This window comes from Trachypithecus francoisi, unplaced genomic scaffold, assembly GCF_009764315.1.
Source record: "Trachypithecus francoisi isolate TF-2019V2 unplaced genomic scaffold, Tfra_2.0 Lachesis_group2, whole genome shotgun sequence".
Lineage (NCBI taxonomy): Eukaryota > Metazoa > Chordata > Mammalia > Primates > Cercopithecidae > Trachypithecus > Trachypithecus francoisi.
The window spans coordinates 176,990,945-177,063,033 of NW_022681465.1; the positions used below are offsets into that span (position 1 = coordinate 176,990,945).

General features: G+C 38.9%; 1 protein-coding gene and 2 pseudogenes across 1 annotated transcript; 1 reads left to right on the top strand and 2 right to left on the bottom strand.

Annotated features, from left to right (window-relative positions):
- The first annotated feature begins 10,967 nt into the window (after positions 1-10,967).
- On the top strand, positions 10,968-35,810 carry FEM1C (fem-1 homolog C). The gene is made up of 3 exons (XM_033181509.1): positions 10,968-11,347; positions 12,194-12,927; positions 31,067-35,810. Exons 2-3 carry the CDS (start codon positions 12,384-12,386, stop codon positions 32,374-32,376), a joined length of 1,854 nt encoding a protein of 617 aa, XP_033037400.1. The 5' UTR covers positions 10,968-11,347; positions 12,194-12,383; the 3' UTR covers positions 32,377-35,810.
- A 7,292-nt stretch (positions 35,811-43,102) lies between these two features.
- LOC117066001 lies at positions 43,103-44,709 on the bottom strand (annotated as a pseudogene).
- A 22,973-nt stretch (positions 44,710-67,682) lies between these two features.
- On the bottom strand, positions 67,683-68,326 carry LOC117066139 (annotated as a pseudogene).
- Positions 68,327-72,089: the final 3,763 nt, after the last annotated feature.

A 72,089-nucleotide genomic window follows, 5' to 3' on the forward strand; every position in this document is an offset into this window, starting at 1 on the left:
CAAATGTTATCTCAGTTCACACACACAAAAATCCTTTGGCAGTAGGAACTTTCGGCCCTATTTGAAAGTTGAGGAAACTGGAGCTCTGAGAGAGGTAATTATTCACCCAAGGACACACAATTAGGAAGTGGTGGTTGCCCCTGTAGCACTCTGCATACTTTTTTCATTGTTTACCCAGTAAACTGAAATTGCCTATTTATGTGTCTCTTGTCCACATCAGACTGTGAGGTCATGAGAGGTGGGACTCTGTCTTATTCTGAACCTGCTGCAGGCAATACATGTGTGTTGAACTGAATTATCTGCTTCTAAAGCCTGTGCTCTTATCACGTGGCCTGATGTGTTAACCACCTAAACTCAGTGACCTTAAGAACATGATAGAAACATGGCAGGGGCACAATTAGAGTCTGGAGGCAAGAAAAATACAGCGTTTAACATTGAAAGGTCCAGAAATGACTTATGTCCTTCTCTTCAGAAGAATTCATTCTCAGAATTCTTTGTTCATGCAAATACTTCCTGATGATAAAAAACAAAACAAAACAAAAAAACAGTCTCCATGAAAGTACACAGAAACTGTTGTAAATCTTTCTTCCTTTAACTTCCTCTCACCGCTCCCCCAACCCCCATCTCCCAGAACACACAGAATAACAAAAGAAATGTGACAGTTATTGCTAGGTTCCTACATTCCTAGCATTACTACTCCCTGGCCCTGAGAGAGGAAAGGACCCACAGAGCTCACAGATTCACAGATAGTGAATGAGAATAAACTAGGACCCAACTTAGTCCTCAGGGTTAGGGCAAGTATGAGGGGCATTTAAGTGGAGGCCTAGTGGCAGCGTGGCAAGGTAGGCATCGGCCAGGAAAAGAGTGTGCGTGGGGCCTGAAGCCGAGGAACCAGCAAGACTCTGACATGCAGGCAGAAAGCAATACCAATAAGGCAGCGAGGAGCTGTTGGGGAGGAGAGAGGTATGAATCAAGGATGCGGGGCAGGTGCAGACCAGAGCCTGGAGGGCTTTGGAAACCACATGAATATTTGTAAATTTTTCCCTAAGAGCAGGGAGAAGCTGCTGAATCTAAAGGAGCCTTATGAACATATGTGCCTTTCTCTCTGGGTAGCCGGGGGCAACAGCAGTTGTAGGAAGGCCTGTTAGGAGGCTAATGCCTGGCCTGGAAGGGTTGATGGGACCGTCTGAAAAACCCCACAGCTTGGCACCACCACTCCTACGTTCACCAAGTTATTTCTCTGCCAAGTGGAAAACACTTTGCATTCATCACTAGTCTGGATACTCCATCATTTCATTACAGAGTTCTGTGGACTGCATGGTCTGGTTCCTACCTGCCTCTAGCTTGGGGGCACCACATCTCCCTCTTATTTGCAATACTCCACACATGTTGGCTTTCTTTTTGCTTTCACTGAGAGCACTGAGTTTTTTTCTCACTTCAAGACATGTCCTTATTAAACAGTGTTTACTTCTACCTGGACTCCTCCTCCCTGCTCTACTCACTTCCTAATTAACTGCTCCTCCTCTAGCTTTCACATCAAGTGACTTTCTCAAAGCAGCCCATGTTGACCCCTTAGAATAGGTCAGGGCCTTCTATTGCACACCCTCAAAAGCATCTGTTTCTTCTTCGTAGTGCTGATCTCACTTTGTATATATTATGTTTGTTTACTGTTTGTCAGAAATCTTTTGATAGCAATGAATGAAATCCAGCTCAAATTGGCCTAAACAAAAAACAAAAAGTGTTGGAAGAGGGACGTGTTTGCTCATCCCCAAGAGGCTAGGACAGGATTAGCATGTTGCCTAACTCCAGGGAGCACCGTTCAGTGATTCTGGAGGCAAGCAACACAGTGGCACTGGCCAGGGAATATCTGACCTCTGACATGACGGGATCTAGGGGCTCAGACCATGCCATGGTTCCATCTCTCCTTCGATTATATTGATTTTGGCAAGGACCTCCTCGTGGAGCCTGTCATAGTGGGCAGGGTTCAGAGGATGGGATTTCCCAGATAAAGTGTTTACTCAAAGAAGCTTGAAACAGCAAAACAAAAGGGGTAAGTGCAAACCATAATCAACATGAGCCATCCACAAATGATCCAGTGGAATCTGGTCCCATGTCAGATCTGAAGGGCAAATAAGTCTACAAATGGGCAGTGAATCTAGGGATTAGGAGTCCAAGAGTCAGGAATGGGAGAAGAAAGTAGGTTGGAAGCAAGTTAGAAGAAACTGCTCAGGATAGAAAACAAGACTCAGGTGGCGGGGCACATTCTTGCTGGTGTTTCCCCAGGGATGGGGATGTCATCCTGCAAGCTCTAAGCTGCAGGCCAGGTCCCAAATAGGCGGGAGTCCTTGGAGGAGACAACTATACATAGCAACTCAGCCCCAGGACCTAGGGACTGCGAGGGTACGGAGGATGGCAAATTGGAGACAGAAGACCCATTACTGAGAAAATATATTGGGGAGGCAATGTAGCACCTACGTTCTGGCCCAGACTGTCTAAAGTCAGACAGATTCCACCCTGCCACTTACTAGCCATGTGAATTTGTTGTTCAGTTACTCAACTTCTCTAACCCTCGGTTTCTCTATCTGTATAGAAGTACTTACAATATCTGTTATAAAAAATAATATGGCAATACTAAAGCTTTTTTGCACAGCCTCGTTCACACAGAAACACTAAGTAAATGCTCACTGCTATTATTAGCAGCAAACTATAATACTAATTAGCAACAAAGGAAACTGAGAAACAATTTGGAAATCCACGGTCAGCATGAGCGCTGTCATTGCTAGCTCTGAATTTCCATGTCCCTTTCTTCTTTAGATCTTTGCACAAGGTATTCCACATTCAGATCTCAGCTCATACATTCCTTCCTTGAGGTTGGAGGTCCTGCTGTTCTAGAGGTGCTGGCCTGATGAGTGCACTAAAGACATTTGAACCTGTCTCCCTGTATCTAGTTTGGCCTTGAAACTAGGGGAAAGGCTGAATCTTCCTATTCAAAGTCCAGCTTGTACCTGACACAGAGGTGGACTGAGTCTCCACATCCACCCATGCATTTTCACTATGCACTATTTCACTGAGGACAACCTGTGTGCCACACGCTCTGCTGAATTATGGTGACTCAGAATTGAGCATCCAAACATGGCCCCTGCCCTCCTGGGCCTTCCAGTTGTGTAAAGGAAATAGATAACTGCATCACACGGATCCTGAAAGAGGAAGGAAAGGGCACAATGGCAGCTATGGGGAGTGGAGGAAGTAGGCAGGGCAATACGTGGCATCCAGGTATAACAAGGGAGATACAGAAGCTGGGAAATTGGCAAGGCCCACCCCCACTTTGAGTCCACATGTAGACGTTTTTCTTTGAAACGGGACAACAGAAACCTTGCATGTATATCCTAACAGTTTTCCTCTACAAACAGAGTTTAAAAATACATATTTCTTAGAGTAGCTAGGAATGGAAAATAAGGTATAGGACCTGGAAAAAATGAGTTCTTAAAAATAATGTTAATATAGGTGGTTGTTTAGCATCATTATCATCACTGTCAGTGTCCTGCTGATGATAGGTACAAGGTTGAGTGTGAGATTGCTATCAGCCTGTGGAACATGTAAAAAGCACAGTTTTCACCATTTTGCCTCCCAAGACATAAACAGAGATGAACAGGTTGTAGACAGAGCAGAGGACCAACTGGGGAGACTGTAGCTCTCAGCCTAATATTCTCACATAATTCTCACATAATTTTTCACTGAAGCAAGGCCTTTGACTTCTCCCCTAAATCCTTCAAACCTTATAAGCTACTCCAAGAACAACAATAACAATGATAACAAAACCAAAACTAACTTAAGAGCCAACAATAGTTTAGGTGAATCACTTCCATTAGTCTAGTCCTCCAGAAAAGGTTTCTGGAAATTACACTGCTTTCTCCTCTCCCTAGCCACAGAACAAGGGTACTGCTCAAAACATTTTATTTTCCAACACAACTGACATTTTCTTTTCTTCTTCTTCTTTTTTTTTTTTTTCTTTTGAGACAGGGTCTGGCTGTTTCACACAGGCTGGAGTGCAGTGGTGTGATCACGGGCCACTGCAACCTGCACCTCCTAGGCCTAGATTCCCACCTCAGCCTCTCAAGTTGCTGGGACTACAGGTGTACACCACGCCCAGCTAATTTTGTATTTTTTGTAGAGATGGGGTCTTGTCATGTTGTCCAAGCTGGTCTTGAACTCCTGAGCTCAAGCAATCTGCCCACCTTGGGCTCTCATTCAGGGCATAGCAACTTTATGTTTCCCCAGGAACCGTGAGTAGGACCTGTATGTGATTGTAACTGAGGGGCCCAAGCTGGTGATTTTATCAAAACAAACAACTGTAGGCGTTATTGTTTTTTCTGAGGTTGGATAAAGCAGAGCCCTAATAGGCAGGACTCTTCTGGGCAGGGAAAATAAGGGATTCTAGCCCCAGAACCCACTGAAGAGATGCACTGAATTAGAATTAAGGAGTGTTCTGTTTTTTTGTTTGTTTTTATGTTTTTTTTGTTTTGTTTTGTTTTTGTTTTTAAGGTGGAGGTGCATGAGCAAATTACTTCTTTTACTCAGTGATCCAGAAGGCAGACCATGAGATCCAGGTAAGAGATCCAGGTAAGGGCCCCGTGAGATTCTGGGACCCCTTTGCCTGAGGAGCGAGGGACTTAGCTGGACGGTTTTCCATGTCATGTCCAGCTTGTTCTCAGGGCAACCAGATGCTGACTTTGACTTGGCCCCCTCCAGGTTAGCAGAAGCTGGGCCCGGCCTTGCCCCACGTGCCCGGGTTTGGGTTCTACTTGAGGAAAGTTTTATGGCCATAGCATCAAGTTCAAATTATTTCACATGACTTCCTAAGATTCTCCCTGATCTGCCTCCTTCAAAACTCTTCACTTTTCACTGATCCCCCGTTGTGGGTTACTTTAAAGCCATGTGAGATTTCTTTCCGTTCCTCAGCAGCCAAGCCTTCTCTTCTTATCCAGAATGAATGCTTCTGAGCATTTCTCGCTGCCTGCAACTTTCACCTGAGAAACACCTACCTATTCTTCAGGCATTGGCTCAATCATTACTGCCTCTAGAAAGCCTTCCTCTCCACCACGCTCTAGCCCAGAGGATGTTCTTTGGATTTTCTAGGAGGGCATAGATGACGCAATCTTGCTCAAGCATGCTATATTTTCAGGCTGACTCAGCACTGGGCATCGCTACACAGTCAGGAATAAATATGTGTTGAAAGAATAAGTGACTGACTTAGATGAAAGAAATATGCCTGCCCTCCACAAATGGCTAATCAAAGGGTTACTTTCAATAAGGACTTGGAAGGTAAGGGCTGTTTTATGTATCCTTGGACTGGGTGCCTCTGATTAAGGAATTGAAGCTTGTCTGAAGCACATGGGAAAACACTTACTTATTAGTTAAAATAAATAACAGTAAACTAACTTAGCCAAAATAAAATAAATCATGGAAAACTGATTGACTGTACTGAGCTTAAAGAGGATAAATGTAAAGCAGCACTCAGTGTCAAGGACACATCTGCCAGCCTGCTGGCATCTGATCTATGGATCTGATCTATGCTTCTCACGGGGAGAACCTTAGGTAGCACAGACCTACCATTCATGAAAGTCTTCAGATGGGTCCTCAGACATGCTCCACAATAGCACTGAACTCACAGAACATACACTAAGGGGCTTATACCCTCTGACTAGCACTTGTGACTCAAGATTTGATTGTACGTATAGCCACATGTGGCAGGAAGAGAGGCCAAGACTTGGCATGAGACCTACCCACTACAATGGGGCAGGCTTTGAAGAACTAATCTAGGTGCAGAGAATAATGCCAGTGGAAGAGCCAAACGGGAGTTATTATTAAGAGATACAGTAGCCCCAGTTATAATTCAGGCAACAACTGGCCGGGGGTTTGCAGTCACAAGTACTGGGAATTTGAAGATGGTTTCATGGCTGGCTCCATGAGTCAAGGTGAAGGTCCCTACCATCAGCACTGAGTTCAGGGCTGCGGTATGGACAAGACATACCGGAACTGCCAATTGGCAGCAGGAGAAAGAAGCCAAAAATAGGTGGGATTGGGGCTGGGGAAAGTGACCTTGCTGAGGCACTGGCCTCTTCAGAGAATGGCAGCAGTTGAACACGCTGTGCCTGTGTAGGAAGGACCTAAAGATGGAGTGGGAGGCACAGAGTCAGTGGACACAGTCACTAGATGCCCAGAAAGTCCGGGGGATGGGAAATGAGGTGGAACTGATCCTCACAGAATTCCACACTAGAACATAGTAAATTCCACTGGGAGGATGAATGGCATGAGGTTCCTAGACCAGAGAGCACTTGGGGAGTGTTGAAGCATTTCTGGAGTTTGGGGTAATCACCTTGGCAGAGAGAGAATCATCCATGGTGATTTGTTCCTATTCAAATAGGGGGAAGAGGGCCTTCAAGCTAAGCATCTGAAGAGGTGGTTGGGAGCTCCTGTGTGGGGATGGTGTTGGTGTGTGTGTGAGAAGGCAGCTTTGATATAGTTGGGAACTGGTGCCAGGATGTGAAGACACCTAGAGAGTGAGGCTGTAAAATCAAAGTTTGTTTTGTGAGTTCTGAAAGAGGAAAGCAACAGAAGATCATTAGAGTGTCTAGTCCTGGCCAACAGGGGCATTGCAGTGGAGCCTGAGGCATTCTCCCCAGGCCTGGGAGAGGAGGTGGGAGTGCTCTTGACCTAGGTATGGGAGACTATAGGGAGTCCTTGTTCTATGTGGCGACCTAGATAGACCACTGGGTTAGAAGAGCTCTGACTCCTCCCTCTCTAATAAAGCATGAATCCAGTGACTTTGGGTGGGGTCGCATGTGTTGAAAACTGAGAAGAACCTGGCCCCATCTGGCGTCAGTCTGGGTGGTGACGGAGAACTCAGGACCAGAGTTCCTCACTTAGGGTGTGGCTAGAGAGCTAGAGTTAGGGCACCTGACAACTTCAGGAAATAAGATAACAAAGGAAATAAATGGATGCTTTTATAATGACATAAGATTTCTAGCTTGTGATCATGCGATGAGGGAAATGATACCCTCGTGCTACAGAGGGAGACTCTGGCCCAAGAGCAAAGTCACAGAATTTGGCGACTGAGTTGCTTCCTCCTTATCATGCTTCATTCAGAGAAGTAAAGAGGAGACCAGACTACACAAAGGGAGCCTGCAAATCTCCTGCTAAAAGAATTCTTGCCTGCATATTTCCACAATTTTAAAATTAATTTGAGTTCACAAGTTTCCTTTTTAAAATGCTAGTACCCCAAGGAAGTATTCTTGCTTTAAGTAAATAACCTTAAGTGGGGTCTCACTCCTCCTAAAATCTGTAAGAGAGAAGCTTCATGAAGAAAATAAGAAAGCTGGTTGAGCTGCAGAAATAGGAAATGGTGTGTTAACATTAGGATATACTTTGTGCGAGGCGAGTAGGGATTTTTGTGCATTCAGAGGGTAGCTTAGGGCACCACTCTCTGCCTGGCACGGGGGAAGTGGGAAGAAAGAAGGGAACATCTCACGTGTTCTCTCAGCTCCAGCATTCTGGATAGGGCCTCCCTCAACCCCCTCCTGCTGACTTTTGGCTAGGCCTCTTCCTACTAATCCTTTAAAATTCCATTTAACCTTCACCTCCTTCCCAGATTTGCTCAAGCAGAGTTAGCAGCTCTGTTCTTTGGGCTCTCACTGTTGTTTATACATATATTTTGTTTTCATCTGTTTATAGCTACATCTCTCCTACAGACCATCAATTCCTCAAAAGTAGAGATTATATCATATTCATCTAGCATCTAACATAGTACATAATAGGATTCCATAACTTTGTTTTATTTGTTTATTTATTTATTTATTTTAGATGGGGTCTGGCTCTGTCACTCAGGTTGGAGTGCAGTGGCACAATCTCGGCTCACTGCAACCTCCACTTCCCAGACTCAAGCCATCCCTCTCACCTCACCCTCCTGAGTAACTGGGACTACAGGTGCCCACCACCATGCCTGGCTAATTTTTGTATTTCTTGTAGAAATGGAGTTTTGCTATGTTGCCCAGACTGGTCTTGAACTCCTAAGCTCAAGCAATCTGCCAGCCTAGACCTCCCAAAGTGCTGGGATTCCAGGATTCAATAATTTTTGAGGTGGTGAATGAATTTATGACAATTAAAATATCTCACCTTGGCTAAGCAAATTACCAGTGTTAATAAAGTGGACTTATATGAGAAAGACATTTCTAAATAGCACAAGGAGCATATACCTTGCTATGCTATTTTTGTGTAACTTTTAAATTCATTAAAATAGATTCTTTCCATAATTTTCTAAATAGAACTATTGCCCAGTAAGTTACCAAAAACTAGAGATTTAAAAAAAATTCATCCTGGCCGTTTCCCAAATTAGAACAAGTTAACAAAGTATACCAAAACCATGCAAGTAGACTGTTTCACTGAGGTTTCTGGTTTAAATATAGACTGACAGGAATTAAGTGTTTGACAATCCCCAGAAGCAATACTATAGAAGAAATATTCTACTAATTCAAGGATATTGCACAGACTAAAAGATCACAAGGGTAGCCAGGTAAATTTGGGAAACTTGGCAGTACCGTTTTACACGTACAAAGCTGGCAAGAATTTTCAAAAAATATAATAACAAGTTTGGGTTCAATGTTTGGTGAAGTCAATAGTGCCATGCTGGTGGTGACAGACTGGTCTAAGTCTTCTAGGAAGTAGTATAACAATGTGTATGAAAAGCCAAAAAGACATTCTGTAATTCACCTCCTGGAAATTTATCCCAAGGCAGTATGTGAGAAGAAGAAAACAACTTGAAGGCCTGAAAATATTCATTGTTCTATAATTAGGGTGTCTCCTTTTTGCTGATCCAATTCCTCCTCCCCATCACCCTTTCAGGTAAGGAGTAATGTTTCCTCTGGGCTTACATTATAAAGTCTTGGGCCTATGCAAATGCTCTGGATGCAAGCAACATCTTGCTCCCCGTCAGGGTAGCCTGAGTATTCACCTTGGTTCCTGGAAGCGGTTCCCCTTTTTGTCTGTCATCTCTGGATACTTACCTAAATGGGTGATTCAGAGGCTATCTCTGGTCCCTTTCCCCTTTTCCAGTCTTTGGCTCCCACCTACAGACCCCTTAATAATGAATCTTCTTGTTATGCCCCAATAGCATTCTGTGGCTTTCAGGAAGACAATAATTGCTGATTTAACCAGAGATCAAAGTCTTAATAACCAAACCAATCCAAAGCAAGCCAACCAAACCAAACAAAAAAGTTGTCCTTCTCATTGATGTAAGGTAGAAAAGATGTGGGCATTTAGAAACACAATATAAAGTCTATATAAAAGGAAACTTAGTTGATTTTTCTATTTAAGAAATTTTTTTTTTTTTTGAGACGGAGTCTCGCTCTGTCGCCCAGGCTGGAGTGCAGTGGCCGGATCTTGGCTCACTGCAAGTTCCGCCTCCCGGGTTCCCGCCATTCTCCTGCCTCAGCCTCCCAAGTAGCTGGGACTACAGACGCCCGCCACCTCGCCCAGCTAGTTTTTTGTATTTTTTAGTAGAGACGGGGTTTCACCTTGTTAGCCAGGATGGTCTCGATCTCCTGACCTCGTGATCCGCCCGTCTGGGACTCCCAAAGTGCTGGGATTACAGGCTTGAGCCACCAGCGCCCGGCCTTTAAACTTTTTAATCCTAGTTTAATGCAACCTAGGACTTAGCATCACAAGTTCCAGAGGTTTATCAACTACCGTATGGAGATGTAATTCTTTTCATTCATATATATAACCTTTTTAGCTTTATTTCCTGGTTTCATTATTCAGAGCTCAAGAACGTGATCTCATTGACTTTACATTGCTCTTAAGGTTTACCATTCCTCGTAGCCTTTATATTTTTTAGAGGCTACTTTAAAAAGAGAGTCACGTTTGGCAGCCTCCAAAACTAATCTCATTTCTGAAACTTTGGTTTCCTCTATGTGTGTTCTGAGGTGTAATTATGAGCTTGGTAATTTCCAGGGCCCACCAAAGTAAGGACAGAAGACTAGTCCGAGAGCCTTCACGTGTGTGACGGTAATACTGGTCCCCACCCAAATTTGAATTTTAGCTCCCATGATTCCCACGTGTTGTGGGAAGGACCTGGTGGGAGATAATTGAATCAAGAAGGCTGTTTCCCCCATGCCGCTCTGGTGGTAGTGAGTCTCATGAGAGCTGATTGCTTTTTTTTTTTTTTTTTTTTTTGAGACAGAGTCTGGCTCTGTCTCCCTGGCTGGAGTGCAGTGGCGCGATCTCGGCTCACTGCAAGCTCCGCTTCCCAGGTTCCTGCCATTCTCCTGCCTCAGCCTCCCAAGTAGCTGGGACTACAGGCGCCCGCCACCGTGCCCGGCTAATTTTTTGTATTTTTTTTTAGTAGAGACGGGGTTTCACCCTGGTCTTGATCTCCTGACCTTGTGATCCGCCCGCCTCGGCCTCCCAAAGTGCTGGGATTACAGGCGTGAGCCACCGCGCCCGGCGAGAGCTGATTGTTTTATAAGAGGTTTCCCTTTTTGCTTGGCTCTGATTTTCTCTCTTGCCTGCTGCCATGTAAGACGTGCCTTTCCCCTTCTGGCTTGATTGTGAGGCCTCCCCAGCCGCGTAGAACTTTGAGTCCATTAAAGCTTTTTCTCTTTATAAATTACCCAATTTCGGGTATGTCTTTACCAACAGCGTGAAAACGGACTAATACACTTCCCTTCTGGGGTCTCTGAGATGGGACCGAAAGATTCCCTAAGGGAGTACCCCGAAAATCCGAGTGGAGACGAGCCAGGGAGACCTCAGAACTCGAGCTGCCTCAGGCCGCTTTGATGGGCGCAGATCCGCCCCCTCGCTGCGCCCCGCCCCCCGGCACGTTGCACGCAGGCACGTCCTTCCAGCAGCTCACGGCCCCGCCCCTTCCCCGTCGCCCCGCCCCTTTCCCGTCGCCCCGCCCCGACCGCGACGACCCGCCCCGCCCCTAGGCGGTTGCTGGCAGCGAGCCGCCGCCCTCCCCCGGCCCAATGGCGTGGCTGCACAGTCAGTGATGTGAAGCTCTGCTCAGGCTCGTCCGGCCCCCGGCTCGCAGCCCATTACACCATCCGTCGCAGCAGTAGCTGCAGCCGCTGCAGCCGGAGCCGACTGAGAGGGCGGGAGGCAGCTCGGGTGGCGGGGCGGGGCGAACAGCGCGGCCGGATTCATTCCTGTGGGGCGCGGGGCATGGAGGAGCTGTGCGGCCGCAGGCGGAGCAGGGCGGCCCGGGCGGCGGCGGGGACAACGGTTTCCCTTTGAAGGGGACGGCCAGAGCCCGAGTGACCAGCGGCGGCGGGGAGGACTAGTCCCCGGGCAGGTAGTGGCGGCGGCGGCGGCGGCCTGCCAGGGCTTGGGCCGGGGCCTGAGGTGCCTGCGGAAGGCCTGGGCGGGAAGGAGGGCGCCGGGGGATCCGAAGGCGGGCAGCGGGCTGGAGGCCACAGGCTTGGCCCCTCGGGAGGGGGTTGTAGTCAACGTAGGAGATTGGGGAGGGGGCTGCCATTGTCTGGAATACGGAGAGGAGAAGGTTGTGTTGGGGCGACTGGTTTGAGGAACCTGCGGATCATCCCTTGGCGGGGGGTGGGGGGTGATCTACACGGGGCGGGCGAAGTTAATGACTAAAAGGCAGGCGGATTTCCTGAGAGCCGTGAGTAGTTTTAAAGGAAAGAGAATCTTTCGGGGCAGAGTTTTGGCCTTAGCCGAGGTTGGGTGGATCCGACCTTTTTGTTCCTTCTCGAAACCCGGCCTCAGTGAGGCCTTCCAGCCTGGCGCCCTTGGCCAGCTCGCCTGCAGTTGCAAGAAAGAGAAACATTTCGGAACCCGAGTCTCCTGCCTCTTTCGGTTGTACGCTCCCTGGGCGTGTGCGAAGCAAAACTGGAACAAAGCTTGGCTGGTTAGAGCTGGAGGCGAAAAAACGGGCTGCCTGTAGTGTTTAAATTTTCCGCACATGGAGGAGGCTGCCTGCGACCTGAACATTTGGGTCTCGGTGTGCCCTTCTGTATTTTTCTTTCCCACCTTTTCTTTGGGGGTGGGAGGTGGGGTTGATACGGAGTATTGCCTGAAGTGTAGGTTTTATTCCTTTCTTCCTACAGAAGTGGAAATTAAGAAGTGTTTTGCCTTCTTCTGTAGAAAATTAAATGCTGCTACTTTTTTTTTCTTTCTCTAGCTTGGTGCCCTGGTTGTCAGATGTTGGAAAGCAGTAGGACAGAACATACTCTTCGTGGTTGTGTATCCGGTCAGGGGTGCAGCAAGTAACATTGAACTTTGGTTCCTGTGCCTCTTGCCTGTGTAGATAGAGTTAAACTGGAGCTCCACTTCGAAAGATAAATAAAGCACAGCCTCTCAACTGGACATAAATGGATCTAAAGACAGCAGTATTTAACGCAGCTCGGGATGGCAAACTCCGGCTTCTCACCAAATTGTTGGCAAGCAAATCCAAAGAGGAGGTTTCCTCCTTGATCTCTGAAAAAACAAATGGGGCCACGCCCCTCTTGATGGCTGCCAGGTATGGGCACCTTGACATGGTAGAATTCCTCCTAGAGCAGTGCAGTGCCTCCATAGAAGTTGGGGGCTCCGTCAATTTTGATGGCGAAACCATTGAGGGGGCTCCCCCTTTGTGGGCCGCTTCTGCAGCAGGACATCTGAAGGTGGTCCAGTCCTTGTTAAATCATGGAGCATCTGTCAACAACACGACTTTAACCAATTCAACTCCTCTTCGAGCTGCGTGTTTCGATGGCCATTTGGAAATAGTGAAGTACCTCGTAGAACACAAAGCTGATTTGGAAGTGTCAAACCGGCATGGGCATACGTGCTTGATGATTTCATGTTACAAAGGACATAAAGAGATTGCTCAGTATTTACTTGAAAAGGGGGCAGATGTTAATAGAAAAAGTGTTAAAGGTGAGTTCAGCTTCTTTGTTTTTCTCAGCTTCTACCACTTATTTTCAGGAAGTTTGATACATAATTATAAGCACTGGTGTTGAGTAAACCCACATTGACAGACCTGTTTTGATTAGGTAAGTCTTCCAGTATGACTTTGTTGAGTATTTCTCTGATGTTTGGTAATACATTGAAAAAATGTGCTAAAAGACTGCTGTTACTCTGTTAAGCAGTATTTTCTCTCTTATTTGGAGTAACTTAAAATTCTTGGGAAATGGGTTCCCCAAAGTTACAGATCATGTTAGTAGTAGCCGATCTGAGCCTTTAGGCTTATACTTAATCTACTTGGGAATATGGTTAAGTGTAATACGTTTTTCTTAGCTTTTTGTTGTCTTGTTTTTTGGTTTTTTAGAATGGATCAGAAACTACTATATTTATTGAGTCATGGTCTTGTTTGTTCTAGGTAGTCATTTCACTTCTGACGGAGAAGGCTAGGCCAAACTGACCTGGAAGGATTAGTATCAGTGGAAAGGAGAAAATCTGTTCCCTTACTCTATATTTGTTTGTAGTCAATAGATAATCCTTTTATAAGAACATGCATTAAATATAGCAAGAGAGAAAACACATTTTTAAAACTGCTTCAATACTGAGAGTGAAAAACAAGGACTAGATTAAACAGATGTGGATTTGTTGGCTAGCAACAGTGTAAACACCTTTGTCCAGAAGAAGGGCTCTGGTTTATGACTGTATAATTTTCGTTGATTGTAATAAACTAAAAGCAGCGAAAAGTAGTTCAGAATTTTTCTTAACCTTTAAAAGCAACTGCCTTGATAGCATAATTTTGATGCATGAAAACCTTAACTTTCCTTACGCCAATCTATTTATATGACAGCAAAATAATTCACTACCTAGTTTTTAAAAGCTATTAAAATTTAAAAGTAGCATATAGACATGTTTAAAAAATCAAACAGTGTAAATTGGTTTACATTGTTGGTTTACATTTGAATGAAAAGTCTTATTCCTGATTTCTAGATGTCTAAGGCACTGACAACCACTATTTACTGTTTTTTATGTGTCCTTTTAGAGCTGGTCTCTGCAAATACAAGCATACTTGTCTATGTACAAGCATACTTGTTTGTGTAGCCTTCTGTCTAGTGGTTGATTACATACTTTTCTATCTTTATTTATTTATTTTTCTAACCTTGGATGTCATTCAACTCCAACACACATACCTACCTCATTCTGTTTCATGACTATACAGTATTTCACTGTATGAATGTACATAATTTATCTAGTCTATTGGTTGATATTTAGGTCACATCCAGTACTTTGCTAATATAAACAATGCTGCTGTGAACATTCTTGAACAAAAATGTGTCTTAGGTTCTTTTCACACTTGTGTAAGAATAAACTGTAGTATAAATACCTGTGTTTAGAATTGCTAAATCAAAGTGAATGTACATTTGCAATTGTGATAGTGTCTGCCTTTCAGAAAGGTTAAACCACACAATTACGGGGCACTGTATAGTTACTGAGCATATTTACTGTAGATAGTGTGATCTTTTATAAAAATGATACAAGATCATTGTGATTTTTCTGAATTTTTTTTCCAGAGGAAGTGTAAAAATCCCACAAAATCCCAGTACTCAGGATAATACTTCCAAAGATACTTCTGAATTTTGTGTACTGATATATGTATGCAGTTTTATATGCTGTTCTATAACCTGTTTTTAGCTTAATAAATGTTTAACATTACCAATTATAGCTCTTTAATTTCAATAGCTGCACACTCTTCTACTAATGGAGTTTTATGTTGCTTCCAGTTTTTCAGTATGATAAAAAATGTTTCTGTAAACATTCTTTCTAATAAGTGTTTTCATTTGTTCCTGATTATCTTTAGAGGTGGCTTGGTAGATTAATGACAGCAGAGGTTTTTGTTTTTGTTTTTGTTTTTCTCCAAACAATTATTCTTTTGAAGAATGCTTGTTTTAAGACAACAAATTACTGCTGAACTAACCACGTTTGAAATCATGGCTGCTTGTTTAGGTTTGTTGAATTTTTTGTTTCTTTGTTTTGGGCTTTTTATTCATCAGCTTGATGTAGAGATTATTGATAAACTCATATTTAAGTCAAATTGGGGTATGTTTTAAACTCCTGTGCTGTTGGAGAGATGAGAACTGCTATTACTTCCCTTACATTTTTCAAAGCTTTATATACTTTTGGAGATACAGTATATGAGATAACTCTAACATAAATAGCTCATATTTTTTCAGCATTTTCTCCTGAGAAGCTGCGAACAGTATTTAACTTGATTACCTTTGAGCTCTTTCAAAAGAATGTTCCTTTTATCACCACTGTCATCTTTTAGCCTTATATATGAGGGTATGTATGTTCTCTCTTTTGACCAAACTAATTCTAAGTCATTTTTTCCCCCAGTGTTAATATCTAATATGTATGTCTTTTAAAAAACTACATTGGCCGGGCGCGGTGGCTCAAGCCTGTAATCCCAGCACTTTGGGAGGCCGAGACGGGCGGATCACGAGGTCAGAAGATCGAGACCATCCTGGCTAACACAGTGAAACCCCGTCTCTACTAAAAAATACAAAAAACTAGCCGGGCGAGGTGGCAGGCGCCTGTAGTCCCAGCTACTCGGGAGGCTGAGGCAGGAGAATGGCGTAAACCCGGAGGCGGAGCTTGCAGTGAGCTGAGATCCGGCCACTGCACTCCAGCCTGGGCGACAGAGCCAGACTCTGTCTCAAAAAAAAAAAAAAAAAAAAAAAAAAAAAACTACATATAACATGATAAAACAGTTTCATCCCAAAATTGTTTTCTAGTAACCTCAACTTTTTACACATACACATGCATATAGATATTGTCACTTTACGTGCAGAATTTTTACCTTTTCACAGTATCTTTTAATTTACATAGTGATTCTTCATGAATGTTGGGGGCAGATTAAAGTACATGTGCATCCTCCCCACTCTGATCCTGAAGCTTCACTACTCATTCTCATTGGTTCTGGATTTTTTCCTATGGGTTAATGGTAACAAAAACAGGAACCAATTGGAACTAAGGCAGGGACACTGGAGAAGGATGTGATATAGCGGCAAGAGACGATTTTTCCCCGCTTTTTTAGCCCCATTCAAAAAGTAGAAAAGATTAATAAAACTAGATTTAAGATAGAATAATTCCTTAGGACACTTTGTGTATCATTCACTGGAAATGGTTCTGAGGAAAGAAAATGTCAATACATTGTGCTTTGTCTGCTTAAAGATAAAATGCATGTGACTTCTGCATGCCGTTACTTTTAAACAGGTGTTGATATTTGAACATATTATTTAACCTCTTTTCATTACTTTTTAACAGGCTGTTGGCATTTTGAATATGTTTTAACCTAAGGTGGAATTCACTAATTGAGAGAGCAGTAGTTGAGTCCCTCAGTGTGCCAGGCTGTTAGACTTAGGATATACAAAGAGGAATAAGACAAGATATCCAGTCCTTGATTCCCTGCTCTTGAGGAGCTCATGGTTTGATTGGAGAGACAGGTTCATAAGCAGATACTTAAACCACAGTATGGTAAGTGCAACAGTAGTGCTTTCTTCTGTTAGATATTTGGAGATACTTTATCCCCAGCAACTTATAACCAGAGGGGACAATGGGTTTCTTTTCCCATGGCATTCCAAAAGGGGAGAAAATCTTTGATATATTTAGGAATACCTCTTCAGTTTAACAGTCATAGCAATTGAGTTTTGAGACAGGAGTTGTTCCTATTTAAGAATCTAGACTAAATCTGAAGTGATTAGGTGAGTCCTCAGAGCTATCACAGTGATCTCAGCGCTTCATGGTTATAGTCATCTTTGGCTTCTTTTGGTTCTTTTGTTTGTTTGTGTTTTGGGGTTGTTTTTGTTTTTGTTTGGACTTAGAACTTTGCAGATCCAGAGTGAAGTCCTCTTCAGTGCCACTTTAAACCCTAATTCTAACAGAAATTGAGCAGCTAAAAGTTCTTGATTCAGTACTACAGACCGATAGAAAACGGTAGGCTCAGATTTGGAGACTGGCTCCGGAAGACACTCTGTCCTCGTTCATCAGTCAGTTTAGATACCCAAAATAATTAAGTCAATTGGTAATAAGGTAATTAACATGCACTTTCTGTAGGCAAGGCATTCTGTGGGACATTTTGGAGGTGATGTCAATACGCGAGGTGTCACATTTTTAACTTCTGAGGGAATAGTGTAAGCAGTCCGTGCTGTAGGGTTTTAGAGCGAGAACTTCTGAGGGAATAGTATAAGCAGTCCGTGCTGTAGGGTTTTAGGGCGAGTGTGCTGACTAGGAATGCTTCATGGGGAAAGTAGTAGTTAAACTGAAGGAATAGTATAAGCAATCCGTGCTGTAGGGTTTTAGAGCGAGAACTTCTGAAGGAATAGTATAAGCAGTCCGTGCTGTAGGGTTTTAGAGCGAGAACTTCTGAAGGAATAGTGTAAGCAATCCGTGCTGTAGGATTTTAGAGCGAGTGTGCTGACTAGGAATGCTTCATGGAGAAAGTAGTAGTTAAACAGGGCCTTGAATTTTGGGGTTTAGATCGACAGACAGTTTGCAGTTTAGATCTGCAGAAAGTTTGTTGGGATGTAGATCTGTAGAAGGGTTTTGGCAGTTTTGCAGGTTTAGAAAATGACATAAGGAAAGGCACATTGAAGAATATGCTTGGAGCGTCTAGGAATTGGAAAGTAGGCATATTTGAACTAAAAGACACTCAGAACTGGATTTTAAAGGACATTTAATCGAGGTACAGGTGTTGGATTTTATTTTTCATTCCAGTGAAAGTTTTTCAGCAGAGGACTAACTGGAGTGGTTTGTTTGTTTGCTTGCTTGTTTTTGGAGAAACTTATCTAACTGCATTCTACTACAACATTGTGACGTCTAACTGCATTCTACTACCTAGTCTTTGAGGCTAAAGACCTGGTGTTTTTATCCCATGCAATAGGAAGAGTATCTCGCCCTACATGAGCTTGTTGAGTGGAAATGTTGGATTTAAGAGAGAAAAGATTATAAGCTCCTTGATGGCAAGCACTATGTTTTATAGGCCTTTCTGTAGGGAAATAAATACATGCATGAAGACTTGAAGTAACAAAGGAACACAGTAGTTGGACAAAAATGAGTAGCACAGGTAGAATATAGGGGTTCAGAAAAGGGAGAAATCCATGTAGGCATGCGGCAAGGGTAGCTAGCATTAAAAGGGTTTGAGAGAGCTAGTTCAGACAGATTATTTGCCTTTTCATTATGGAAATTTTCTGACTTAGAACACATTGAACCACTATGTATTCGTCATCTTACTTCAACGATTATCCATTTGCTAAAGTTAAAAAAAAAAGTTTCTACTTTCCTTTTGTTTTCTATAGTAATTTAAAGCAAATCCAAGGCTCTATGTTATTTCTCTCTCATAGAATAGGCGTTTAGAGTATAGATGTATTTTAGTCCAGGAAATGCTAAAGAAAAATCTTATTTAATTCCCCACTGTAAATGCACAAGAATCTCAAATGAGAAAATCTCCCTTGTAAACTAAAAGCTGTTGGTATTCAGATAGACTAAGATAATGATTGCTGTCATTTTAGGTGATTTTAGCATACTTTAGTACTATGTGAGTGCTGGAAGCTGAAGTTCTCTTTTCCTTCTTGACTTTGAAAACTCTTCTCAGCTGTTGGTTACCTCAGCACACCTACTTACAGAGAAAAATAAAAGGGGGAAGGGAGGGACTTAAAATTGTACTCCATAATATATCTATATTTATTTTGATTAAGTAATAATGTTTAAATAACTTACTAGTTGAATTCATGAACATTTTAATCCCAAATTATGAAGTTACTCCTGTAAGTTGTTCCATATTCATTCTTTTCCATCTTGTATCCCCTGGCACACTTTTCTGTGTCCTTGGGAAGAGTTGGTATCCTAGTTGGATAAACTAAGCTGTAGATGGTGTGCAAATTGAGTTCAATAGGGAAATATCCATGTGGTCCTTTGTCCCTGGAGATTGGATTTTGAACTGTGAATCCTCACAGAATTGAACAGTTTGGTGAGAATGAGTAGATCCTGAGAACTACTGCTGTTGATATTGTTGGTGGCAGTAACATGAACTGAAGATAGAAGTTATGTTTCACTTACTGGCCTTCGGATACAATGTGGTTCCTTCATTGGTTCATTTTTTATCAGATTTTCATTGATTGATTGATAAAATATGTTTGTTTGAAATAAAATTCAGGAAACCCTGGGCATTACATAGATTTATGCTGTTGAGGCATCAGGAATATATGTGATGGAAGATAGAAATGGAAGAGATACGGAGAGACCCAGATGAAAAAGTCACATGGATGCAAATCTGATCAAAACATGTCTTCCTTCTTTTTCTCCTCCATTTGAGAAGAGCTGTGATTGAAAAGGGAGTCTGTGAACTAGAGGACAGAGAATGATAATGTTGAAGTTTTCTGTCATTAGATGAGTTTTGGACACATAATTAGTTGTTTTTAGTCCTCATCCCTTAGCTCCAGTGCTCTTAGCCTTGAAAATTCTACTTAACATCAAGACTCATTTCAAATGCAATTCCGCATCTCCCTCAGGTTATAAGAATGCACCTTATCTCTTTGGATGCAGATATTTTTTAGCGTTTAACTTTGTCGTAAGCTCAAGGACCTTTATTGTTAAATTTCTGTTTGTTCTTTGCTCAGTGCCTTATACAAAGAATTAGTGAAAGAAGGGCACATAGTAGTACGTAGTAGTCTTGGCACAATTTATCTTCTTTTCTTACATTTCCTTTTTTTTTTTTTGAACTTCTGTTCTTGAGTATCTCTCATGATAGGCTACACATGGGGGAAGAGAAACGTCTAAGCAGAGAATCCTTCTTTTAGTGCTCCTTTGATACCCTAAGTTGTTTTTTTCCTTCTATCCCTTCTTATCTCCTCCATCAACCTACACCTATTAGTTATTTGGGGAATAAAATACTTGGAATCAGCGTTATTGTGCAATTGAACCACACACCCTGTCCTCATCTTACAAGTGGACCACCTCTGTACTCAGCCCAACCCCAACTACAAAGTTGAGGAAGGAATGGGTTGGTGCCAAGCATAGTAGGCTGAAGAAAGAGAGATGAGGATTGTTTTTGTGTCTTTCCAAATAAATCTATTATAAGACCCTCTAATTGTGGCTTCTATCAGTCAAAACTTACACTTTCACCAAAAATACAATATTTTTATTTTAATTGGATTTTAAAAACAGCTTTATTGAGATAAAATTCACAAAATCACTTAAAGTGCATACAATTCAGTGACTTTTTAGTATGTTCAAGGGGTTATACAACCATCACAACTATCAGCTTTTCATCACCCCTGAAAAAATCTCATATCTATTAACAGTCACTCCCTCCTATCCCACCTCATTCCCCTGAAACTGCACAAGTCTTAGGCAACTGGTAATCTCCTTTCTGTCTCTGTAAGTCTGCCTTTTCTGGACATTTAATTTAAATGGAATCACATAATATGTAGTCTTTTGTGAGTTGTCTTGTTTGCTTAGTGTAATGTTTTCAAGGTTCATACATTTTGTAGCATGTATCAGTGCTTTTCTTTTTATTGCAGAATAACATTCCATTGAAATAAATATATCACTTTTATTCAGCAGTTGATGGGCATTTGGGTTGTTTATACTTTTTAGCTATTCATGGAGAAGTTCTTCTGTGGATATATGTTTTTATTTCTCTCAGGCATATACCTAGGAGTGGCATTGTTGGGTTGTATGGTAACTCTTTTTTTTAACAGGAATCGTTAAATTGTTTTCCAAAGCAGTTGTACCAGTTTACATTCCTGTCAGCAATGTAAGAAAAGTTCCAGTTTCTCCAAACCCTATGCAACACTTGTTCTTACTCTTCTTTTTTAATATAGCCATTTTAGGAAGTGTGAAGTGATATCTCATTGTGATTTTGATTTATATTTCTCTAATGGCTAATGACGTTGAGCATTTTTTCATGTACTTAATTCATGTGATTATTGGCTCTCTCTGTCTCTATTTTCTTTGGAGGAGTTTCTTCATTAACCTTTGCATGTTTTATAATTGGGTTATCTTTGTATTACTGAACTGTAAGAGTTGTTTATATATTCTTATGTATGTCTTTTATCAGATATATCATTTGCAAATATTTTCTCCATTCTGTGTTTTTTTTTTTTTTTTAACGTTTTTGATGGTGGTGTTTATACCAATTTGGATTTTTATTTTACAAACTGATTTTTAAAGAAATTTTTGTGTCACTTATATGATGTCTTGCTTAAACAAGAAAATTGTTAGGAATAGACTGCAGGATTTACTGGTGCTATGCCTTTTACTATGCGGGAACTTTTCCATGGATGAAACTTTGTATTCTAATTGTAAAACACACCCATTCCTGCTTTGTCATATGGTTAAATTTAGAATAAAGAGGAATGATACAATTTTATTTCTGTATGGTGTAACACAGGGCTGTGACCTAGCCCTCCATTTCAATTGATGTTCATATGACTTGATACTGCTATTAGATGTATTAGCTATGTGGCAGGTATCCATTTAGCAAACAAGAAAATAAGATTCATTTTCTTGCTACTCTAGGACCAGCAGCATAGGTATCACTTGGATCCGGCCCAGATGATCTGAATCAAAATCTGCATTTTATTATGATTCTCTGGTGATTTTATATATGAAAGTTTGAGAAGCACAGCTTTATTTGACTTATTCTAAACACACACAAAGCTTGAAATACATGAGGAATTTACAAACAGCAGAATCTACCAACTTGTTATTGCTAGAAAAAGCAATTTAAATTAAAGACATTTTGTGTTTGTTAAATATATTGCAGTCCTTACGAGGACATTTTTGTTTTTTTAAAAAGAGCAGTAAATTCTGTCTACTCCATGAGAGTGGTTTAGCAACTGACTTCATCCTGGTGAATCTTGGTAATTTTATCCAAATTGAGATATTTTTATGTTATGTTGAAGCTCTTTTATGATTTAGGTGGTTGGTTGGTAACAATCACTGGCCCTTATCAAACTCAAAACATTTGGTTTGGACCCAGATAATTCTTAGACCTCTAACTAGTTCTTCCTCAAAATACAGCTATGTTTTTGGGTTACCTAATTTGAAAAAAATATTGATTCTATTCCTAGGCACCTAAGCTTCACAGTTGAACATGAATGTTTAATGTCTTACTCACCTGCTATTAAAAGATTACAGGTGTCTTTAAAATTAACAGCAGTGAAGATTGGCACTTCAGATGCTTCTTGAGGAATACTACTATCCTTTAATGCATGAGCACTTACCATAGTTTCCTGACCTTAATATTCATCCCAGAAGCATCCCAGGGAAAATGGCACTTTTCATTCTTCCAGATTTTCTTAGCATTGTTTTTGTGTTAAATTATGAATTTGAAAATTAATATATTTGTATCATACTATTTTAGCTTTCTAGAGAAATGCTGTAACAGAATTAATACTTAATGTTGTGCCATTAACCTGATTTCTAAGAAATACCTATTTAACAAACATGTCTTTTGAGAAATCATGAAATTTTTTTTTTTATGAATTCAGTGCCAGAATATTTTTTTTCTCCAAATGAACTTTTTCTTAGGCATTGAGAATTGTTTAATATAATATGTTTTTCTTTTTCTCTTCTTTTTTTTTTCTTTAGCCAAAGGTAAATTCATTAAATTTCATTGGTACATATCCTTAATTTCATCTCAGATGCCTGGTAATATTTACTTTTGAACTTTGTGTTGTTTTATTTTTCATTGTCTTTCTCATTCTGAGAATTCAAAAAGAAGACAAGATGTGGAGATGGAAAATCTTTGGGAAGTACGATCACTGTATTATGGGAATGTTTTTAAAGGGCCTGTGTAATCCAGGGAAAATTCTTGAGCTGAATCTATAGTACTTGGCATACATTGTTATGCACCAAAACTTTAAATCAATTATGTGACCTAGCAAAAAAGAAAATATGATTTTAATGATCTTTGGCATGTTAACAGCACATACTAGTTACAAGACCCTGGTAACTCACTTTATAAATTTGGCTTGTTATACTTTTTCACAAAAAATTACATTTAATAATTATAGCATATCTAATACTTGAAACAACTGACATAGCAAAATATTTAGTCAATTTTACAAAAACTGGTTATCATTTTGTATAGTGCTTATACATAGAAAGCCAGATTAATCTCAGAAACTGAAACATAGATATGTCATGAAAGAAAATAAAGTTTATAAACAGATATGAGAAAATATTCTGTTTACCAAGGAATAGAGGTAATATAAATTAAAAAGTTAATTTCAGTCGTAGAAAGAATACTATAAAGTGGAACTTTAAACAGTTGTTATAATCCCATTGGTAGTGAATTGAAAATGTGTATTAAGCCATCACATATTTTTGATTCTATTTTAGCTAGGCATTAATTTTTTTTTGTCATTTGTTTATTGACTTATTTACATGCAATACAATTCATACTTTTTTGTGTACAGTACTGTAATTTTTGACAAACATATACTACTCATTTATTAAAGGTAAGAACAGAAACGTCCTTTATGCTTCTTTGCATTAAACCCCTCTCCCAGCCCCTAGCCCTTGCCAATCACTACTTTGTTATCTGTCCTTATAGTTTTTTTTTTTTTTTTTTTTTTTTTTTTTTGAGACGGAGTCTCGCTCTGTCGCCCGGGCTGGAGTGCAGTGGCCGGATCTCAGCTCACTGCAAGCTCCGCCTCCCGGGTTCCGCCATTCTCCTGCCTCAGCCTCCCGGGTAGCTGGGACTACAGGCGCCGCCACCTCGCCCGGCTAGTTTTTTGTATTTTTTAGTAGAGACGGGGTTTCACCGTGTTAGCCAGGATGGTCTCGATCTCCTGACCTCGTGATCCGCCCGTCTCGGCCTCCCAAAGTGCTGGGATTACAGGCTTGAGCCACCGCGCCCGGCCCCTGTCCTTATAGTTTTTTAAGCATTAATTTTAATAGTAAAAATTCTGAAGCCAGCGCAGATGTCCATCAACAGGGAAATGTTGATGTAAAGTATGACATGCTCCTTTGCTTGAACTTTCACCATAAAACCTTTAAGGATTATGTAGAATCTTTGTAGTTACAGAAACTATGCAGATGATGTAATAACACATGATGGAATGCCCAAGATGTAGGTGAAAAGCAGGAAACAGTTATATATATACTGATTATAACTTTGTCAAAACATACTATATAAAAAGATTTGGAGAAATGACACAAAAGTTATAATTGATTTAAGATCATGTTTTTTTTTTTTCTTTTGCCTGTTTTCTACCCTGTAAGTAATGCTCTAGGCTATAATTTAAAAACTTACCTTTAGGGCCTTCCAGGTCAGAACAGTGTAGTGGTTATACACTTAACCTGTTAGAGTAATTAAAAAGATCTCCTTCTAGGATATAACTTTTTGAACTTATTTTGTCTGCAAAAGCTAAGATTGAATTACTTTTTATGATATCAAATATTAAAAATTTAGAATCTACCTTATCTTTAACAGTGTGCTAATTGCTTCTGGGATATAAAAGAAATATAATATAGGATCCGTGTACTTTAAGAATAGACTGTTTAGGTAAGGACTTATTTGTGAAGCAGTAGCATTATACTATTGTAAGGTATTATAATAGTAGCTATGTGAATAATTATTAGGATGACTCATATATTTATTCACCAGGTATTCTCACAATGATAAAATCGATATGATATAACCAAGAAAACCTCTTTAAGCAGTTGAAATTTCTAGTGAAATTTGAAGTACAAGAAGTTAAAATGGTAAAGAAGGAAGTGCATTATAGAAAAATCAAGAACAGAGGCATAGAGGTAGAAGTGAATAGGGCTGTTTGTTCCTGGTGCTGGGAGAAGTACTTAGGATCGAATAATGTGAAGCATAAGCAGAATTTCTGCCTTATGTGTGGGAGATGCAGACAATGTCTTCTGGGGTTAGAGCAGGTTTGGCAAACTATGACCCAAGGTTCAAATCCAGCCCACCTCATTTCAGTACTGCCTGAGAGCTAAGAAAGGTTTTTACTTTTTTGTAATGGTTGAGAAAGAAATCAAATGAAAAATATTTTATGACACATGAAAATTACATGAAAATCAAATTTTGGAGTACATAAGTAAAAGTTTTGTTGGAAAACAGACATGTCCATTAATTTAACATACTACTATAGCATATTTCATGGTACTTGGCAGAGTTTAGTGGTTACAACAGAGACCTTATGGCCTGGAAACCTAAAATGGTATCTGGCCTTTTACTGGAAAAGTTTGCCAGTCCCTTAGTTAGATGCACAGTGAATCATTCATTCCAGAGATAATGAGAAATGAAGTTAAAGAGATAAGGTAGGGAAATATTTGTTAGTCTTTTAAAATCCATATCCCTGAATATCCAATATTAAACTTTACTTCACATACTGTTTTCTGAAACTATAGATTTCTTCCTCATTGCTCTCTCCATGTAGATAGTGCCTTGATAATCAATGATAAAGAATTTTGAAGGCCATCTCAAAGATTGTCTGCTTTTCCTTAGAGGAAGTGTGAAAACTTTCTGAGTTGGAAAGTGATGTAACTGGTTGAAGTTCTACTATGAGGTTTGGTTTTATATTAGATATAATTTATTCACTGAGGTTTAATATGACTGGCATTTAAAATATGACCTTAGAAATGAGTAGTACACTGAATTGGCAGTTGGGAGACAGGAGTTTATATTTTCCCACTAAAGTCTCTTTTCTATTTGCATGTAGAGTGAGTTTATCATCTCTACCTTGCAAAGTTATTAATATAAGATTAAAAGGGGGCAACAGTTAAATAAAATGTAGGAATATAAAAAAATGCTATATTTGCATACTTGTCCCTTTTTTCATTAATTTTTTTTTTTTACTGTTTGCTTTTACTTTCTCTAATTCACTGTTTTTTCTTGTAACTTCTTTAGATAGAAACTGAGCTATTTTTTAAGCCTTTCTTTTTATCTAATTTGTTATTTAGTGTTTTTATTACCATCCAGCTAAAAATATTTTCTGATTTTCATTGGGCTTGCTTCTTTGACCAACGAATTATTTAGAAGAGTATTAATAATTCAAATAGGTTTTTCTAGTTATCTTTTTGTTTTGGATATCTAACTTCATTCGTAAGTGGACTTAGGACATACTCAGTGACTTCAGTCCCTTGACAGTTGTCGAGACTTGTCTTATGGCTGAGAATATGGTCAGTATTTGGATATGCTCCCTGTATCCCTGGGGGCAAAATTGTTTTCTATGGTTGTTGATTGCCATGTTCTTTTATTTATGCCAGTTACATCAAGTTTGTAATGTTTATCCTTGCTGGTTTCGATCTTCTCAGCTGAGAAAGATGTGATTAGATGTGCTAATGTTTGCAGATTTGTTTGCTTTCCTAGTAGTTCTGTCGATTTTTACTTTGTGTACCTTAATTCTATGTTATTAGGTGGAAAGTTTAGAATTATATCTGTATATTTTGAATTTTTTAACATAAAATATTTCCTTTTGTTGCTAATTATGTATTTTGCATTAAAGTCTACTTTCATATTTTAATATCAGACAGCTTCTTAATATTTAGTTTTTGCAAAGGGTATTTTTTCCCCAACCTTTCATTTCTAAAGATCATTTTCTACCCATATATTTAAGGTGTGTCTTGAGTTTTCTTTGTATCTTCAGTCGGACAGTTTTTGTCTTTTAAGTTTTTGTCTTTTCTTTGTATCCTCAGTATCCTCAGTCTGAAACTTTCTTTTAAATGTTTAAATTAAACACTTAGTTTACTTACATTTCATGTAATTACTGATATTTTTGGATTTTCATCTCCTGGGTACTTTTCTGATTTTTATTTGCCCTGCCTGTTTTATATTCCTTGGTCTTTTTTGCCACCTTTTGGATTATTATTTCAATTTTTTCTCTGTGTTAGAGAAAATGTAGTTGTGTGCGTGCCCTCTATTATTTTAGTAGTTATTCTAGGTAGCATTACTTTGACTTATCAAAGGCTAACATAAATTTCTAATTTTATATCTTTACAACAAAAAGATCTTAGAACACGTTAACACCAATTACTCTCCTTACTGTCATGGTATTGCTGTCAAATGTTTTATTTCTATGTGTGTATTTCAAGCCCTACAATATATTACTATTTTTAAAATCAATATTTATTTAGATATGCTCACAAATTTACCCTTTTTGTTGATGTTTTTGCCTATATCTCCAGGCTTCTATGTGGCTCATCTTCCTTCTGCCTAAAGAACACCATATAGTATTTAGATCTGCTGGTAATAAATATCTTAATTTTTTCCGTTTCATTTCTTTCTCTCCTGAAAGGGTTCTTTATTTGACATTTATTCTTGATATGGGTATAGAATTCTAAGTTGGCAGTTACTTTTCTTTCGTGCTTTTGAATAACATTTCATGTCTCCTAGCTTCTGTTGTTCCTGATGAAAACTTTGCTATCAGATTGTTGCTCTTTTATAGGTAATTTCCATTCATTCTCTTGTTTTAAGATTTTTCTCTTTGTCCTTAGTTTTCAGCAGTTTTGCTGTGTTGTATGTCAATGTGTTTTTCTTTTTATTTATCCTTCTTGGAGTTTGCAAAACCTACTGAATTTGCAGTTTAAGCTTTCATCAGCTTCTGAAAATTCTTGGGCTTTATCTTTTCTTAAATGTTGCTTTGGGACCCATTTTCTGAGTATGTTAACAATCTTCTGACATTGTTCCCTCTTTCTCTTACAGTCTCCATCTTTTCTGTTCTTTTACCACTCCCTGCTTCTTTCTGTATATTTTCATCTGACTTATCTTCCAGTTACTAATTTTCTATTCAGCTGTGTGTAAATCCACTTTTAAAGCCAGCCACTGAGTTTTTCAGTTCTAGAACGTCTATTTGAATTTTTAGTTTCCAGTTTTCTGTTGAATTCTCAATTTAAAAACATCTCCTTGAATATGCTAAGCATAGCTATTATTTAAAAATCTGTATTGATAAACTGCATTATCTGGGTCTCCTGGTGGGCTTTTCTGTCAGCTCTTTATTTCCATTGTTTTTTATGTTGTGGTTCCTTATTTTCTTTTCATTATTTTTGATTGGATACCAAGCATTACATATGGAAAATATAAATAATTTGAACCCTACTATGATAATATCTTCCTCTAAATATTATTTATATTTGCTTCTGGCTTTTAATTATGTGTACTAGCAATCCTGGATTATTTTAATTCAACAATGAGATGATCTTAAATTAGATTTAAGTTTTTGTGATAGCTAGTCTATTTGCAGTTAACTCTAACTCCCTAGGGTTAAAGTTGGAGCTTTAACCCAAAGTGTGGGAATTTTCTAAGTTCCTTTCTTAGCAGGCTGTAGGCTCCACTTTTCCCCTCTATCCCTGCAAGGCTGTCAGAAATTCTGCTAAGTTAGTTATTCAGCTATAGCTTTTCCAGAGTTGGTGGAGGCCATTGTGGGAAAGCTGCCTCGAATTCTGGACTTTACCTCTCTAGTTTTTTCTTCTCCTGTATATTGTACCCTTGTTATGTCTTATCCTCTCAAGCAGATTTTTAAAAATACATTTTTCAGGTTTTTTAGTTGTTAGTGGGAGGATGATCACGTTACAGGTGTCTCTGCCATTACTGGATGTGAAAGCCTTCCTTATTGTTTTTTTAAAGCTACTTTTTTTCTCCTGGTATGTGGGTGTATTCAGAATAAATATATTTTGTATTTTTTCAATAAATACAGAAATATAGTTCATTAAATTGGCTTTTGCTACCTCTTTTTTTTTTTTTTTTCCTGAGGCGAAGTCTCCCTTTGTCACCAGGCTGGAGTGCAGTGGCGCGATCTCCGCTTACTGCAACCTCCGCCTCCCAGGTTCAAGCGATTCTCCTGCCTCAGCTTCCCAAGTAGCTGGGACTACAGGCACATGCCACCACGCCCAGCTAATTTTCGTGTTATTAGTAGAGACAGGGTTTCACCATGTTGGCCAGGATGGTCTTGATCTCTTGACCTCGTAATCTGTCCACCTCGGCCTCCCAAAGTGCTGGGATTACAGGCATGAGCCACCGCGCTTGGCCAGCTTTTGCTACATTTTATTCTTTTGTGCTACTCTGAATAGAGAAAAGTGCCATCTAAGCCGTTTCTTTATATTCAGATTTCTCTTATATTGCATATTTCTTAGAAAAACATGGGGAATAGTAGGGGTCCTCAATACAAAAGAGTATTTAAAATATACTTGGTATAGTAGTCATGTTTAATTGAAATTATTTTAAAGAAATGAACATCGATACTCAGAAGGTCTGGGCTCTTTCAGTGCTTGGTTAGCTTAGTCATTGTTAAAACATTTTATCAAACACTATTTCATTGTAGACCATTGAAATCTTGGGTCAGAATAATTATATAGTCCTTGTAGATATCATAGAAGACTAAACAAGATAAACTTGTGGAAGGACTCAATTTTTCATATAGTAACTTGTTTTTTTCTAACTTTAGTTACAAAGCAGATTTATTTCAAGTATTCAGGTTTAAAATACTTCTGGTACACATGCTGTGTTGGGCATCCCCAAAGCTACCCCCGTATTTGGAGGTAACTCACCATGCAACTGTACTCATAGGTAAGATTTATTACTGTAATGTCATAAGGACATGCAACGGAATTATGAGGGGTAAAGGGACAGGTGAGGTGTAGAGAAATCTTTAGGTGTTTTTATGCTTTGTTCCTCTCGTGAGGGGTCACATAGAGCATATTCTTCCCCAGTAATGTAAATACATACGTGTCTGTTTCTACCAAGGGAAACCCATGACAGACCCAGTGCTAAAGGTTTTTATTGGGGGCTGGTCATGTAGGTACTCTTTGCCTAGCTCATACTCAAAATTTTAGACTCCCAGAAGGAAACCAGACATTCAGCATAAACTGCATTGTTCGTACAAACCGTTTAGGTACAGTGAGACACCCTTATCATTTAGGGAAGTTTTAGATCAGTATAGAGAACTGTTTACCAGCCAAGTTTCCAGCTACCAGCCAAAGGTCCAACCTTGCAAGAAGGTCTTTCTAAGGACAGCAGTCTCAGCCTACCATGCTACCTCTTTTCTACAGACATGCCTAAAATGACTGACTGTTTAAATTTTACGTAAACATTGTATGTAAATAGCAGAGATCGGCATGATAATTCCTATTTTGACGATTACTGAAATGTTTATCATGAAACTGAAATACCTGGTGTTTCTGATCTCTTAATATGTTTCATGCAGGCTTTTACTAATGTGCCAGTGCCTGTTGTCAGTTTTAATCTGTGTGTGGGAAGAAAAGGACAGTGTTAGAACATTTAGTACAGCTTTAAAGAATGTTTAAAAAGTTAAATTATAATAGGAAATAATCCATTATGAAAGGACACTTCAGATATCTCCTTTTAATGTTCATATTGAACCACCCACATATTTTTTAGATTGCGTAGATTTGTTTTTCTTATGAGAGCTTTTTGGGGAAAGTCCTTTGTTACCAAGAATTTTGTCTAAGATAGTTGAAATTAACTTGGCAATCAGAAGTAAGTATTGAAAAAATAATTTCTGACTACTATTAGAGTCAAAATGAAGAATCTTAGATATATTAAAGACCAGTCTGGTCGGGCATGGTGGCTCATACCTGCAATCCCAGCACTTTGGGAGACTGAGGCAGGAGCATTGCTTGAGTCCAGGAGTTTAAAACCAGCCTGGGCAACATAGCAAGACCTGGTCTCTAAAGAAAAAAAAGACCAATTCCTTGTTTATAAATGTGGAAACTGACTTGGAAGTTAAGTGACTTGTCAGTAAAATGGTGAATAGCTGGTTATTTGTATTCTATCCATTTTTAGGTCATAAAATATGCACTTTAAAACATTAATGAAAAATACCAAGAGACCATGGATTAGTCTGAATTTCTTCTGGTGACCTTGGATGTCTTTTTATAACTAATTTGGTCATGTCATTTATTCAACAAGTTTAGTATCAGACACTAGTTTTAGGTATTGGGGAAATTGTTTTTCTTGTCTGTAAACCAAGTATGTCCTACTTAGAAGCGTACAGCTACCTGCTTTTTAGGTTCTAAAGTGCATATACATATTACATTTTATTTTGGTCCCTCAATGTATGTTATTTCTTTTTTTCTCTCTAAGGTAATACTGCATTGCATGATTGTGCAGAATCTGGAAGTTTAGACATCATGAAGATGCTTCTTATGTATTGTGCCAAGATGGAAAAGGATGGTTATGGAATGACTCCCCTTCTGTCAGCAAGTGTGACTGGTCACACGAATATTGTGGATTTTCTGACACACCATGCACAGACCAGCAAGACAGAACGTATTAATGCGCTAGAGCTTCTGGGCGCTACATTTGTAGACAAAAAAAGAGATCTGCTTGGGGCTTTGAAATACTGGAAAAAGGCAATGAACATGAGGTACAGTGATCGAACTAATATTATTAGTAAACCAGTGCCACAGACACTAATCATGGCTTATGATTATGCCAAGGAGGTGAACAGTGCGGAAGAGCTGGAAGGTCTCATTGCTGACCCTGATGAGATGAGAATGCAGGCACTATTAATCAGAGAGCGCATTCTCGGTCCTTCTCATCCTGATACCTCTTACTATATCAGATACAGAGGCGCTGTCTATGCAGACTCTGGAAATTTCAAACGATGCATCAACCTATGGAAGTATGCTTTGGATATGCAGCAGAGCAATTTGGATCCTTTAAGCCCAATGACCGCCAGCAGCTTATTATCTTTTGCAGAACTATTCTCCTTTATGTTACAGGACAGGGCTAAAGGCCTGCTGGGTACTACTGTTACATTTGATGATCTTATGGGCATACTTTGCAAAAGCGTCCTTGAAATAGAGCGAGCTATCAAACAAACTCAGTGTCCAGCTGACCCATTACAGTTAAATAAGGCCCTTTCTATTATTTTGCACTTAATTTGCTTGTTAGAGAAAGTTCCATGTACTCTAGAACAGGACCATTTCAAAAAGCAGACTATATACAGGTTTCTTAAGCTGCATCCAAGGGGAAAGAATAACTTCAGCCCTCTTCATCTGGCTGTGGACAAGAATACTACATGTGTAGGGCGGTACCCTGTTTGTAAATTTCCATCTCTACAAGTTACTGCGATACTGATAGAATGTGGTGCTGATGTGAACGTCAGAGACTCGGATGACAACAGTCCCCTACATATCGCTGCTCTTAACAATCATCCAGACATCATGAATCTCCTTATTAAATCAGGTGCACATTTTGATGCCACAAACTTGCACAAACAAACTGCTAGTGACTTGCTGGATGAGAAGGAAATAGCTAAAAATTTGATCCAGCCTATAAATCATACCACATTGCAGTGTCTTGCTGCTCGTGTCATAGTGAATCATAGAATATATTATAAAGGGCATATCCCAGAAAAGCTAGAGACCTTTGTTTCCCTTCATAGATGATAACTTGACTGTATTTTAGCACTGTTAAAGCACGAATTGCTAACAGTTGTTTCATAAATGAGCACTGTTGTGATAACACCAGCATTCATTTAGCTTGATTGATATCATCGTGCTCTCATTGGCTAAAGCATTATAAGCATCAAATTTACAACATTGGTTTCCCAGTATTTAATATAAATATACCATATAATATATTGTTTGTGAATTATTGAGAAATGTAACATTCAGATTTCTAAAATTGTCTGCCAAAGGCTTATTCATTCTGGTTTTGTTTGCTGTTGGGTGTTTGCGGCAGAGTTAACCATTTTTCCATGGTGTCTTTATACTTTACTGGTTTGTGAATTTTATACAATTGAAAGTCTTTTTTCCTTGCTGCTTTCTTCTCTTCTCAAGTTTCCCCCGTTTCTACTTTATTTTTTGTTCTAACCATTTCTACTACAGTTTTTTCCTTATGGACCCATGCTAGGTTGTACAAACTTTAAGGACTCCTTACCATTTGCAGTTACCATAAGTGCTTTATCTTCTCTATGCACAGGCTTCAACTTGACTGTTGTATGTTAGCATATTTTCTATGCAGCAGTTGGTCAACTTCAACTCAAAACACTGTTTTCTTATGTTTGTTACAAAGTTAATTTTTTGAAAGTACTCTGTAGCATGACAATTTTTAGACCTGCAGGTTAGCTATTTTAGCTCAAGCTTTTTTGTTTGTTTTTTCTTCATTTTCTTCGCATCTGAGGTTTCTTTCTCTAATCCACTGAAATTATTGTGTGCTAAATTTGGGAAACAGATCTATTCTAACTCATTAACCCAGTTGAAATTTAGGTCTGTCGTCTTAATATATCATGCAGTAAAAGGAAGAATCTTTTTAAAGTGACCCACCTTTCATGCTGCTCCAGCATTGTCCTGCTTGTGCTGATGGTGTGATTAGGTGTAGAGAATTTGCTTAAATTTAACCTCAAAGTTTATCACACAGCTTAATGAGTCACACTGAAATATTCAGTAATTGAACTGCAAATCACTTTTAGTTACAAAAAGAGCTAAAGCATGTCAGTGGCATGATGCTTGCCAAGCCAGATCTAGGCATCTAGGATAATTAAGGTATTTTAGTACGCAATTTACTGCCATAATATCAAAGGTCAGTAACAGTGTTCTTTCTTTCTTCAAGCTTACGTATACCTTTAAAGATAACTTGCATGAATTACTTTGATTACTTTGGTCTCAATTATTTGTCACCCTAGTTAAACATGAAAGGTTGCAGTGCTTCCTGTTCCCTTACTGGAAGTTAGCTTTTTCTTTTCTCTTCCTTTCTTCCTTCCTTTCTCTTTCTCTCTCTCTCTCTCCCTCTCCTTTCTTTCTCTTCTCTCTCTCTCTTTCTCTCTCTCTCTCTCTCCTTTCTTTCTCTTTCTCTCTCTCTTTCTCTTACAGATTTGCTAATGCCACAGAAAGGGCTCTTTTAACTTAAGATAAGTGAAAAGTACGAAAAAAGATTCAGGTAATTATCATTCAGCACTTTATTGTAATTCAGAATAAAATTTATGATGGCATATTTGCCCTGCATATGTCTTAATGAAGTTGTTCTGAATAAAAAGCTCCTTATTGATTTGAGAAAAACTCAGTTTACCTGTGAGTTTAATGAGCTGGATCACTCACTTGGATTTTTTTGTGTTGACATTTTATTCTGAGGGTTGATGTTACACTATTTAAGGCGTCATCAATGCAAACAGTCACATTAGGTTTCTCGTCATCTTTAGTTAGTAAAAACCTTGTAACGAAGAGTAGTAAATAAGAGAACGTTAGACTTTTTGGTTAAATAATTGATTTAATTTTTAAAAGATATTTTACTCATTTGCTTGGTTGTAAATTTAATTTCACCATTAAGAAAAGGTCAATTGGATATAAATGAATGCTCTCCAACCTTTTGATGAAGAGGTTTTACTATCTCTTATTGTGGGAAAATTTGATGAAATATTTGAACTGTCACATGTATTAAGAATACTTTGTGATTTAGACCAATATTCTAGAAATATCAAATGTCAGTATTTTGAAATCATCTGCCTCTAACTTTGTGGTATAAGAATTATATATCAATAAGCTATTATTTTTATAAAGGAAAACTTTGCCATTATAGTAAATTACATTAGTTGATCTCGATAATTTGAGGATAAAAGATGACAATTGGATTTTTAATTGATTTAGTATTTCCTCCTCCTCTTTGGGGGCTGGGTGGGAGGGCCTATATACTCTTAGAGTGAGGCACATCTCACTGTTTTGCAGCTGAATTTGAATTTTGCAACTGCTGTGTAAAGTAAGGATTTCTTTAAATAGCATTTTTGCACCACTAAAAATAGATAACTTAGAACTCAGTCTTGATAACTGAAATGACTTATTTCACTTAGGATACATTTCTCCCTTCTCTGCCATCTCCGCAAATGCCATTGGGAGGTTTTGAAAAACCAGTTCGTTGAATAGCTCAGAATTCTCCCTGATTTTATTTTCTTTTAGGGAAAATTGTTTCATAAATGTGACACTGATAAAGCCTTTGTCAGAAAGTATTCTCAAAATTATGAGATGGATTATAATAAAATACTTAAATTTGTATTATTTTTTGAACCACAGATGAGTACATTTAATAATGAACCAATTACACTCATATGAGTCTAACTAAACTGTACACTGTAGCATGGTGTTATTGACTGGAGTTAATGTGTAAAGTTATTAACATTTCTATGAAAATACTCTTTTGGGGCCTCGTGAATTTTAGATGTTCCACTGTTTTGATCATTCCTGTAAAAGAAATGGTTATTTTACTCAGATGCCAGTCTACTTTATAAAGACAAATGGATTATAGACTTAAAAAAGTCATTTTTCTTATTCATCAATCTGACAGGCATAAACTCAAAGATAATTTGGTGCCCATTATGAATTTGAAGTTCAGTGGTAGCTCACTTGTAAAGTGACTGCCTTAATGTGTATAGAGATCCCGGTCTACTATGATTTGGGAAAATTGTTCAGGTTATATGGGAAAAGTAGCTCTTTAAAAATCATACTGCCCAACAGAAACCTTAGGCTGAATTTACAGCTATGATAATTTTTAATTAAGTTCCTTAGAATTGTGCAGGCTGGATGAGATAATAATATACTCTTTTACACTGTAGCAGCAGCATTATTGCCTAGAACTTGAACAATTATAGGTTAGATACTAAGGAAACAAACTAACTGGTCATCATCATCTTCTTTCTCTCTTTTTCTTTTCTTGTTTTTTTTGCCCTGTGTATTACTAAACAACTGGCTCCTCTCGCTTTTGTCAGTTCCCATGGTGTGTTTTTTCAAAAGAAGTGCTGTATTCGGATGCCGGCTAATACATTGTCACACAGCGGAAAATCACATGCCACAACATTCATTGTAAGGTCTAATAAAATTAAATTTGCACCAAATTTAAGTGTATTCTTATTAACTCTTAATACTTGATTGGTATTATTTTAATGCAAATGATAGTAGACTCCTGTTTCAGAAAAACCTAATTGATAATTTGTGGCCAGTTAAAACTTAAAAGATAGCATTTATTGTTAGTATTTCTATGTAAGTATGATTTATGTATAGTTTATTCTAAATTTTTTTTCTAGTAGAGATCACAGAAACTAAAGATACGGGGAAACTTCTGTTGTCAACTGCGTAAGAGAAGGGATGCCTTTAATTCTTGTTTCTTAATCGGTCTGCTATGATCAGAAGTATATCATAAATATATTCTTGTGAAGGCAAGTTTTATACATTTGTTTTCCATCACTTTTCGGTTGTAAAATCTTAAGTAGTCCTTGTCTTTTTTTATGTTTAACTTACCTAATAGGAAGAGCTCTAGTTGAGTCAGAAAATGAATTGGCTGTAATTTCTAAACTCTAAGCATAAATTGAAATCTCTAGTTTTATAGGTTTTTCCCTTTTGAATTTTTAATATCCCTTATTCATGACAAGTATAGACTTTGTCTTGCTTTGACAGGACCCTTTTAAACATAAGTCTTCTTTACCCTTGGTCTTGTGGTTCTATGGTTGTCTGCACTACCACTACCAATATTTAAGAGGACTCTTACCAAATTTATAAGTAAAAGAATGTTATATTTTTAAGGCTCTAAATAAGGAAATGTCTTAGTATGTCCTCAAGATACTCTATTTCTTTAAGATACTTTGTCTTTTTATCTCTGTACTAGTGGATAGAACCTTCTTTGTTGAGAAGTTTGAGGCTGTGGGAGTTAAGTGAAGTTATTGATTCCTGGGTTCCATGTTACTTTATTGCATGTTTTTCTGTAAAGCTCTTTTAAATAAGATTTTATCTCATAAAATTACAGCTTTATATAATCATGTCAATTTAATTGCTTTTTCTAATATGTCTACGTCTGATTTCAAAAGTGAAATAACACAGTTCCCTACCTTGAAAAAATGGAAAATCCTAGGATTGGTATCTATTTCTAATATATTTTCATCCTTATAATTGTAGATTATACAACTATAAAAGATACTTGTAGTAGTACATAGTTGTTCCAAAAACTAATATCTTAGGTAAGTTTTCCTTTTTTCTTTTTCCCATGTTGAGTCTTAAGTTTTTTCAAGACAAAAATTCTTAAAGTAGTAGTAGCTAAAATTTGGTAAATTATGAAAATGGAATTAGGTCACGAATGAATTTAAATAAGTGTGATCGGTATTATATACTGGAAAGTTGAGTGAAAATTAGGCATATTCCTCATGCCCTTTCAGAGTAATCTTTCACACACAAAAAAAGTAAGCCTGCATTGTATGCCATTAGGCAACAATATCTTTTTGCTTATCTCTTCAGTAGCTGATGGTAGAATAGCTTCTAATCATCTAAATATAACTTTTTACAGAAATGGTGGAAGCTTTAGTTATACAGAATTTGTAAAATGCATTTAAACCTTTCCGATGATCATCTTAAGAATAAACTAGTGTTTTGTAGTATTTTGCATCATTTAATGCCTAGGATAATGTACTGAGATGTGTCCTTTAAGTGATTTTGTCATTGTGAGAGCATCATAGAATGTGCTGAAACCTAGATGATCTAGACAACTACACTACACTCCTAGGCTGTATCGTGTAGCCCATTGCTCTTACTCTACCAACCTGTATAGTAAGTTACTGAATATTTTGGGCAATTGGAACACAATGGTAAGTATTTGTGTATCTAAACATAGGAAAAGTACAGTAAAAATATTATTTAAAAGATTAAAAAAAAAAAAACCATGGGGGACTTATCATGAGTAGAGCTTGCAGGACTAGAAGTTGCTCTGGGTCAGCTGGTGAGGAAGCAATGAGTTAATGTGAAGGCCTAGAATGTTACGCATTATTGTAGACTTTATACACATTGGACTACACAGCTATATTAGATTTATAATAAATTCTTTGATAATAAATTAGCTGATTATAACTTTTTTACTTTATGAACTTTACCTTTTTAACTTTTTTGTGATATCAGTTAAAACACATTGTACAGCTGTACGAAAATATACTTTTTCTATTTTTAATTTTTTTTCCTTGTTGAACTTTGTCAAAGACAGATACAAACACACACACTAGCCTCGGCCCACACAAGGTCAGGATCATCAATATCAACTGTCTTCCATTTCCACGTCTTGTCCCACTGGAGGGTCTTAGGGACAATAACATGAGGAGCTGTCATTTCCTAGGTTAACAATGCTTTCTTCTGGAATACTTCCTGAAGGACCTGCCTGAGGAAGTTTTTGCAGTTAACTTTTTAAAAAAAATAAGTAGTAGTATACTCTGAAATAGTCATAAAAAGTATAGTGTAATAAATACTAGGTGATAGGAATTTTTCAGCTCCATTATAATCTTAAGAGGACCACTACTGTATGAGCAGTCTATTGTTGACTGGAACACATGGCTGTATTTAGTTCTCTTCCTGTATCACTGACTTTGAACATGTTGATATATTTGAATTATGAAAATTATTTTTTTATTTTACAGATAAACTATACAAATTAGTAAGAGTTGTAGAATGTTTGGATTTCTTTAAATACTCCAAAACTTTAAAAAAACCTTGGAGTAATTTTAGACACAGAAAAGTTGCAAAGTTAATATAGAGAGTTCCTACATGCACCATTCAGTTTCCCCTAATGTTAATACTTTAAGAATGGAACATTTGTCAGAACTGAGATGTCAACATTGGTACAACTCTATTAACTAAATTACAGACTTTATTTGGATTTCACCAGTTTTTCTACTAATGCCCTTTTTCTGGTTTTGGACCCAATCTAAGACACTACATTGTGTTTAATCATTATGCCTTCTTACTCCAACAGTTTTATCAGTCTTTCCTTGTTTTTACAGATCTTGACATTTTTAAAGAGTACGGGTTAGATATTTGGTAGAACATCCCTTAATTTGGGTTTGTCTGATATTTTCTCATGACTCTACTGGGATTATAGTTTTCCACAGAAGAATACCACAGAAGTGAGGTAACTTCCTCATATCGATATTTACATGATATAAACATGACATCACTGCTACGTTTAACTTCGATCACTTGGTTAAAATGGTATGTGCCAGGTTTCTCCATTATAAAGTTACTGTTTTCTCATTTCATATTCTATTCTGTGGAAGCAAGTCACTAAGTCCAACAGTGCTCACAGGGAGAGGAGTTAAGCTCCATTTTCTTGGGAGGGATATCTACATACATAATTTGGAATTCTAATATAAGGGAGATCAATTTAGTCACTCATTTTTCAGTGTAGACTTGTAGATATGCATTTATATTTTTGGCCGTACTATCCAGTACTGTAATTATTTGTTTTGTTGCTCAGATTGTTCCAGCTTTGGCCTTTGGGAGCCATATCTTTTTGACATGGTCCCATTTTTTTTCTTTTTAGTTTTTACTTTCTGGTACTACCAGGCTCATCTTCTGTTTTCTCTGCCCAGCCCTAGAATCAGTCATTTCCCCAAAGAGCCCTGTTCCTTTTATTGGAGAATGGTATTTACAATCCAAGATTTGAGTGCTGAATGTGCTTATTGTTACTGGGATGTCATGGCTCCTAGACATCCGTGAACAGAGCTAGGAAATACATGAATGTTTACTAACATAGGTATACACACATATCTATAATGATTTCTGTATCTTTCTGTATGTATTTAAAAATGAGTCTGTGGATATCTGTAACTCCCAATCCGGCACCACAGGATTCATTCTAGCTTGTCCCCTTTGTTTATTTGTAACTTCTTTCTCTGCTAGTGAAAAACTTAACGTTTAGTATCTATAATTTATTCCCCTATTTTTTTTCAGCCCTAGTACACAATAAAGTGGTTGCAGAATTGCTAACCTAGCATATGTATAATACGTTTACCTACTGTAGTACACTTCTTTTCATCTTTAACCTTACAGTATCCAGTCAAAACATATTCCCAAGTTACTTAAGGCAGCACCTTTTTTCTCCCAACAAAAGTTTTCTTAAATGGCTGTTTTTCAATAGGTAGCAAAGAGAGAGACATAAGATTCTGATTACCAGCTATAGCTCACCTTCATCAAAACAAGGAAATGTAAGGAAATGTATAAGAGGCAGTTAAAATAGAAGTCTGTTATCACTTAAAATTGTTCTCTTTTTTCTGTCTCACCCAATTGTTCAACAAGTCTAAATCTAGTATCTTTTCACTGCTTTTCCTTGACTTTCTAGCTAACTTTGTAATTTTTTTTTTTTTTTTTTGAGTTGTAGTCTCACTGTGTCACCCAGTCTGGAATGCAATGGCATCATGGCTCACTGCAGCCTTGAACTCTCAGGCTCAAGTCCCAAGTAGCTGGAAGTATAGGCATGTGCCACCATGCCTGGTTAATTTTTTTTTTTTTTTTGAGATGGAGTCTTGCTATGTTGCCCAGGCTGTTCTCAAACTCTTGGCCTCAAGTGATCCTCCTGCCTCCAGAGTCATCGTGCCGAGCTCTAGCTCATTTTTAAAATGTAGCAGTGATTACTAAAATAGAACCCAAAGTTTTCAACTTGTGAAATTTGTCTTGTGAAATTTGTCTCCTGCCATTTTGAATAAGGTCTTACAAATGAAGTGATGTCTTTCTTTTAATTACCTTTTAAATTTTATGTAAAAGTAACTTATTTAATAAAATAATTTATTAAAAGAATAATTTATTAAAATAAAATTATTCTCCATGTTTAAATAATGAAATACCTTAATTTGTTCTAAAAACCAAAATAAGAGTTAGAATTGCTGGTCACCTTCATAATACCTCATAGGGCTGTGGATTGAATGTATTGACTTTTCTTTAGGCCTAAACCACTTTGTTTATACATAAAATAAAATCAGAGAATAATGTGGGATCAGATTGTCAGAATATAAACTCTTCGGGCCTGCTAATGTTGTGAAAGTATGGGAGAACAAGCCTTTATGACCTAAGGGAAATAAGTTTTTGGGGAATTTATTGTGTAAATTTACACATTCAACAAATTTATTGACCATCAAGCACTATGCAGTGAGTCGTATATAAAGATGAATTATAGAATCCTGCCATTGAAGAGAGCAATATTTTGGGGGAGGCAAACAAAGTTAATTTTCAACTATATTCTGAAGGGCAGAGAATTAGTCTGACTTATGTTTAATAAGAATTGGAGTGCGTCTTGAATTAAAATTGCTTCTATATTCATTATCCACTTAAAAAAAACAATAAACATAGTTCACACTGTTTAGGGCTAGCTGGCTATTGCATCTTTTAATCAAGATGGGGGTTGGGGAAAAGTCCCTTTAGTCCATTGACTAAATTTTCTTCATCTTTTTGACATCATTATTGTGCTCAAGATTTGTAATTTGCATCTTATTTTGAAACTCATCATTTTTCTTAGATAAAATTGTAAGAGCTACCATTTAGATGAGCGTGTGTGTATGTTTGCAAATGACTTTTTAAAAGAAATTCTGAACTCATTAAAACTGACCCATGTTGTATATTCAGAATTTGTGCACAGCATGATTGAAAATCAGTCATAGTCTACAGGTTTGGTAACAAGAGTTGTTCTTTGTAGTCAGGAATTTCAAAGAATTTTTTTTGGTAATTAAAACACGAAATTGGCAGAAGAATAAAGATGAGTGAGGGATGAAAAATAAATCTTACAGCTTTAGCCTTTTACTAATATTTTAAGCCATCTAAAAGTACTTCAAAAATAAAAAATTTTAAAGCTGATCCAGAAAAATTAACGATTGACTACCACCCGAAAAGGAGAAATTTGGCTTGAAAGAGACTTTTTTCCTTTTTTCTATTCTGTAACCTCTGTAGGCTGCGCTTAATGTCACAGGTGAACATGATTTGAGGACACAAATCAAATGAAAATGTACTTCTATGTTGCTAAGCTAAGGCACTGAAGAAGGTAATAAAGAGGATGAAACACACATCTGTGAATATTTAGAGACGCAATGGTATGTGTGGGTCTTGTTTTAATCTGAATTTGTCTTAACAATTGCATTTTAACTTGTTTGCATGTAAAATCATTTCTAATTTATTTGGACTTTGGTTTATGATTCACCATACTTTTATTTCTTCTTTCCTACCTTCCTACCTTGCTTTCTCTTTGAGAAATCTCAAGGAGATTTCTATTTCTCTCTGTTGGTTTAGAATGTATACATGACTTTTTAGAAAAACCTTTTTAGTAGCTACTTCTACATTTTTAACATGAACACTGGGCTGACTTGTGTTCCTCAAAAAATATGTCCACCCAGAACCTTAGAATACAACCTTATTTGGGGTAAGGGTCTTTGCAGATATAATTAAGGTAAGGATCTCAAGATTAGGTCATCCTGGATTAGAGTGGGCTCTAAATCCAATGATGAGGTTCCTTGTAAGAGGCAGAAAAAGAGAAGGCACATGAAGGCAATCTCACAAAGGGGCACGCCACGTGAAGACAGAGGCGAAGATTGGAGTCCTAGCTACAAGTGAAGGAACGCCAAGGATTGCTGGCAGTCACCAGAAGCCAGGGGAGACATGCAACGGATTCTTCCTCAGAGCCTCCAGAAGGAATGTATCCTGTTAACATGTTGGTTTTGGACTTCTGGCCTCCACAACTGTGAGAGAATACATTTATTGTTTTACTTAAACCACCAAGTTTGTGATAATTGGTTGTGACAGCCCTAGGAAACTAATACAATATGCATACCGGCTTAACAGAACACAGACCTTGGAAGGGTTTAAATCTATCATCTTGCCCTAATTTTTCACGTTGTTATAGATCACAGATACTTGTTTCACCTTGGTTTTCATCCTCCTCCCATCCTCATTTTGTTGTTACTGTTTTAGTTTGTGCTTAGTCGTACTTATTTACCAGTTTTATTGATAGCAGTATTCATTACTTGCAACCCATTCCTTCCTTTTGGGAAACGTTTTCTTCTTCCTAAACTACTTCCTTTAATATTCTTCTTTTGAGGGCAGGAGAAAGTGGATACTGTGTATGTTAAGCTATGTTTATCTCACCAGACAGCTTTTCCCTCAGAATTTTTGTTGTTGTTTAAGGAGATTCCTTTAATATAATGAATACAAAAGCTTGTTGAGATAGTACCCCTACAATTACACAGCTTTGAAAAAGTTAAACAATGGTTACCGAATGGCTATTTTTATTATAGTATCTACAGTGTCTGAAAACATATATAATAAATAAATGTAGATGTCTCACAAGACATCCATTTAATCACAGTAGTGGATCTTCTACATAGAATTCTCAATGTCTTTATTCTTCAGATTCTCCAGGCTTATGAATATCGTCAATCTTCAAAATCATTCTCACCATTTGTGTTGCAAAAGATGTCTGTTGCTTTTTGCTAATCAAGATCTCTATGACATGCTGTTGCTTCATATCACTTGTCCCCTTGTGCAAACAGTCAGTGCCAAGAGCAGGGTTCATCTCCTTCACTTGTCTGGCTCGGACTTTTGGCATAGTCTGGATGGGATTCATGCCACTGTTTTCAGAAAGGGCCGTGGAGTGACCGCAGAACATCGGCAAATGCTCTCATGGTGTACTATTCTAAGGTGGGGCATTTATCCGCCTCTTGGCTAACTGCCAGAGCACAGGATATCTCAGCAAACCCTCCTCCGTATGCCACACGATTATTGTGGATGAGGTTTGTGATGACATACAAAGCATCGTGAAGGGATCGTTTCACCTCCTCAATGATCATCTTGTTTCCTTCTCTAATTAAAATGGCTACAGCTCTGGAGTTCTTACAATGCTCGATGACCAGCATTCTATCCTTAGTTGTCCCAGATGAGATCTGTACAAGACTGGTAAACCCAGGATCTCGGGCATGAGCTCTGAGAACCTGGGACAATCCGCCCTCTTGTTGAGATGGCAATCAGTTCAATTTCAGGTCCCCCTACCCAGCGAACCACAGGGAAGTTGTTCTGAAGAAATAAGTGATTTGCTTCATCATCAAAGCCCAACTGACAAATTGCTAGGTTAGCACCAGTCTCTTTAATTTGTTGAATCATCAAATTTCTCCTTTTCATATTTCTGAAGAGCTTTATAATCCATGGAGGTCACATCCAGCTTATGCTTTGTTTTTGGCTTGGGTGGTTCAAATGGACACGTGAGAATTGCCATCCCAGCATCTTCCACTTTTTTTGGCATCTGTGGGTGACTGGAAATCCTTGTCCATTATCACGGCCTAAATCAGTTTTGTGTCCTCCAGCCTCCTGCCCACTTTGCCTTCTACGTTGACGAGCTCAAAGTCAACATCTCTCTGCTCCATATCTGCTACAGTGAGGACGGTATTCATAGCAATCTCAACCATTTGTTGGTACCAACTTTGACCACTTTGAAGCCCAGCATGGTTTTTGCAGTCTGAATCAGGGGTTCAGTGTCCTTTACGTCAACAAGGACACTATGACTGATCTTGTCCAGGTTCAGTAGCAACACTGGCAGCCTGCTCATAACCATCAGCTATTCTGATTGGGTGAATGTCTCAGTCTAGCAACTGCTTGATTTCTTCTAACAGGACACCAGCCAGGACTACCACTCCTGTGGTTCCAAGTCCAATTTCATCATCCTGAGACTTGATCGGTTCCGCCATCAGCTTAGCATTCTGCTGATCGACATCCATCATGCTTAAGATGGGGCCCCATCATTAGTTACAGTCACATCACCATCCTTATCCACCCTGATCTTATCAAGCCCATTTGGTCCAGGTGCTGTCCTCATAGTATTTGCTACAGCCTTTGTTGCCATTATATGAGACTTAAGGGCCTCAGTCCCATAAGACAGGACTTGTAGTCCTGATCCTTGATGATGAGGAAAGGGTGCCCATATTCATCAAAGGTGAGGGTCCCCATGGATGCCATGGTGTAGCCCCAGGAGCTACTTTTCCCTCAGAATTGTGAAGATACTAATCTATTGTCTTTTGCCCTCTAATGCTATTGAGTTCAGTCATTCTTTGCTCCATTGTGAGTAATCTTTTTTTTTTTTTTTTCCCTCATTTTCTTTTAGCTATTCTCTGTCTTTGGCATTTTTCAGTTTTTGATGAAACTTATTGTGGATTTATTTATTTATTCTGCTTGTGACCGCAGTATGATTCTTTAATCTGTGGACTCATGTCTTTCTTTTTCGTTCTGGAAAATTATTACTCATTATATCTTTCTATGGACTCTCATTCTCTTCATTCTTTCTTTCTGAAACTTCTATTAGGCATATTGTTAGACTTTTCCAATCCATTCTTTGTATCTTAACTTTTCACATATCTTCTATCTCTCTGTACTTGGTTCTAATTTTCTTAAATCTTCTATTCACAAATGATATTACTTCCTATCTTATCTGCTAACATTTATTACTTTTTTATTTCTATGCTTGTATTTTTATTTTTAGAAGTTCTATTTCTTCTTTACAGGCTTACCCATTTTTTTGTTTGTTTGTTTTCAGTTCCTACATATCATTTAAAACTTCCCTACTTTCTGGTCTCCTTATGCTATCTCAAGTTCTTAGAGTGCTGATCCTCCTGTTGTAGTGCTGCTCTCTGCTTGATGGATACTTGTCTCATATAGATTGTCACTGTATTTTTGTAGGTATGCTCAGCAGTTAGCATTTCTCGAAGTGAAAATCTGTAATCCCAGGACTTTGGGAGAATTCCATCACAGTAATCAGGGCCCCAGCAATTCCAGAATCAGCTTCTTATATTAAATTTCCATCTTGGGCATTTTATATGAAGATGATGGAGTTAATTTGGTTTCAGTGTACCAAGTGTAGGGTTAAAGTTCCAGTTTTTCATGGGAGCATTTGGTTTTGAATCCAACCCAGAGTAATGGGCAGACAATGGAAGTTTCTTACTGTGTCCCTGGACTTGAAAACTATAATTTTTTTGGCCCTCTTTACTCAAGGAATAGTCTTTTCAGAGTTCCTTAAATTATGTGAAATTTGGTTTCACATAAGTTTCAGCTTCTGTTTAACTGAGACTCAAGGAGATGCCTTCTGTAGGTGCTAAACCCTCAGTTCGTAGCCATTAGATGGTCTCACCCCCATTAAAGTTGGTATTTTCTCATACACGTACTATTCTGACTTTGAATAACCCTCTTCATTTTTGAAATTTATGGATTTTCCTTTCAAGTTTAGCCATTTACTTAAACAATTTTTTTGTGCATGTATCTAGCTTTTCCACGTGTTTGGAATGGGATAATAGTCTGTACTAAGCTAGTCCGCCACTGTCATTTCAAACTATGCAGGATCATAAGTACCAAGTATTAAGGGAGTTGCTGTTTTATAAATCAGAGTTGATTTAAGATCATTCTTATATTGACATTCTCCCTAAAGTTTAATTACACTTTGTTAATAGATCAGAAAAGTATAGAATTGTAATTGTGCTGAGAATCATATGTGACCTTGGGTATGCCCATGGAATTCAGTTCTGAATGTGAACAGTGTCATTCCTCTGCCACAACAGAAAACAAAGTTGCTTAGAGCAACCTGTAATGAGGCCAAGACTTGGGACTGAGAACCTTTTGAGCCATTGAGCCTGTCTTCATTTTGTAGTCACAGACTGTAGTCCTAACTCAAATAAACCTTCCTGCAAGGTCCAGGATAAAAGGAGGTTGAGAGTTTGTATAGTGCATTTCCTTTAATTTACTAGAAAAATTCACCCATGTGTTATTTTAGTGTATAAAGTACAACTTTTATTTATATTCTTATTTACTTGTATATGAATCATTTAATGTTTAATGGCCCTTTAAAATAATGTCATATGCCTCTAGCAATGGACTACTACCTCAAGGTAGCTAAAGGAAGAAATGTGTATTTAATACATTCTTTCATCATAAGCACTCTTTTAAATATCTTTTATATTTTTATCCTTAAGACACTTCATTTAATACATACATATATGTAAATATACAGAGAAATACCTGTATATCTACATACTCGTATATTTCTGTATATATGGAAAGAGAGATCTCTCCCAAGACACTACTTAATATAAAGCTAAATGATAATGCACTTTGTTGGATTGTGCCAACAGCATAACAGATAGTGCATTTGCTGGAGTGCTTATGTTGAAGTTAAGGAGTGGCTTATTAAATTATAATGGCAAGATGTTTTTAGTCATAGAACATGCAAGCCATCAAGTGTCAGGTGTCTAAGAAAAATTAGATTCATCAGACGATAACACACTTTAAATAATTGTGACCAAATTTGTTTTGCTTGCTACTCACCTAGTTATCCACAGGACATGACAAAATTGCAGACACAGAGAAGATGGGATAAATCACCCTAATTATCAAACAGATGAAAAATAATTTGGCTCTGGTGATGAGAATCTTATCTGAAATAACTCATAGCTCATTGAAACTTTTTTACTACATTGAATTCATTCAACATACCTTATTTGCAACCAACAATTACAGTGTAAAAGGATTAAGTGTTAATTCTGGATCTTTGCAACATATAATTACAGTGTAAAGGATTAAGTATTAATTTTGGATATATTCAAATTTCCTTGGGAAACTACTGAATATTATCTTTTCTAGAAATGTAAAGTTACATGTGGTTTTATTCATTCAATTAGATTCAACAAACTAGGTCAAAGATAGTGATGAGCAGAGCACAAAATAAAGGCAAAAAGGAAACAAATAAATAATGGAGAGTAAAGATTAATGTATTACTTACATGGATCTCTATTTACTAGCTGTGTGACCTTGACCTAGTTAATTGAGTATTCTAAGCCTCAGTTGCATGATTAATGAGAATTAATACTTTCCCCACAAGGTTTTTATGAGGAGCAAATAAAGCATTTAAAAGGCTAAGTAGAGTACCTGGCACATAATTTCTAAATAAATGTAATAGTGTTATTATTTGATGGAAAAGTAAATCATTAATATATCAAAAATACTAGACTTATTTGGGTTTTAACCTTTAAACAAACTTTAATGGTAAGCTTATTTTATACTTGATTAAAAATGTAGGCTGGATGCAGTGGCTCATACCTCTAATCCAAACAATTTGGGAGACCAAGGCAGGAGGATCCCTTGAGCCAAGAGGTTCAAGACCTGCCTGGGTAACATAGCAAGACCCTATCTCTACAAAAAAATTTAAAAATTAGCTGGGTATGGTGTTGCACGCCTGTAGTCCCACCTATACAGGAGGCTGATGTGGGAGGATTGCCTGAGCCTGGGAGGTTCGGGCTATAGGGAGCTGTGATCATGCCACTGCACTCCAGCTTGGATGACAGAGTGAGACCCCATCTCACACACACACACACACACATTTATTTTTTGAAATGTGGAATACAAAACTGAAGAGTGCAGCTGATAGTCAAAATGAGTATGTTGATATACTTTCTCAAAAGATGAATTTGAGAGGTAGTAGGAGGAAAGAGCTTAGAATTAGAAATGCTTCATTCTTAATTTTGAATCATGACCTAATACATTAAAATTCTGTAACATCATTAAAAATAAGCCCTGAAATAGCAGGCCCTAGAATAAGAAATTTGCTAAACTTTTCAAAAGCTGTACTTTGAAGGGTCTCAATTGTATTGTCTTTCAAACATGGAGAACTGATTTCTAATTCTGCATATAAGGGGAAATTGGCCACATTTTCAGTATTACGAGCAGACTCCTAATGCTCAAAGGAATTATGTTCTGTCTTTTATTGCCTGTGGGAGGAGTGTTGCTAAGAAACAGAATTCCTGATACATTCTGAGGAAAGCAGCTTGTCATTTTAGTGATGCACTGAGAATAAAATGCAGTGAAGGCAATGTATTTTCAAGATCTGAGGCTGTTTCTAGCCAAAGAAGACTGCATCTCTGGCTGATTAGATGTAATACATTTGGTTATGTGAAGCTCAGAAAATAAACCTTTAAAGCCTGTATATTGATGCTCTAGAAGCCTATATGGCCTGCCAAATCATTATTTCGTGTTTGACGGATGAAAAGCAAAGAGCTACAGAGTTTGCAGGATGGAAGGAAATGAATATGCCCTGAGCACTTCCATATAAGCATCAGGCTGAGCTCCCTCACAGCCATATCTCATGGACTGTCCATGATAACTTGTGAATGAGGTGCATTATCTCCATTTTACAGATGAGGGAATATGTTCACCTGAAACGTGACCAAAGTCACAAGGTTATTAAGTGTCAGAACTCATAACGTCAAGCCTGTGCTCTCTGACTCCAAGTGCAGAGTTATTGCCACTACACTTATCATGTGTCTGTTTCCATTTTCAGAGACGAAGTAGGGTCAGAGTTAGACCACAACTGCAGAGGAGATTGGGCAAATTCTTTAATGTCAAAACACAGGTTAGACTTTGAAGAAGGCCTAGATTTCTGGTTTCATTTGTCTGCCTCAGAACAGGCACTTCCTCGTCATTTTTTGTTCTCTAAGATCCTACAACCTCAGGTGAATATGCATTCTTGCCAAAGATCTATAAGGTACACAGAGTAGGGAATTACTGACAGTCTTTCAGTAATAATATTGTCTGGTACAGTGTAGGTTATCTGAAATGCTACGGATCTCCAGGGTGTCTTCTCATTTTGTTTCTGTACCACCACGTTTTTAGACTTTCACCCTCACCTTTGTAGCGCTTGTGTCAGTCTTCTCCATTATGGTAAGTGGGTTCAGAAATAGCTCATGGGAATAGACATTGTATTCAGAAGTAGAAAAATTCCTTCAACAAGTATTAATTGAGAGTATACTATGTGATAGGTGACATTACAGGGCTGGAGAATCAGCAGCAATTAAGACAAAGTTCTTGTTCTCATGAAGCTTATTTTCCCATAAAAGAGAGACATGCAAAAAGAATGTCAGATTATGTGTGCTGCAGAAAATCCCAATGTAGAGAGATGAAGAGTGAGTGGGAATGGGACTGGGGTGGCAATATAGAGGTAACTGATTACAAAGGCCTCTCAAAGGATCTGCTGTTTGAACTGAGATCTGAGAAGCAGAAAGGAGCAAGCTGTGCAGCCTTCTGGAGATAAGAGTGTGGAAGGCAGAGAGAAGAGCAAGCGTAAGGCTCTGAGATGGGCTCTCGCTTGCTCATTCAAGGAATGGCAAGGACAGCACAAGTGTGGAAGAGGTTGACAGGTGCATTATATCAGGTCTTGTTGGCCATGTGGAGGAGCTAGGGTTTTATTCTGGGTGTGATGGAAAGCTGAGAGATGGTTCTGACCTGGAACTGACATATTCCATGTTATTAAAAGAAACTGGCTCCTGGAGGATCAATTGTTGCAAGTAGAAGCTTAGAAACCTTCAAAGGGCTCTTGCTGTAGGCAAGAAGAAGGAGACTGGGACTAGGGTGTTAGCTGTGGAAATGGGAAGAAGTAGAAAAACAGGCTAACACTTGGAGGTAGTTCCTAAAGGATTGCTGGTGGAATGAGGAGTGTGAGGGGAAGAAGAGCAATTGGGGCTCTAGCCAAATGCTTGGCAATTTGTCGCTTTCTTAATAGTTATAAAACAAAACCTGTCCTGCTTACGATAATCCAGTCATTTTCCTTCTTCTTTGAACCACAGTAGTCAGCAGTCAATGGCAGTATATGTTTATACATGAGTCCTAATGGAATTTTTATAGTGAAATATTTACAATTTTTAAAGATTAATTTAATTATGTTACTGAAAGGAAGGAGCAAATATTCCTTTAGCTGTCAGAATTTTAAAAGTTAAAGAAAACCCAAAGACATAAATAAAGGAACTCTGCATATGATCATTGGTTCACATGTGATATAGTTTCGATATTACATTACCAGCCCTTCCTTCCAAATCTCATGTTGAAATGTAATTCCCAAAATTGGAGGTGGGGCCTGGTGAGAGGTGTTTGGGTTATGGGGCAGATCCCTCATAAATATTTTGGTGCTGTCCTTGCGAAAGTGAGTTCTCATGAGATCTGGTTGTTTAAAGTATGTTGCACCTCTCCTCACTCCCTCTTGTTCCTGCTTCTGCCATGTTATATGCCTGCTTCCCCTTCACCTTCTGCCATGATTGTAAGGTTCCTGAAGCCCTCGCCAGAAGCAGATACTGGAGCCATGAAGTATAACCTGCAGAACTGTGAGCCAATTAAACCTCTTTTTCTTTATAAATTACCCAGCTTCAGGTATTTTTTTTTTTTTATAGCAATGCAAGAATGGCCTAATGCAACATGGAACATGAAAATAAAATCTACAATGAAAAAAATTTTTTAAATATTGGCTATTTAGAGATTCATAGGAAATATTAAGACAGTTTCACCATCTATGGTTGGAGTACATGTCCTCAAAATACTATTAATAGTTCAAAAGTGAAAAAAAGTAAGACTATTTAGCTTATGGGTCTTCAAGGAGTGCAGAAATTTAGATACACCTGAATATTAAAACAAAAAAAGAGAACACACATATATGGCATACACACTGTGAGAAATATACGCCAAAGTAAATATATGGCATGTACTCTTTTTCATTGCTCTCTAAAATGAAAGGGAGACAGTATCTTCATTGGAACATAGGATATTCCTTCTGGTATGAATTTATGACAATCACCATGCAAAGAAGTCATCCTGGATTGCTAAGTCAATATTGCATTATATTACATTAACATAATGTATTATGTTAGATGCTGTCATCAAATTAATACTTAAAAGTATGTGACAGAGATGAAAACACTTTTATCAGTGAGTCACCTGGTGGTCTAGAGTAGACATTTATTCTCCTTCCCACCACCATATCCTAGCATCATCTGTTCTTGTCTTCTTGAAACAGCCTCATGCTTTTGTTTGAGACTGATTCCTCCCCTGGTGGTTACAGCCTTAGAGGGATTGTTCTGCTGACACTGATCAAGGTGGGGCAATCAGATGCACTATCTCTGGATTACAATCTCGATGTAATGCACACATTAAAAAATGGCTGGCACTCATTCAATTCAACAATGGTATCTTGAAGAAATCCCTCCTATTGGTTTCAACTACCTAGATTCCCAGAGCAGCCTGGTTCCTGTGCCTATTGAGGCCTGCTTCTTCAGCTTTCCCTCAGCAAGTATCTGCTACCATATGCTCTTAATAAATTCTATTATTTGCTAAGTTAGCTGGGTTAGTTTCTAATGCTTGCAACTGAAGAATCCTAACTGAAACACAGTTAAATTTTATCTTTTTAGTAATAAATCCTTGCTTCAATAAAAACTGTTCCACTGTTTTGCAAAAGAACACTCGAAGAAGACTTCTGTGCTCTTTAAATACCTAGTTATAGCTAAGACTTTAGAAGGCAATTGTGTTAAGAATCTGTGTATTTAAAAATGACTTTAGATGCCCCATCAGTTCTCATGGCTTTCTCAGGGAGACACAGTGTGATATGAGTGTTCATTGAAACGTATGCTGCTATTCGTACAAGTTTTCTTTTTATATGGTTTAAAACAACTATGTGTCCTATACGGCTTTTGATGGTTCATATTCAGTTTATGTTGCCTTTTTTGTCTTTGAAAGTGTTCAAAATGTATTTAAATTTGCCAAAATGCCACTTTTTTACTTGTGATTTTCTGTCAAGAAAAACAGTAGAAGGCACACACAGGGGGATCAGCCAAGGTACACATGGGGGATCAGCCAAGCAGAGATGTGAGCCTGGGCAGGGCCTGGCCTAGTGAATTCACGTGTAGAATGCTAGGCCAGCCCTGCCCAGGCTCACATCTCTGGATGGCTGATCCATGCAGACATGGATGAACTCATTTTGGAAGATGAAAGAAGAAAAGGGTGTTCAACGTCTCTTTTCTCTGGTATTTTTTAAATACCTTTAACATGTGTGATTCTGCACAATAAGCCTGTTGCTTTAATGTTGCATCCGTGGTTGAAATGAAGAACCTACAATCTAAACAAGATATTCACAGAGATGCAGAAGGAGAATAAAGCCAGGGAAGAGAAAAGCAACCTAAGTTGTAAATGACACGAATGGCAGGAGGAGTAGGAAGATAATTAACTTATGCAACCAAGTTCATGCAGAAAGCGTGTTGGGCTAGAGGTGGGGCAGTGCTTGCTTTTATTTATCATAGGCAAGGTACCAGTAGAGTGTGAGCAATGTTCTATATTTAAAAAATAAGGTGTTGGATGTCATCACTGATGCTGCATTTTCTTGCAGCATTGAGTTATGGTTGGAGGAGGTCTCCGAGAGATACACTAGTCACTTTACTTGCTTTTCAGCCAATCACTTCAAGCAATATTTTTTATTACCCTAAATTGTTAGATCCCTGTTTCCCAGGCTCCATCTTTCCACAAAAGTTCTTCCATTACCAGCCCTTCTCTCCATTCCTTACTCCAAAGGAGACAGAATTACCTGATTGTGGACTTTGTTGACTTAGACCTGTCAGGTGTCTCTCTGGCCAGCCTGCTCTAAGACAGGTGCATTCTCCATTCACTCCTGCCCCCCATGCTGTAAGCACACCTGGGTCAGGCCCAAAACCTACCTTCTGCAGGCACTTCAGGATATCTCTGTCCCTCTGTCTTTGCTATCCGGGCTAAACAGTTACGAGGCAGCAATTTACTTTGTAGCAGAATAGGTGAGCTTTGCATGGTCTGGAGGCTCAGCCTCTTCTGCAGATGGATCTTGGTCAGTGCTATGAAGAAATCAAACCAGTGTAAGGGGGTGTAGGTAGGGGAGAAAAGAGGATAGGCAGTGTACACATGGGAAGCCCATCTGAGGAGGTGACATTTAAGCTGAGACGTGAATGCTATAAAGGAGAAAGCCATTGTGAAGATTTGGGGACATACTGCTTCAGGCAGAGGAGAGAGCAAATGTGAAGGTCTTGAGGTGAGAACTAGCCTGAATTTTTCTAGGCTTGGATTTTCCAGGAATAGCAGAAAGGCCAGGGTGGGAGAGTGGTACGATATAAGATCAGAGAGAAAGGTAAAGGCATGAGTAGAGATTGGAAAATTGAGAGAGTTAACAAAGGAGACTGAGAAAGCAGTTGTATTATGTTGGTTCACCAAAGAAAGAGATCAAATTAGATAGATAGGTAAATAGATATAGATCTCATATGTGAGCTATATACATAATTACATAATTATATATATAATTTATGATAAGGAATTGGCTCACAGGATTGCGGAGGCTGGGAAGTCTAAACCTGCAGTGCAGGGCAGCAGGCTTAGGACCCAGGAGAGTCAGTGGTACAGATGAAGTTCAAGGGCAGGTCTACTGGAAAATGATCTCCTACTCAGGGGCAAGTTGGTCTTTTTGTTCTATTCAGGCCTTCAACTGACTGAATGAGGCCCACCCATATTATGGAAGGCAATTTTCTTTACTCCAGCAATTCAAATGTCACTCTCATGTTAAAATCTACCAATTTAAATGTTTATCTCTTCCCCAAACACCCCAACTTAGAAACACCCACAATAATGTCTGACCAAATATGTGTGCACTCCACGGCCCAGCCAAGTTGACAAATAAAATTAACCATGATAGCAATACAGTGAAGTAGGAAAGTTGGCTTCTTGATATGATCTTAACACTTTCTCATATGCATGTGAGCTGAACAAAGGCACAAAAAAAAAAAAAAAAAAAGGCACATTTAAGCCCACATTTTAACTAGAAGCATAGCCCCCTGAAAGGGACCTTAAGGCTGGCTGGGCCAACTTTCCATTCAATGAAGATTTTTCAGTCTCTGTTTAAACACTTCCAGTGCTGGGGAGGTAGCTATATTATAAGACAAAAAGTTCTGTTAATATGAGTCTCTATTAAACAATTAATTATATTGAGGAAAAAATCTTGCTCATGAAGCCTGATTATCCCTCAGCTTCTCTAGCACGTAGTAAGGGAACAGTCCATTAACATTAACATCTGAATGTGTTAACTCGGAAGCACCACTCCTGCAGAGGACTTTGCCAGTTCTGGAGCATTGCAGAGTTTGGGGACAGCTCTATCAGTCCTGGACTACAAAGATATTTTTCCACAGGGCATAAGCATGCCCCCACGTAGTTGGGTCAGGATGGATTCAAATATTGTTTATCTGAAACCACTTGTCTCTGACATGCAAGTCTTGCTGCCAACTCTGCCAGGCTGCCTCAGAGTGGCTAATTCACTCTTCGAGGCCTCTCTAATCCCATAAGCTGGCTTCTGTCAAAGTCCTAAAGGCTTTCAGCCTTGTCTGTGTATGTCTGGACCCAACTGTGGACACATGTTTTTTCCAGGCTACATTTAGATCAGTAGACATAAATAGGTATGAGGAGAAAGGGGTGTGGTCCAACTCCAAATACATTTGTAAATATTAGCTCCATTCTGGTTAAAATGCTTTAGTTGGAGTGACCACACATTGGTCCCAGTTTTGTCCCCTGGTGACACATCTCCTTTTTACCCTGTAGTCAGAATACAACTTTCTCCTAATACTAACTCTATTTTTATGAAAATGTGATTAAATTGCAACCTAGACATTGATGAACAAGACTATTTCTTTGTAAATGAATCCCCTGAGTATAAACCCACCTGAGAGGCTACCACCAGACCAGTGTTTTCTTTTTTTTTTTTTTCTTTTTGAGACGGAGTCTCGCTCTGTCGCCCGGGCTGGAGTGCAGTGGCCAGATCTCAGCTCACTGCAAGCTCCGCCTCCCGGGTTCCCGCCATTCTCCTGCCTCAGCCTCCGGAGTAGCTGGGACTACAGGCGCCGCCACCTCGCCCGGCTAGTTTTTTTTTGGTATTTTTTAGTAGAGACGGGGTTTCACCGTGTTAGCCAGGAGGGTCTCGATCTCCTGACCTCGTGATCCGCCCGTCTCGGCCTCCCAAAGTGCTGGGATTACAGGCTTGAGCCACCGCGCCCGGCCAGACCAGTGTTTTCAATGTTGGTGGAGAAACAGGTTTCAGAACACTGTGTAGATGCTGCTCTTTAAAAATCTCTGATTGGAAATTGGCCACAAGAGAATATTCAAGTTAGTCCAAAGAAAGAGGATTACAGAATAGAAGGTCCAGAAATAAATCCATGCAGCTACAGCCAAGAAAATCTACTGATTTTCAACAAAGATGCCAAGAACACGCAATGGAAAAAGGACAGTCTCTTCAATAAATGATGCTCAGAAAACTGGATCTCCACATGCAGAAGAGTGAATCTGGACCCTGTCTTTCACCATATAGAACATTCAACTCAAAATGGATTAAAGACAAATGTAAGACCCAACACTATAAAACTCCTGGAAGAAAATACATGGGAAATGCTTCATGACACTAGACTGGGCAATGACTTTTTTTGGATAAGACCTCAAAAGCAAAAGCAACAGCAAAAAATTAGACAAAGGGCGGTATATCAAACTGAAAAGTTTCTGCACAGCAAAGGAAACAATCAGCAGAGTGAAGAGAACATACAGAATAGAAGAAAATGTCTGCGAACTATACATCTGACAAAGGGTCAATAGTCAGGATATATAAGGAACTCAGTAGCAACAAACCCACCCCCCAAAGTCCCAAATAATCTAATTAAAAATGTGCAAAAGACCTGAATAGACACTTCTCAAAAGAAGGCATGCAAATGGCCAATATGCATTTGAAAAAAATGCTCAACATCATTAATCATCAGGGAAATGCAAATCAAAACCACAATGAGATACCACTTCACTATAGTTAGAATGGCTATTATCAAAAAGACAAAAGATACAAGTGTTGGCAAGGATATGAGGAAAAGGAAACCCTCACACACAGTTGGTGGGAATGTAAACTAGTATAGCCACTATGGGAAACAGTATGGAGGTCCCTCAAAAAATTAAAAATAGAACTACTGTATCATCCAGCAACCCCACTCCTGGGTATATATCCAAAGGAAATAAAATCAGTATGTCAAAGAGATTCCCCATTCTCATGTGTATTGGCAGCACTGTTCACAATAGCCAAGATATGGAATCAACCTAAATGTCCAAAAACAGATGAATGGATAAAGCAGATGTAGCACTTGCACACAACAGAATACTATTTGGCCATTGAAAAAAATGAAATCCTGCCATTTGTGACAACATGGGTAAACCTGGAGGACGTAATGTTACATGAAATAAGTCAGACAGAAATATAAATGCTGCATGTTCTTACTCATATTTTGGATCTTAAAAAGTTGATTTCATAGAAATAGTGAATAGAATAGGGGTTACCAGAGGCTGAGAAGGGAAGGGTTGGAGAGAGTTTGCCCAGTAGGTACAAAGTTAAAATTAGAATAAGTTAGGTATCCTATTGCACAGTAGGGTGATTATAGTAAACACTAAGGTATGTATTAAATACTTAGAAGAGAAGATTTTGAATGTTCCCATCACATAGAAATGATAAATATTTGAGGTGATGGATGTGCTACATGAAGACTTGATCATTACATAATGTATATACATTTTGAGACATCACTTTTTACCTCATAAATACACACAATTATTACGTGTTAATTAAAACAAAAAAGAAGATTAATACAGGGCCCGGCCCAACCTCTTTAAAGTTTTGCTTTCTACTTTAAGAAGTGAAACACTTAATAAATAGCATTCTGGAGGGACTGGCTCTACTGTTCAGAACATGGCTGGCCAATCTTGAATATTTTTAGCTTTCTATTGTGAATTAAATATGTCCCCCCAAAATCCATATCTTGAAATCAAATCCCCAATGTAGTGGTATTTGGAGGTGGGACCTTTGAGAGATGAGTGGGTCATGAGGTGGAGCCCTCATGAATGGGATTAGTGCCCTTATAAAAAAGACCCTAGAGAGCTCCCTCACCCCTTCTGCCATGTGAGGACACAGTAAGAAGACACATCTAAAAACAAGGAAGTGGGCCCTCACCAGATACCAGATATACTAGCACCTTGATCTTGGACTTCCCAGCCTCCAGAACTCTGAGAAATACATTTCTTTTGTTTAAGCCCCCTGGTCTATGATGTTTTTGTTATGGCAGGCCTAATGGACTAAGACACCTGCTGTTTGCACAGACTAGGACATAACATCTTTTGTCCTGATTTGTTTCATTAGAAAATTCAGTAGCTATAACTTTTAAAATTGTATTTTTAATCCTGAGGAGGACTGGTTACACAAATATGCACAAATGGTATTTTTGGCCACTGGGCTCTAGTAAGAAATTGAGGACACCACTGAACAGAGATTCTCAGCAGACATGAACCATTCTGTGTGCAAGTCTTTGTTTTTCCCTTCTGTAGTGCAATGTTCTTTCATCTCTTTCCCAAGCCCCTCATGCCCTCACAGAATCGTAAACTTTGTACCTCCAAGAATTACATGTGCATACCAGCATTCACATTTTCCCCTCAAAAATGAAGTTTCTAGTATTTATAAGAATACTTATCCTTTTGTAGTATTTGTGATGATATTATTTGTTACTAAATTTTGCTCATTTCATTGTAAACTGCTTGAGAAAGGGATAATATCACAAATAACTTTTAGGCTTATATGTTTTACATAACACCCTGTGCTTAAAGAACTACAATTATTTGGTGAAGGGGTAAAAATAATAAATGCATTATATCTATACATTAACATATTGTTTGAAAATAAATTGCTTTCTTTTAAAAAGGGATTATATACTTAGTATAAACAGTTTTTTGTTTAATATTTGACAAAAAGGAATGTCATTGTAATTTCACTATTCACATATAACTACTACTAAAATTTTGGCGTGTTTAGTCTCTGGTTACTGAAAAATCACATTAAACAACTTTTGTTGTAAATGGAATGTTTCTTGTATAATTGTATTGTTTCTAGCTCTTTTTTTTTTTTTTTTTTTTTTTGAGACAGAGTCTCGCTCTGTCGCCCAGGCTGGAGTGCAGTGGCTGGATCTCAGCTCACTGCAAGCTCCGCCTCCCGGGTTTATGCCATTCTCCTGCCTCAGCCTCCCGAGTAGCTGGGACTACAGGCGCCCGCCACCTCGCCCAGCTAGTTTTTTGTATTTTTTTAGTAGAGACGGGGTTTCACCGTGTTAGCCAGGATGGTCTCGATCTCCTGACCTTGTGATCCACCCGTCTCGGCCTCCCAAAGTGCTGGGATTACAGGCTTGAGCCACCGCGCCCAGGCCTGTTTCTAGCTCTTATCTTACTGCAGTTACAGGTTAATAGATACAAAGAAGCTAATGTTATTTCCTATATTTATTTCATTTAAAGAGAATCCTCTCTGGATTCAGGGACAAGTGGCTTCATTGACATTACTGTTCGAATTTGAAAGGTGCCTGCAGAAGCTAAGGTTCATCACTTAGGAGAAGCAACCCGCCAACCCTACCCTATTGAACTTCAGGGTTTGAGGATGTGCCTGTAAGTGAAAAAAACAAAACAAAAAAACCCACTAAAGCAATTATTTGAATGATTGAGAAGTTTTTTGTGTGTGTTTCTTACCTTTTGCTTTAGTGATCAGGCAAAATTGTTTTGAGATCTGAATTATCTGGAAGCTCTTCACTTTTCTACTGTTGTGGCTTTCACTAGTGAGCTAAAAATGTTCCTGTCATGTCAAATCACTAGACAACCTTTCCAAATGCTACTTTCCTCCCAAAAATGTAGTTTAGCCATCGTTGGACTGAAACTCCCCTCCCCTGAAGGTGAAGGGCTCTAGGCCTCAGGATTCTCCTGGAGGTGCTATAAACTGTTTTGCTTAGCACCCATTCCAGCCATCTTTTAGCCTGGCTTCCAGTTCAAAGAGGATAGAGAGCTAAGAATTCATTTTTCCACCTCCCTTGAAGTGAGGGTTCTGCATGAGACCTTGCTTCAGCTAAGGTGATGGTTCTGTGTGAGACTCAGAGGTGGAGTAGAGTAAGGCATTGGCTGGGCATAGAAGTGGAATGGGAAACAGTTCTTTTGACAGGCATGGTGCTAGAGCCGTCTGTTCTTTGGGGGCAGCTGAGGCAGCATTTCTGGCATCAGCCCTTATCAATGTAGATGCAGTGCCACAGACAGCAGGAGTGTGTCTTCTGCCAAAACAGTCACGTGGTGTGGGGTGGCTTTCTCCTAGGGCTCAGTTCTCTGGTCCTCCCAGATTCTATAAACTTCTTAGATCTTTTCATTAACCCCTTTGTTTACCCTAGACAGAAAGGAATCACTTGACTGCAAATAAGAACTGGACTGCAGAATAAGATGTATGGACTAGAGCCATGGGAGTTGGCAGAAGTTTGAATTTGTTGGATAGTAAAATTTCAACAAAATATTTTGGAACTTTGTTAAAGTTGCCAATATTTTGTTTTTCCAAGAAAGGATTTTAACAATACACAATTTATTATCACTATAACTTAGCTAAAGAAATGTTTCGAAGACTAAAAAGTGGAAAGAACATACACTCAGAAAAAAAGAATTTTCAGGTTGAAATAATCTCACTTGATGAAAAAATCTCACAGTAAATCCTTATGTCTTCTTTTTATTGTCCTTGATAAAACTCATTCATAGAAAATTATTGGGAAACCATTGGTCTAGGAGGGGTCAGCAAGCTTCACCCCACCACTGACTATTTTCGTAATAAAGTTTCATTGGGATACAGTCTTGCTTATTCATGTACATAATGTCTATGGCTGCTGTAATGCTGCAGTGATAGATATGAGTAGCCAAGGCAGTGACCATACAGCCCACAAAGCTGAAAATATTTACTATCTGGTTCTTTAACAAAATAAGTTTGCCAACTCTGAATGATCTAAGGGATTCCTTCTATCTAGATGATTCTAAAAATCCTTGAGTGATACCTTTAAGGGTTCACTTAATGGATCCACTGTTTGCACTCCCAAAGTCATTAGGGAATTCATTCCTTCAGCAAACATTTATTGAATCCCTATTATGTGCCAGGCTCTCTTCTGGGGACTGAGGATACAGGAATGAATTGGAAAAGTAAGTTTCCTAAGTTCATACAATGCATGTTCCAGTGAGAGGAGACAGACAGTAACAAGTAAATGAATAAATAAATGATATTATCTTATGTAGTAATGAATGTTTCCATGAAAAACCAATAGATGCTTTACTGAAGACTGATCCAAGGGGAGGGTGACTGTGTCCTCATTTTTTTTTTTTTTTTTTTTTTGAGACGGAGTCTCGCTCTGCCGCCAGGCTGGAGTGCAGTGGCCGGATCTCAGCTCACTGCAAGCTCCGCCTCCCGGGTTCACGCCATTCTCCTGCCTCAGCCTCCGAGCAGCTGGGACTACAGGCGCCCGCCACGTCGCCCGGCTAGTTTTTTGTATTTTAGTAGAGACGGGGTTTCACCATGTTAGCCAGGATGGTCTCGATCTTCTGACCTCGTGATCCGCCCGTCTCGGCCTCCCAAAGTGCGGGATTACAGGCTTGAGCCACCGCGCCGGCCGACTGTGTCCTCATTAAGAGAGGTGCTCAGGGATATTTTCAGCTCTCCATTTCTCTTTCTGTGGAATGGGTTTGACCACAAAAGAGTCTAGTTACAGATCATGTGTAAATACTTATGCCAGGGCCAATTCATGATAGTGCAGTGAGGGGTGGGGGACAAGAAAAGGAGCATAAAAACATAACCCAGAGAACATAGTCCCAGGTTACAAAAATTTTAAGTCCTCAATCTGGGAAAAATAGGTCAAATAACAGAGCTATACAACTAAATTCTAGCTGTATGTTTTAGATTTTTTTTTCTACAGCAGGACACAAAAATAAGTTGAAGAAAAAAAATAACTTACCTCACATAGAACATTGTGATATAGTTTTGAAGAGTTGGGAGCAACACATGCTTTTGTGTGTTTTCTATTGCTTTATATCTTTTCATAAAGCTGTGCTGTAGGAGGTGGGGACATGCTCTCATTAGGATGGAAAACTCTTAAAGAGAAAATTAATGGTGATACTGAATTGGTAGACAGAAGTATTACAGTAACCCTCTTCTCAGGAGAGAAATCTTATTTATTTTTCTATTTTTCATTGTTTAAATATAAGATATGCTTTCCTTTAGTTTATTTTAGTAAATTCATGACACAAAATAAACCAGCATAATTAGACTCATTTATCCCAATCTAAATCTCTGGTCAGCAAAGTTTTCAAAGCCAAAACCAAATGAAACCAAAAATACCCTCAGTCTGAACCTTAATACCAATATATTTCTTTTTGGGAAGAAGAACATTTTCTTTTCTTTATTATTATTATTATTTTTTTATTTTTATTTTTTTTGAGACAGAGTCTCTCTCTGTGGCCCAGGCTGGAGTGCAGTGGCCGGATCTCAGCTCACTGCAAGCTCCGCCTCCCGGGTTCACGCCATTCTCCTGCCTCAGCCTCCCGAGTAGCTGGGACTACAGGCGCCGCCACCTCGCCCGACTAGTTTTTTGTATTTTTTAGTAGAGACGGGGTTTCACCGTGTTAGCCAGGATGGTCTTGATCTCCTGACCTCGTGATCCGCCTGCCTCTGCCTCCCAAAGTGCTGGGATTACAGGCTTGAGCCACCGCGCCCAGCCCTATTATTATTATTATTATTATTATTATTATTATTCCTATAGTTTCTTAAGATCACATACCTCAAATCATGACCAATGCTAAAATATGGATAGTATTGACTGGAGCCCTACTGCAGCATTTGGGACTGATGTTAAAAAATGGATTAGAGATGTCTGATCTTTTGCTTGTTTTGAAACAATAAGCTCCATATTGTAAAAGTGGCAGAGTTCTTATGGTCGCTGGTTGAGCATAGCGAATTCCTGATCCGTGGGAGCATGTTTATATTGCAATGATTCTAATTTACCCATAAATAAATTATTCTCCTCTGAGGCCCATAATAAAGATAGTTTTAATTGCATGCCAACTGTTAGACCCTAAAATTAGATAGCTTTGGTCCTCCTTTGCCAATGGGAGGAGGTGTTTTAGAATATCTGAGTTGAGATTTGCCGTGGCTCCAGAGGCACTTTGGGAGAGAGAAGAAGCAGAGATATTTTTGATGACTGTCTAAACAGATTTCAGTTGTAGAAATGTTATTTCTGGGTCAGACAGAAGCCACGTTCATATGTTTTCCAACAAGCTGAAGGGTCGTGCCTGGCCCAGCTTTTTATCGTTTCTCTTCTTTTGAATCCCCTGAGTCCATTTTCACAGATGAAGCCAAAGAGGGTGAGTCAGAGACTGCCCTCCTGGCTTGTTCCAGCGTTTGCTCTTCCTTAATTAGCAGAAACAGTACCCACTTAGAAAAGATGTTTGTGCCCTGGTGACAAAGTACCTTCAAATTGAGTCACTCTCTAAAGAAAAATGTAGGACAATCTTACAAATTAATTTTAGTACAAGGGAATACAGGCCATGTGTGAAATTAGGTTGACCCCAATAGAAGTGAGCTTACCAGCAAGCAGGAGATTTTGAGCTCCCCCAACCTCCATCAGCACTCCTTTCTCACCTCTGTTCAACATAGCAACTTACCCTCAAAGCTGAGTGGCTTTGGCCAAGGGTTTCCCGATTCCTCATTGGAAAAATAGGGACAGTAACAGTACCTGCCTCACTGAGTTGTTAAAAGGATTAAATCAGACGATGCTTGTAAGGTGCCTGCACACATGTATGTCAGAAAGAGTTTGCTGCCCCCTCCTCCCTTTTCCTTCTGGGAGGCATACTCTTCAGGAAGCAGTCTCTAGTTCTGCTTTATGCTTGTTTCCCATTTTTCTCTGTACTCACATTCTTTTTCTGTGTAATGATGAGGGCTAATGCACCAGGGTAGTTTTGAGAGAAAAGGTACCTGTGTGCTAATACTGAACTCAAAAAATACCCTAGTTCTTGCTTAACATGGCAATTGCTAGAAATCAGTTAGCAAGCCAGGGATCCTGGAGGTACCTCAAGATCAAGTGTGATGAAGGAAGTCAGGCTATTCCTGTCTGTTACCACTGTGGCATTCTGAAAGCTTGCTTTACTCCCTTAACATAGTCTACAGCTAAGCAGCAAGTGTGCTTTAGCTCCTCAACTCGTGTTTTCAACAGATAAAAGCAAATCTTTTAAAACAATTATTCAAACACTGTTGGAGGATTCCATTGTTTTTTCAAACAGCAGGTATCATCTTTACCTTTTTACTAGTTAAAAATGTATTTATTTAGATAAGAATGTCAATGAAATTCCTACAACTTTGGTTTTCAGTAACAAACTAGTATTTGGTCAGTGGCACAATTATTTGGATCTTTTGTTTCTTTCTCCTTTGGGAAAAATATGAATTTTCATTCCTCTTTCATAATGGTCCTTGTTCACCTTTGCCATGCCTTCGAATTTCCTTTCTGTTTAGATCTGTTCTTCTACACTTACAAGCATGTTTCAGAAATTTCCAAAATGCTGACTAAAACGTTTGGTGCTTCTTCTTGTGCTTCTCCCAACAACTTTGCACCAAAAAGTTTATGACATTTTGACTCTGGGCTTCTTAGGATCTCCTTTGCCCACGTTTCGTTATTTCTCCAAAGGTTAGAAAATAATGTTGCTGATTCTTGTGCTTCTATTATTTAAGAAATAAACAAGAAGCAAGAGAAACAAAGGAAACGAATTCCAGAAGCAAATTCCAGGCTTCAATTAAGTAGAGATTTCCCAGTGATTTCTTTAACACTATCTCATCTGCCTAAGACTTTGCGTCTATGAGAGTGAGGTAAAGGCTTGTGTCCTCTGAGAGGGTTTAGCTGTGAACTGCATTGTAGCTTACTTCCCTATTGGCTTAATTGCACAACGTATTTCTCTACTTTTCCCTTTAAAAATTTTGAATAGATAATACCTGTACATGCTCCATTCTTTTGCGGATCTGTGGGGAAACATCATAAACTAGTGCACCTCGACTTTTGTTTGCTTCCACAACACTTCCTTCAGGAAAAACTGCACAGGGAAAATTGATGAAAAGTGTCCCTACATTCCCAGTCCCCAACCATCAGTCCCCACCACCACGTCTATTAGTTTGCTCATATATCCCTTCCGAGATCGTTCAGACATATGCAAGTATGGATGTATACATAATTCCTCCTTCCTTTTACACAGTCAGTACCATACCCATCACAATGTTCAGTAACTTGCTTTTTTCATTTAATAATATATTTTGCTCATTACAGTATTATAAGTCAGCACACACAGCTTTCTATGTTTCTAAAGGATGGGTTTTTATCCCCTCCTCTTGTATGTGCATCTGTGTGTAAAGCTTTCACTCAATGATTTTTTATGTGTGTGCAAGTAATGCCTGGACACCTCACTTTTAATAAATAGGAGAATAAACATAATATTTAAGATCCCTGACTGTTTAATGTGTGTTATGGATTTCATGTTTGTGTCCCTTCCACAAATTCCTACTATGATGTCTATACGATGTCTTAACCCCCAGTGTGGTAATTTTTGGAGATGGGATCTCTGAGGAAGTAATCAATGTTAAATGAGATCCTAATGGTGGTGTCCTGATCCCATAGAATTAGTTTCCTTATAAGAAGATAAATCAAAGAACTCTCTCTCTCCCTTTCTGAGATGATAGCCCTCATTCACAGAAGCAGCTGGCACCTTGGTCTTACACTTTCAGCCTCCAGAACTGGGAGAAAATAAATGTCTGTCATTTAAACCACCCATTCTCTGGTATTTTGCAGTGATAACCTGAGCAAACTAATACAGTGAGGATTCTGTGATGCTCCCAATTATTGTCTGCTGCTTCCCTCCGTGACTTGACTATTGAACATGTGTCCAGGATGGTTATTTTCAGGAGAGGGCCATTGTGGAAGGGTCTGTTTCTGGTCCCATTCCAGCAAATTTGATCCTAGGACTGGGTTTTCCTCTTTGCCATATTCAAAGGACTCTTGGAGTCTCATGCCATCAGAGGAATTTTTGATCGAATAGTCTATGATACCTTTCTTAGTATAGTCATGTATTGCTTAACATAGGAATACATTCTGAGAAATGTGTAGTTAGGCAATTTCATTGTTGTGCAAACACCATAGCATATACTTATACAATCCTAGATGGTACAGCTTACTACACACCTACGCTATATGCTATAAGGCAGGTTACTATACTAAATACTATAGGCAATCAACGCAATTGTAAGTGTGTATCTAAATGTATCTAGACATAGAAAAGGTACAGTCAAATATGGTATTATAACCTTATAGCACCACTGTAATATATGTGGTCTGTCATTGACTGAAATGTTGTTACATGGTACATGACTGTCTTCTTGCTTACTTACAACTTCCAAGCAAGTAGAGATCTTTGAGATGGGGGTGAGAAACATGAGAAAAAGTAGGAAGGTAACAATAATAAAACAAAATAAATGTTTTTTTTTTTTGTCCTGTGATCTGATGGATGGGTATATCCCACCCCCACTCCAACACACACACACAAATTGACATTAACTAGAGATTTGTTTCTCAGGTGTATTTGGCAATGGTCATGTTTCTAGATCTAGCACAGAATATACAGCTATTAAGAGTAACAGAAGGCCTGGTGAGGTGGCTCAAGCCTGTAATTCCAGCACTTTGGGAGGCTGAGCTGGGAGGATTATTTGAGCCCAGGAGTTTGAAACCAGCCTGAACTCTAAGAAAAAAAAAAAAAAAAAAAGAGTAGTAGAGTCTTAAGGAATAGCTCTAAATGTTTGATGCTTTAGCGTTATCCAATGAATCATCCTGGTTTATAGCACCCTTATTTTGTTTTGTATTCGGTGTCATGGTCCTGGGAGGAAGTCCAAGGGCCTAGGTGAGGCCTCTTCCTCCCTGGAATAGCCTGGGGGAGACAGGCGACTTGTGCTTGGCCATTGGATGATGCCACCTGGATGTGGCCTCTTGAGAGAGTGGGGTCCCATTGTTGCAATGCTAACAGTAGAGGTTCATGCCAGTAGTGTGGTTCCAGGCAGCCCCAATGAGTCTTGCTGTGACAGACCTTTGCTGTAAGCAGGATCTTCTTTAGACCTGGACAGGAGGGCTCCCCTGGGCTATAGAGGGCCCCACTGTGATCTCTTCTGGCTTCACCTCTGCTCACCTAGAGTCCATGTTCTCTAGATGATCCTTCTAGACTAGACTCTAGATACCCAGAATCCTGGGATTCCTTTCCCAAAGGGCCCAAAGCCTGTGAGAGCAGATCAGGCCACCACTGTTTGCAATCATAGGTCCTCAGAGTGGCAGGAGCATCTGTTTGGGAGTGTGAGGAATGTGTAGAAAGAACTTAGACAAGACGGCTGAGTATTCTCACCAGTGTGCGTGAGGGCCTTGTGGTGTGAAATGGGGCTGGGGCTAGGACAAAAAAGTGGGTAGGTTGTGAGCTCAACCATGGGCTCTATTTGTACTCTTGTTCTGGGCCTCATGAATGTTAGGAGTGAGACTGGCTATGGTCTTGATACCTTAGCCTGTGTTCCAAGCCTGACCTTTAGCCTGCTGAGGACTGTGAGCTCCTAAGAATCTTCTAATAAATGTTGCTGCTTAATATAGTCAGAGTTGCTTTCTGCTGTTCATCACCAAGAACACAGACTGAAACAGAAATGTTAAAGGGAATTCATTCTACCTTCCATCCCATAAAGACGGTTAATAAAGCACCCTGGTGAGCATTCTGTTTTCTGGGAGTTAAACACCCACGTTAGAGGCCACAATCCCACCCTGTGACACACAACCAGACTCTGCTTCCTCCTCAGGCAGGATCAAGAAAGAATGAACAGATGGAATTGATAAATATCTAAGTGCAGTTATAGCAAGTTGTCATCCAGGTTTCATTTTTTCTGGAAAAATGACATAATCTCAAACATTTAAGATATTAAAAGTTGTTAAAGAAAATTCACCTTTTTTTTAGTGAATGCTTTTAGTGTTGTTGTTTTTTTTTTTCAGATACGTCCACTTCAAAGTCTTTGAAATCCATCAATCTCTTTTTAATAAAAGATCTTGATTTCAGATTAAATTAATATTTCTATAATTGGGATAAAGCAAACACACATTCTTATCCTGAGTTTATTATTTCAGGTGATTTCTACTAGAAATGACTTCCATGAGTATTAGAGTTCTGAGGGCCACTCAGATATTTGCCTGCGTGCTTATGGGAAGCTTGTGTAGCTTTTACTTGGTAGAAATTCCAGTTTTTCTGAGTTCTTAAATTCCTTCAGGTGTTCCATTTTGTATTCTTTGTAAAAGACTGGATCATTATAGTAAGCAGTTAACAGAGTCTTTCAATGCAGAATTTTCTTTCTTTTTTTTTTTTTTTTGAGGCGGAGTCTTGCTCTGTCGCCCAGGCTGGAGTGCAGTGGCGGATCTCAGCTCACTGCAAGCTCCGCCTCCCGGGTTCACGCCCTTCTCCTGCCTCAGCCTCCCGAGTAGCTGGGACTACAGGCGCCGCCACCTCACCCGGCTAGTTTTTTGCATTTTTTAGTAGAGACGGGGTTTCACCGTGTTAGCCAGGATGGTCTCGATCTCCTGACCTCGTGATCCGCCTGCCTCTGCCTCCCAAAGTGCTGGGATTACAGGCTTGAGCCACCGCGCCCGGCCTCAATGCAGAATTTTCTTTCCAGTATTTTACCGTCATAAGGATTCCAGAGTTCTTGCAACACTTGGTAAAATCTTGAACTTGTTCAGAACACCTCTCTCTGGCCATTTTTCTCATTGTGTTAGGCATCAAAACATCTTTTTCGACATATCTTAGTTGCTGCTGGGGTTGAGCACCATCTTGGTGGGCAGAGAGGGTGACTGTGTTGCCACCTGGTTCAGATAAACCCATCAATCTTTCTAAAAGGCCTCTATTATTTTAGAAGTGTTTTATGTATAGTGCTTAATTATTGACAAGTCTTAACTCCCAAACTGGAATATGTCACCTCTTTCAGGCCAGGAACTCTGTTAGAGTCATCTCTGTAGCACAGTGTTGTATACACAGGAGGACCTCAGCAAACAGTTGCTGAAATCATATTTTATTTAGCATTTATAGTAATCACTACTATATGCTTCTTTGGCATTTTACATATGCTAATTTAATACCAGTCTCTGTGGGCTTGAGGAGAGATTAAATTTAAAATAAATTTAAATGTATGTATATACACACCACTATCCTATAATAAAAGTTTAAGACACATTTAAGAAATTGTAAGTAATGATGCATAAAGATTTGGGTAGAAGAGAAAGTAGAGATATTGGAGATTATGGTAAGTAGTGACATAGTATAGGAAAAAGTTCCAGGCAGGAAGCCAAAGAAAAGCGTAGGTGATAAGAAAGAATGAGACAAAAATTGGAATCGTAGGAGATAATAAGTATAAATAATGAGACATCATATGTTGAGTTTCAGTCTTCAAAACATTTTATTTGGAAACTGTCATCTCTGGAGAGAAAAGTGGGCCAATCCTTTCACTGAAGGAGTACCTGATACTCGGAGGCCATGTGGCTCCTAAGAGAAAGAACAAGAATTGAAGCCAGATTTTTCACTGCTCCTCTTGTAGTGACAATTAGCAAAGTAAATAAAACACAGAACAGAGTAACTGCATCTTTATATGAAAAGAGTAAACGTGCTAACAATGGCTGCCCTTATTCACAGTTAACTTGTTTAATCTTCACAACTTAATGAGCTGTTACTCTCTTTTGCAGATGAGAAAACTGAGCACAAGGCAGTTCAATAACTTTCCCAAGATTCAGTAACTTTCCCAATATCTTTCCCTAAATGGTAGCAGTGGGAACTGATTTTGAATCCTGTTTGTCTCCACAACCACTGCTTGTCTCTTCATTCTGAACAAGCTTTCTCATCCTGGAGAAGAAAGAGTCTGTTGAAGCACTACATGTAGACTTATATTTGTATTCAATAATTTCAGTGATTGCTGGTGTAACAACCAGTTTGATTTCTGCGCCTGTTGCTTGGCCAGAAGTACTAATGATAGTTTCACTTATTTGTTAATCACATACTCTGTGTAGCTTAATTTTCTTTTCTTTCTTTCTTTTTTTCTTTTCTCTTTTTTTTTTTTGAGAAGGAATCTCGCTCTGTCACCCAGGCTGGAGCGCAGTGGTACGATCTTGGCTCACTGCAAGCTCCAACTCCTAGGTTCACGCCATTCTCCTGCCTCAGCCTCCTGAGTAGCTGGGACTACAGGCGTCCACCACCTCCCGGGGCTAATTTTTTGTATTTTTAGTAGAGACGGGGTTTCACCATGTTAGCCAGGATGGTCTCGATCTCCTGACCTCGTAATCCTCCCGCCTCGGCCTCCCAAAGTGCTGGGATTACAGGTGTGAGCCACCGCCCCTGGCCTTAATTTTATTTTCAAGCATCCATTAGATGTTGGCCTTCGACAGCTGTGGAAACAAAGGCATAGAGAGTAAATAACTTGTTTACACAGTTAGATAATGGCAGAGCCAAGAGTTCAGTTTGTGACTCCAAATTTTGTGACTCCAAAGACTCTTCTCTTCGGAGCTCCATTAAACGACTGTAGTGTCCTCTTCACCTCTGTCCCAGATGTGGCTCTCTCTTCTCTCCCAGAACTCTGTCCTCTAAGGGCCCATAGTTTTCATTACCATTATTGAGGTGGTTGATGTCAGTTGCCTGCTCAACCACCACATCTACCTTCTTGCATGCTCACAGAGACATGATTTTGTTCATCTCTTGAGAGGTCAGTGATAGGTTTAGACATCAGCATGTATATGAAATTCTGGTTAATGAGATATGAGGGAAAGCCTGCTGGTGCATGGTGGTTTCCAGAAAAAATTTCCTCTGTCTTAAAAAGAAAAGAGTGGTTTCTTCCTTCCTCCACTGTGGGAGGTTGTTAGAAGATATCACATCTGGAGTAGTGGCAGTCATCTTGCACCCATGAGGGGACAACCCAAATTGGAAACAGCCAACATGCTGAGAAACTCTGAGTGAAGACAGGAAAGAACTCAAGTCCTTGATGAAATCTTTGAACCAATGAATTTCCCATTCTGGAACATCTTGAACTCAGGACTTCTTGTCATGTGAATAATAACATATCCTTGCTGTTTAAGTCACTTCTGCCTGGGTTTTCTGTCACCTACATTTGCAACCATCCTAACTGATATAATTAATATATTCAGCATCACCATCATCATCATTAACATGTATTGGGTGCTTACAATAGTCACTGTGTTGAGCTTGTTATGTGCATCTTCCTATTTAATCCTCACTACAACCCTATGAGCTATGTGCTTTTATAATTTCTACTTTACAGATGAGGAAACCGCACTTTAAAGAGGTTAATGTGACCAAGGACTCACAGCAGGGAAGTGGCAGAACAATGATCTGAAGAACAAGGCACTCTACTTCCTTCATCTTTATTAATACAGCAATAAGCCACAAGTTTTATTATCCTTGTTTTGTTGATAAGGAACCTGCAGTTCCTCATCTACAAAAAAGAGATTAAGTTCTGCCCCAAACTAGTAAGTGAAAGATTCAAACTGAGATTTTTCTGATTCCAAGCCTGTGTTTTTTGCTGTATATTCAGGCTTCTCACTTGACCACCTTCCCAGACTCTGAAAGGATTTCTCATTTTCAGACTTTTCTTTAACTCTTTCTTCTCCATTCCTTACCCGTTCTATCCCGCAGTCTGCCAGCCCGTTGCTTTCTCCTGAATGACAATAGATATTTATCTCTACTTACTAGTGATCTAATTAAACTATTGCATCTTCTAGGAACTGGGTTCCTTAACTTTGTCAACGTGCACCTGTTGCCTGGCAGCATGGACACCTTGATGAGAGGATGGAGACCTCAGGCTTGTGGTATAATAGACACTTGATGGGGTAAAGCATGTGCTTGGGGTGGATCAGGGGGAAGGGGCTGGAGGGAATGCTTTCCTGTATGTGGCTCATGGGCTCTGCAACCCTGCTCTTCAGAACAATTAAAATGGAATACAGAAAACCCCTATATTTAGACCAAGGGAGAATCAAAATATTGGCAATGTTAAAACTTTAGAGACAAAAAGAGGAGGAGGACAGAAAGAAAGTTAATCACTACTTTCAGTAATGTCAATTTAGTCTGGACACTCAAACCCCTTGCTACTCTTGCCCAGTTTGCCTCCTCATCTCCTATAGGCTGATCTCACAGGGAGGCTGTGGCTCTTCCTCTCCCACCATGGTTTTCCACATTTGAGCCAGACTCCTTGGCTTTATTCATGCAGGTCTGGATTATTCTTGCTGTTCTCCCTCCCCATCGTTCAGCCCAAATCCTACCCATTCTTCAAGACTCAGTGCAAGTCCTACATTCTCTATGAAGCCTTTTTGAAACGCATCTGCTTACATGAGTCTATATTTCCCTGAATTTAGGAGTTGTGATGATTCAACTCTGGAGTGTGGATGCTTCTGAAAGTTGTTTCACCACCTTCTCTAAAACCCGTGAGCTTCTGGGCTATTGACATGCTTGGTCCTTAGAAGTACTGACCCTTCAGGAGTCCCAACTACACCCACAGCAGTCTTTCTAAGACCACCAGACACCCATCTAGTGTTTTG

What these genes read in the sequence shown, in the direction of transcription:
- FEM1C (XM_033181509.1), top strand. Translation starts at nt 12,384, where the DNA reads ATGGATCTAAAGACAGCAGTATTTAACGCAGCTCGGGATGGCAAACTC. An exon ending in TAATAGAAAAAGTGTTAAAG is followed by an intron (nt 12,928 to 31,066) that starts GTGAGTTCAGCT and finishes TTTCTCTCTAAG; the next exon opens with GTAATACTGCATTGCATGAT.